General features: G+C 43.9%; 1 protein-coding gene across 5 annotated transcripts; it reads left to right on the top strand.

The window, feature by feature from the left end:
• Positions 1–6849: 6849 nt before the first annotated feature.
• LOC113435354 (scaffold attachment factor B2-like) lies at positions 6850–54138 on the top strand. 5 transcript variants are annotated; one of them, XM_026699126.2, is made up of 21 exons: positions 6850–7321; positions 13642–13729; positions 14537–14604; positions 14707–14985; positions 19085–19147; positions 21124–21151; positions 22082–22649; positions 23198–23244; positions 24653–24753; positions 26328–26477; positions 28354–28457; positions 29635–29765; positions 31717–31808; positions 34410–34546; positions 40755–41045; positions 42430–42567; positions 43074–43113; positions 46931–47043; positions 48470–48573; positions 50457–50523; positions 53684–54138. In XM_026699126.2, exons 1-21 carry the CDS (start codon positions 7124–7126, stop codon positions 53808–53810), a joined length of 2934 nt encoding a protein of 977 aa, XP_026554911.1. In that variant the 5' UTR covers positions 6850–7123; the 3' UTR covers positions 53811–54138. The 5 variants fall into 5 exon arrangements, 4 of the variants coding, with proteins under 4 accessions (XP_026554911.1, XP_087778780.1, XP_026554914.1 ...); XM_087922653.1 differs by lacking the exon at positions 6850–7321 and adding an exon at positions 7532–7659; XR_003373903.2 differs by lacking the exon at positions 46931–47043.
• Positions 54139–59276: the final 5138 nt, after the last annotated feature.

Raw genomic sequence — 59276 nt, 5'->3', positions numbered from 1 at the left:
AAATCTGAGTCTACATAGTAAAAATATAAATTATTCGAATTGCCAGTGCAAGACTATCTCCCTGCCTCTTTCTCTTAAAAGCAACAAACTTTGAAAGTGTATTTAAATTGACTAGGAGAGCACCAGAAATCCCATTCATCAAGGGAAAACAAAACCAAAAAGTTTCCTGTTGCCTCCCTGTGAATTGTTCTGTTTGTCTCTGCTGAGTCAAAGTCTGCTTGCAAAAGAGAGAAAAATAGTTGGTTTCCTCTCTTTTTCAACAGGAAGTAACCAATTAAAAAAAACAACAACTCAGCATCCAAACCTTCTTCAACCAATCCACCATCACCCAAGACTAGGCACGCATGCTCCCAACTACCTCAATTCAAACTACAACTGGCCTTAAATGCAAGCTACTCAATGCAAGAAGCCTTGTAAATAAAATACCTGAATTTCTCCTCTTACTAAATACGGTTAAATTCGACATCATATTTGTCTGTGAAACATGGCTCAATGCATCTCTCCCTGACTCCATTACCTCAGTAAAGATCGTGAAATCCGTAGAGGAGGTGGTGTTGCTATCTTCTATAAAAAGTCCTTACATCTAAAAAATATCCAACTTAAGAGCTTGCTCTTCCTGAGACCATTATCTGTGAATTGACCTTAAATATCACGTTTCAGTTCTTACTATGTTACAGAGCCCCTGATTATGACATCGAACATGTAAACAAGCTAAATACACTACTAACATGGACAGCATCCTGCCCACACACTTTTATCTTTCTTGGTGACTTCAATCTACCTACCTTAAACGAATGTACAACTGAACCCATACATGCAACCTTCTACAATGCTGTAACAAATCTAGGACTGGAAGAACTAGTAACCAACAATACTAGGCTTAACAACTGCCTTGATCTCATCTTCTGCAATAGTTTGAATTCAATTTACTGAATACAAATTAAAGAACCCTTTTCCAACAGTGACCGCAACATGATTGACTTTTGTCTCAACATACGTCCACACAAAAATCATCACAATGACAAAATCCCCAATTATAACTTCAAAAAAGTCAACTATGATCTTATAATCAACGATCTCTCTTCCCTTGATTGGCAATTTCTGTTCACCGGATGCAATGCTGTTGAAGACCATTACAACATATTCTTACTAGAAATCAAGAGAGCCATCAAACTATATGTTCCAATAACAACTCCCCAAACCAGGAAAAACAGATTACCCATAACAATAAGGAAGCTTCAATCCAAAAAGAGATCACTTTGGCGAAAAAACAAATCTGGTCACATTGCCAACTTCAAAAGCCATTACAAAAATCTATGCCATCAGATAAAAACTGAATGCACTAATTATCACATTAAACAGGAGGAAAACCTTCTATCCACAAATTCCACCCGTGCTTTCTACAATTATGTAAACAACAAACTAAAAGACTCAAGGTTCATCCCACCCCTGAAAGGACCTAATGACAAAGACTGCAATGACAACACCATCAAAGCCAACCTCTTTAACACATTCTTTGGCTCAGCATTTGTAAACAGCAATGGATCAAGCCCAATAGTTCCTAGTTGAACCACAGACAACTACAATGACCTAATACATATCGATTTTACAGAAGACATTGTTGAAAAAGCACTGCGCAATCTAAAACCATCCCTATCTATTGGACTGGATGGAATACGTGCCTACTTCTTAAAAAAGCTATCTACTGCCATAGCCGAACCTCTAAGCATAATCTTTGAAAAATCTTTCGGGACCAGCTCCTTGCCAAACCTATGGTCACAAGCCACGGTCATCCCCATCTTCAAAAAGGGAGACCCCAGCCCAGACTTCCGGTTGCAAGGCTTCGGCGGTGGCAAGAATCCACTTCTCTGCGGGTTCCTGCTGTGCTCGCCGCTGAGGTACCCCCGCTCCAATTGGATTTGGGGGTTGTCGCTACCCCGAAGAGGTAGCGGAAGATAGAGGAGATCCGGGCAGGGGTCTGGGGATATCGCACCCCCTTTCCCCAGCCGGCTAGACTCCTTTTTTGTGAGGCGGTGGAGCGGCTGTCAAAAATGGCAGCCACAAAGAAATCTTCAACCGGAGAAGACTGTGCAGGAGGAAGAACCAGAAGGAGAAGTTTTCTTGGCTGAACTGGGACATTAAGTTACTTTTAACACCCTGGAAACCTGGCTTTTGGATTGATACATTTGTTTCCAAAGGAAGTTTATAGCGGCGAAAGTGCTGAAAGGAAAGTTCACTCCCCTTCCTTACGGAGAAAGCAAATGAGCACAGAAAAACCTGCTTCTTTAAGGTAAAAATAAGTTCTTTGTTATAAGTGGGAAGGAGAGGACTAAAAAAAATCTTTAAAAATATGTTGGAGGAGACGCCTTGAAGATTATAAGACCAGCAACTAACTGTAATACGGCTTTAAAATATATTTGGGATTTTGCCCCAGGAGGAAAAACTGCAAAGAGAAGAAGAGGAAATAATTTCTGTCTGTTTGGATTGTTTGACAACTTTGACATTTGGAAATTAAAAACATCTGGGTTGTTCTTAAAAATTTACAATGGCACTATCTGTGGATGAATTAAAAGTGGAATATGAAAAATTAAAAGAAAAAGAACAAAAAGGCAAGGATTCTTTGGGAGCTGTCTTCCACTTTTTAGAAATGGCGGTTTCTACATACCAGCAAATACTTGAGGAAGAAGGAGACGGAGAAGAAGAAGAAGAAGAAAAGGAAGAAGCCATCTTTAATGGACAAAAAAGTTCAATTAAGAAAGAAAATAGGAAGAGAGGAAGGGAAAATGAGAATTTAAGATTCAATAAAACAACCAAGAAAAAGAAAAATAAGGTGAAAAAAAGGTACAATGTTAGAAAGCAACTGAAAAGAGAAATACAACAGAGAGGGGAGGTTAAAAAAGTGGAGGTTAGGAGAGGAGGGGGGCAAAAAGACCAGACTGGAGAAGAAGGGGAGGGAAAAAGGAAAAAAAAGCCATGGTCTGAAACAAGATGCCAAAAAGCAGATTTTTTTCAGAGATAAAGGATAAAGGACAGAGTATAATTAAAGAAAGATTCTGCAAGAGTACATAAGATAGTATTGTAGTATTTGCATTTGAAATAGTCTATTGGAATATTAAAATATTAAAATGTTTAATAATGATAGATCTTAATATTTAATAAAATATTAAAGAGAATGTGTAAAATGATTAATGTTTAGTTATAGTTTAATTCGTTATTGTCTTAATCTTATAAGTTCATTTTCTTATTCTAAAATAATGTATTAATTAGAATTAGAATGGAAATTATATATTTAACTATATTATAAATTTATTATTCTTTTATTTTAAAATGAAACATGTAGAATGTACTAAGCAGAATCAGGATGGAAATTGTGTATTATTTTATGTATTAATTTAGGGGAAAGATAGAAAGGCGTCACACTTTAAAAATGATTACAGGGGAAATTTTTGGTTAAGGAGAAGAGATAGACAATTGGAAAAGAACGGACAAAAGATACAAGTATAATGATTTTAAAATAAAATGAAATAAACAAAATATAATTAAGAGAGTGAAAAGAAGGGAGAAGTTATATAGAAAACATAGAATGGTTAATAAGATATGAATGGTATATAAGGCGAGCATGAATTTGATTTAGGTCTGTAAAAAAAGATGTAACCCGGGGCTAAGCCACTTTTCAAAAGAAGCTTTATGTTTTATGTTTTGGTTAGCTATGTTTGAGAATTAATAAAACCTTGGAGGAATAAAATTAAAGGGAGAGAAATTTGGAAAAGACATGTACAAATGATAATTAAGGAGGTTTTATCTTTTTATGTCTTGTTTTATGTCTTGTATTTTGTGTGTTTATGTTTGACTGAGAATTAATAAAACCTTGATAGAAAGAAATATAATTGAATAAAAGTGAAGGGAAAAACAATGAGAAATTTGGAAAAGATATATAGGTGTTTAAATAGAAATGAAAACTTTGATAGAAAGAAATATAATTGAATAAAAGTGAAGGGAGAAATAATGAGAAATTTGGAAAAGATATATATGTGCTTAAATGAAAATGTGATAATGTGGAACTATGCCTTAAAAATGTTTTATTTGCCTTGTTAAAACTTATAAGTAATTTTTAGAAAGGAAGCTTTATGCTTTTATGTCCTATGTTTTGTTTGTCTTTAAAAAATTAATAAAGTTTGTTTTTTTTAAAAAAAGGGAGACCCCAGCCTAGTTGAAAATTACAGACCAATCTCCTTATGCTGCGTCACCTGTAAAGTCATGGAATCAATTATTAACCAATCCATTATCCTCCACTTAGAGACAAACAACCTACTCTCCAATAAACAATTTGGTTTCAGAAAAAAACTATCCCGTAATCTGCAACTCTTACACTGCAAAAACATATGGACTACACAACTCGATCAGGACAAAGCAATAGACGCAATTTCTGTAAAGCCTTTGATTCAGTGGTACACAACAAACTACTACTAAAACTAAAATCTTATGCTGTCTCTAGAAACCTACATAACTGGATAGAAGCATTCCTGTCAAACAGACAACAAATGGTCAAAATTGGGAGTGTCCTATCAAATTGTCAACAGTGGTGTCCCCGAAGGCAGTGTTTTAGGACCAACTCTCTTCATACTCTACATAAATGACCTCTGTGATCATATTAAGAGCAACTGCATTCTTTTCGCTGATGATGTAAAGCTATTTAACACCACAGACAATACCACTATCCTCCAAAAAGACCTTGACTATGTATCAGAATGGTCAATCAAATGGCAACTTCAAATCTCAACAAATAAATGCTCTGTCTTACATACTGGCAGAAAAAATCAGAAAATAAAATACAAGCTAAATGGTCAAGACCTTGTTGAGGATCCAAACTTTGTCAATGACCTTGGAGTACTCATCTCAAATGATCTAAGTGCTAGAGCCCACTGTAACTACATAACCAAAAAGGCATTAAGAGTTGTTAATCTAATCCTACGTAGCTTCTTCTCTGGTAATATCACACTACTAACTAAAGCATACAAAACATTTGCTAGACCTATACTTGACTACAGCTCATCAGTCTGGAACCCGCATTACGTATCTGATATTAACACAGTTGAGAAAGTCCAGAAATATTTTACAAGAAGAGTTCTCCACTCCTCTACTCGTTGCAGAATACCTTATGCCACCAGACTTGAAACTCTAGACCTAGAAAATCTAGTACTACGCCGCCTCTGGTCCAATCGAAATATAGCATATAAAATCATACATTACAATTGTTCTACCTGAAAATGAATACTTCAGCTTCTATCATAACAATACAAGAGTACACAATAGATACAAACTCAAGGTTAACCGCACCAAACTTGACTGCAGAAAATAAGACTTCAGCAACAGAGTGGTCAATGTTTGGAATACTCTACCTGACTGTGGTTTCTTCCCCAAACCCCAAAAACTTTAACCTTAGTCTACTATTGACCTCACCCTCTTCCTAAGCGGCCTGTAGGGAGCATGCATAAACGTACCAATCGTGCATACCCTCCCTGTCCTATTGTTTTTTTAATTTTTCTTTAAGTATCTATCTCATGTATTCAAAACTATATTTATTCTTATACCTGTATCTTGTAAGCGATTGACAAATCAAATAAAATGTAAAAATATATTATTCATTATTATAGAGTTCAAACGCATCAGGTTTGGAATGTGTTGTTCAATTGGCCAGCCTCATTTGAGTCATCAAGCATCTATAGAACACGCTCAGCAAGTATACATATACCATGTAAACATTCAGAACTTCCCATAATATACTTAGCATGATCTGTTAATGCCGCATTGCATATTCAGGAGGCGTGTTTCCCACATTATAATGAGTTTTGGGGTTATTGAAGTTCAACTTTCAGAGCTTTTCTCATGCATGGCTGCTTTGAAGTGGTTCTTATCGGAAATCAGATTCTTGCTTTGTTGCTTCAGAGCAACTAGAAACATTAATCAAAGATTCTCCCTGTTACTGAAATCAGTTACAGGTAGTCCTCAACTTATGACCACAACGGAGACAAAATTCCCATTGCTAAACAAGTCTGTTAAGTGAGTTTTGCCCCATTTTACAACCTTTTGTGCCACAGTTGTCAAGAGAATCACTGCAGTTGTTAGTAACACAGGTGGTTAAGAGACACTGGCTTCCCCTTTGACAAAAGACCCCATGGGCCTGGGATACTGCAACCATGGTAAATACATGCCAGTTGCCAAGTGTCCAAATTTTGATCATGTGACCACAGGGATACAACGGTCATAAGTGTGAAAAATGGTCGTAAAGTCAGTTATCAGTGCTGTTGTAGCTTTGAACGGTCACTAAATAAATGTACGTTGAGAACTACCTGCATTCAGACAGACCCCCTTCTCCTGCCCCCATCAGTTTTATCTGCAGAAAAAAAAAGTCTTAAATAACAAATATTCATGTGAAGAAAAGCAAGACTTTTCACCTGGGCAGGAAAAACCGAAGGTGAATTAGGCGAAACCTGGCTCAAAAACAGTAACTGAGAGCGAAACCTTGGGAGTCTTAGTGGACGATCCCTTAAATATGGATTAAATATGGAGGCAGCAGTATGTGGCAGCACCCAAAAAAGGCAATACAACATTTTTAAAATTTTATTTTTAGTCAGCACCACTTCCTATTCAGACAGAGATAAGGGGGCGGGGGAGGGAACCCCACCCGCCCGGGCACATAGATGCGTTCTCGGCTCCCTATATTTAGTCTCGTCCAAGGCGGGCCAAGTTATGCTGAGAGCGCATGCGCTCCCAGGCTCTTTCGTTTCTTCACTTTTTCGCTTTCTTCCGCCGTTTCCTCCACGTCGCGCACGCGCCCCGTCCCTTTTCACATTAGGGCCGTGTTAAAAGCAGAATGCACATGCGCAGTGATACTTCATCAGGCCCATTCTGCGCGTGCGCCGAAAGAAGCTCGACCGCCATTTTATGCGTGCCGGGAGCGCTCGCGCGCCCCGCATAGACGTTTACCGTTTTCGGAAATCTGTTTGTTTGCTTTTTAAATATTTTTACGAGGTTCAGTCCGTATTGATTTTTTTTTTTGAGAGCCAAAATTCTGCGCGAGAAGCCGTTTTTTTTTGCTTTCCCCTCCACACAGTCTTCCCCTATGGCGGCGGAAAATCAGGCCGGGCTCGCCGCAGAAGCGACGGTTTCCCTCAGCGGTGGCGACTCGGAAAGCTTCGAAGGTGGGATGACCCGGCGGCGCCTGAGCGACCTGCGGGTGATCGACCTGCGGGCCGAGTTGAAGCAGCGCAACCTGGACACCGGAGGCAACAAGAGCGTCCTTCTCGAGCGGCTCCGGAAGGTAAGAAGAGCGCGGAGCCTTCTCGGGAAAAGTTGACGGGGGCTGAAGGGTTAAATCCTCTGCGCATGTGCCGCAGCGCAACTTTCGTCTCCGGGATTTGGCGAAACGTAGACTCTATAAAAACCGAAGAGTCGCCTTCGGAACCGGGCATTGAGGGATTCAATTCGAAGTTCGTGGCTGCTGCTTGAATCCTGATTCCCTGAGAACTGCCTGGTACTATAACTGTTTTCAGGAGAATTATACCAGCAATGTATGGTGGTGTAGCTTTTAACAAAAGCAATGGAGGCTTGGTTTTCCAAAAGATTAAGAACCCCAACAACAACTCATCTCAGACTAAGGTAATTTCCCCCTTGTGCCTCATGCATGCGTCTTCATGTTATCTCCCAGCCAGGTTTTAAGATCCATTGTAGAACGGCTTGCCTTCAGCATTTGTAGGTGCTCCATCACTAAAGGTTTTTAAGAAGCCATTTATCTGAAATGGTATAGGCCAGGGTCTCCTGCTTGAGCAGAGGGTTGGACTGGAGCAGGGGTTGCCGACCTTTTGGACCTCAGGGACCACCAAATTCATAATTTTAAATCCCGGGGACCACTAATATAAATTTTGACTGACTGTGACTTGTTGACATTGGTGGGGGGAGATTATCTATCTATCTATCTATCTATCTATCTATCTATCTATCTATCTATCTATCTATCTGATCTAACCTTTCTCTCTCTCTCTCTCTCTCTCTCTCTCACACACACACACACACACACACACACACACAGAGGCAGGGGTGGGATTCAAATTTCTTAACAGGTTCTGTGGGTGTGGCCTAATTTGTGGGTGTGGCGTGGGCATGTGACTGGCTGGGCATGACTTGTATGTAAATATTAAATATGTACATAAATATTGAATTTTTTATTTAAAAAAAAAGAGCAACCTCTATCCAAAATCAGGCAAAGCAGGCAGGCAGATTGAGTTGTTCACAGAATCACAGATTTATTCAGCGATCCATCTATCTGCCATCGGCTAGCTCAGTCTGTCATGTAAAATTTGCTTGCCGGTGAGTCTGCACTGTATAATAGAACTTTCAGTCCTGAGGGAGGTTCAGAGCCAAAGATCTAAAGATTAGGTAGAAAGCAAGAAATCCAATGGTTTCCTGCTTTCTAGCTTATCTAAATCTCCCGGCACAGCAGAACAGTTGATGGTCGGGAAAACAAAAAAGGAAAAATAGCAACTTAGTAGGCAAGTTTGCCAGGTAAGGAGTGAGTGGGCGGGGAGGGTTCCTGTGGGCCATGTGGGTGGCATTGCCTTGTATTCCTGCGCAGCCTGGATTAATTGCTTTGGGGGGGGTGCTCTGGGGGTGACATTTCTCTGGACCACCAAAATTTTCTTGTGGACCACCGGTTGGCGACCACTGGACTAGAGGACCTCCAAGGAGCTACATGTCTCCTAACCTATTATGGCAGGGGTCTTCAATCTTGACAGTTTTAAGACTTGTAGACTTCAACTCCCAGAATTCCTACTCTAGTCATGTTAGCTCAGGAATTCTGGGAGTTGAAGTCCACAAGTCTTAAACTTGCCAAGTTTGAAGACCCTCGTATTATTGGCTTCAGGAGTGGGAAAGATTCAAATCCAGCTGGACCTCAGGGAGAGGCAGTCCATGTAATCTTAACAAAGAGTACAGGACAGGAGGAGTTTGATATTGCCGCCTTCCTTCTGTGTGTGTGTGTGTGTGTGTGTGTGTTTCTGGTTTTCTGTTCTAATTGACAGCTTTGAGCTTTCCTGGTGGTCTCCCATCCAAGCACTAAGAAGGTCGATCCTATTTAGCTTTTGGTGGGGAGAACTCAGCTATTGTCTGTTCCCTGCTTCAACTAAAGTGGCTGTATACACCTAACATTCTGTAACCAAAGTAAGGAAATCATATTATGGTCAACCTTGGCAGCTGTAAGACTTGTGGGCTTCAATTCCATGGCACAGTGGTTAGAGTGTTGTACTGCAGGCCACTTCTGCTGACTATTGTCTGCCTGCAATTTGGCAGTTCAGATCCCACCAGGCTCAAGGTTGACTCAGCTTTCCGTCCTTCTGAGATGGGTAAAATGAAGACCCCGATTTTTGGGAGCTGTCTGACTCTGTAAACAGCTTAGAGAGGGCTGTAAAGCACTATAATAAAGCGGTATATAAGCCTTAAGTTTTGTTACTATTCAACTCCCAGAATTCCCCAGCCAATGTTAGCTAGGGAATTCGGCAATTTGAAGACTGCAAGTCTTAAGAGTTGCCAAGGTTGAACACACCTATATTAATGGTTAGAGGGTGATATGACTTGGGCTGCTGATTGAATGATAGTTCCATTTCTTGCATTTGGGTACATTATGTTTAGATTCTTCTCGACTACCTCTTCAACTGCAGTCACAGCAAAAACAAAACAAAACATTGACACTTGAACAGTGGCTTATTAGCTTTTCTAGTGTGTGGTAGCTGAAACCCAGTAGCAACTGTGGGAGATTCCAATGTAACCAGGGGTGGGATTCAATTTTTTTTAACAACTGGTTCTGTGGACGTGGCTTAGGTGGTGGGTGTGGCTTGGTCATGTGACTGGGTGGACGTGGCTTGGTGCTCATGTTATTGGCTGGGCGTGGCCAACTCAATATCACTCACATTGAGGCACACATCTCATGACTGTGGGGATGCTGCAACAGTCGTGTGAAAAATGGTCATAAGTCACTTTTTTCAGTGCCATTGTAACTTTACATGATCACTCCACCCAAGTAAAGGACCAACAAAGGAAGGGGAAAAAAACTCCAGAGACGTTCCTGAGACAGGATGTCTAGTCCTGCCAAGAATGTAATAAGGGTTAACGGAGAGGCAGTTTCTGTAAGCAACACCAGAATGTTTCCTTCCTGCCTTCCTTACTGGATTAGCCCAGTAATTTCTTCTAACAAACGGTTCTCCCAACGGCTTAGAAAGTTAACTGGTTCTAGCGAGTAGGTGCGAACTGGTAGAATCCCACCCCTAAATGTAACATTAGAAATGTCACTTGGTAGTTACATTTTCCTTCCTTTCCTTTTATTTGAAGATTTTGTAACCTGACATTCCTATAATGATGTATAGAACAACTTGCTCCCTGTATTTTAAGTAGCAATCTTAAGACCATGTTAGGTCAGGAAAAAATCATTTTCCCAAAGTCAAATTAAATCCTTTTCAGGTCTTCTGCTTTAGTAAAGCTTACATTAAGGATTATTTAGTTTCATATCTGAATATTGATCTTGTAGATAAGAATGAGCAGGAAAGCAATGCCATAATATATCAGTCTTTAAGACAGGCGCGTCCAACCTGCAGTGCATGGGCCACATGTGGCTAGTCATGTGGCCCCACACAATATTTATAAAAAACAGAAAAAAACAAGTTTATTATTTATATACCTTAACTATATTATATGTTTTTTACACATCCTAAGACAATTCCTCTTCACCCAGTGCGGCTCAAGCAAGCCAAAAGATTGGACACCCATGCTTTAAAATAGTTGAGGACTACCTGTATATATTAAAGAGAAAAGAAAAAGAAAAAGGTTTATAGCCAAGCATATAATTATTAAGAAAGAGAATTAAAAAGGTCACCATCGTCATGCTCTAATACATGTGTGTGGAGGGTTTACATGCTGAATAGTGTTTGGTTTTGATTGCTGTGCTTGAAAAATTATATGATAACTGGAGAACATGAGACCAGACCAGCCAGAAAAATTGTGGGCTCAGACTTTTCCATCTATAATAAAAATTTTAGAACTCTTTAGCTTGCATAGAAGAAGGGAAATGATTGAAGTATTTAAAATCATGCAAAGGACTGGAAAAGATTTAACCCTGACTCATTTGTATAATTTATCTGTGGAGTTTATTCAGGGTTGGGATCCGACCGGTATAACTACCAGTTCTGTTGCTCTGCGTTGTGTGCGCATGCGCGCTTTGCGCACGTGTGAGTCACATGAGTCACACGAGTGCCATTTACGACCTGCTGAGCTTCCCGGACAGCTGAGCAGCCCTGCGTACAAGTGCGCAGCGGTTGGAAAAGCCCTTTTTTCCTGCTTTTTCAACCACAGGCTGTGCCGTGCAAAGGAGCTGCGGTTGAAAACAAAGGAAATAAAGGTCAGGTAAGAGCCTGGGCGGGTAAGTGGGCCAAAGCAGCAGCAGACATAGAACCGGTTCTATGTATGCTCTCTGTCTGCTGCTCTTCAGAGCAACCGGTTCTACAGAAGTGGGCAGAACCGGTAGAATCCCACCCCTGAGTTTATTATTGTGAATTATGATGATGGCTACTCACAGAAACATAGCTTGAAAAGAGGATTGGATACATTTCTAGAAGAGGGGACAGTACAAGTAGTCCTTGACTTAGGACAACAATTGAGGCCAACATTTCTGTTGTTAAGTGAAACATTTCTTAAGTGAGTTTTGCCCCATTTTACAACCTTTCTTGCCACAGTTGTTAAGTGAAATCACTGCAGCTGATACATTGGTAACTTGGTAAGTAAACATTGATAGCATTGATTTTGCTTGTCAGAGGTTTGGAAAAGGGAATCAGAGGACACAGCAACAGTCATAAGTATGAACTAGATGTCAAGAGCCTGAATTTTGATCACATGATCTTAGGGATGCTGCAACGGTTGTCATTGTGAAAAATGGTCAAAAGTCCCTTTTCATTGTCATTGTAACTTTGAACGGTCACTAAATGAACTGTTGTAAGTTGAGGACTCCCTATATATTGGTATTTGTCTTCAAGGTTCAGTGTTAGCCATGGTGGTGCAGTGGTTAGAATGAATAGAATAGAATTCTTTATTGGCCAAGTGTGATTGGACACACAAGGAATTTGTCTTGGTGCAAACGCTCTCAGTGTACATAAAAGAAAAGATACATTCATCAAGAGTCAAGAATCATCAGGTCCAACACTTAATGATAGTCATAGGGTACAATAAACAAATCATACTAGGAATTAGTCAATATAAATTGTAAGGATACAAGCGACAAAGTTACAGTCATACAGTCACAAGTGGGAGGGGATGGGTGATAAGGAGTGATGAGAAGGATAATAGTAATAGTAGTGCAGACTTTGTAAATAGTTGGACAGGGATGAGGAAATTATATGTTTAGCAGAGTAATGGCGTTTGGGAAAAACTGTCCTTCTGTCTAGTTGTTCTGGTGTGCAGTGCTCTATAGTATCGTTTTGAGGGTAGGAGTTGAAACAGTTTATATCCAGGATGTGAGGGGTCTGTAAGGATTTTCACAACCCTCTTTTTGACTCGTGCAATATATAGGTCCTCAATGGAAGGCAGGTTGGTAGTAATTGTTTTTTCTGCAGTTAGAGTGCAGTACTGCAGGCTAATTCAGCAGTTTGAATCTCACCAGGCTCAAGGTTGACTCAGCCTTCCGACCTTTCTGAGATCGGTAAAATGAGGACCCAGTTTTGTGGGGGCAAGAGTCTGACTCTAAACCGCTTATTGAGGGCTATAAAGCTCCGTAAAGCAGTATATAAGTCTAAGTGCTCTTGCTATTACCTCTGGGCTGAGAATGTGTTTCTATGCCAGTCGCAGAGCAATGATCGGGAAATAGGGAAGTGCCTCCTTCTGCTGTTTGCTCTCTAGCCTGAGGAAGCACAAGCTGGACCGAGATGTGCGTTGGCCTGATGCAGCCCAACGGTTCTCGTCATGCTTGGGGCTGTATAGATGAGGTCATGTTTGCCTCTCTAGGCAGAAGGGAGAGCTTCCTCTAGGAAGCAACTAAACAGAAATACAGGCAGTCCTCGACTTACAGCAGTTCTTTTAGTGACTGTTCAGTTATAACGGTACTGAAAAAAGTGACTTATGACCGTTTTTCACACTTATGACCGTTGCAGCGTCCCTATGGTCACGTCATTTACATTTGGATACTTGACAGCTGACTCAGATTGATGATGGTTGCAGTCTCCCAGGGCCATGTTATCACCCTTTTGCGACCTTCCGACAAGCAAAGCCAACGGGGAAGCCAGATTCGCTTAGCAACTGTGCGACTACATTTGACAACTTCAGTGATTCCCTTAACAAATGTGGCAAGAAAGGTTGTAAAATGGGGCAAAACTCGTTTAATAAATGTCTCACTTACCAACATAAACTTTGGCCTCAACTGTGGTCATAAGTTGAGGACTACCTGTAATCTAGGCCAGAAGTCCGTTTTAGTCCAGCATTCTGTTCCATAAGTCAACAACAGCTGGCTATAATGGATGGAACACTGTGAATGAATGTGTAGTGCTATTTTTTTTCTGCCAAATTCTATACTGCTCTGTTTACGATGCTGATTTTGTCTCTTTCTAACAGGCTATAGAGGAAGAAGGAGGCCACCCCGATGAGATTCCAGTGGTGTCAGAAATAGTCCCCAAGAAAGTGCCAAAAAGAAGCAGTAAAGGTATACAAGAAAATAGATAAAGATGAAGCGTTATATTGGTTAATAGACATCAAATTCCTGCTTTGCAAATTTCCAGCCAACAAGGTTGAGAAAAAATGATACAGGTAGAGACAGAGGGGGGGGAGGAAGGGAAGAGAGAGAGTGAGAGATAGATAGATACTGGTAGTCCTCAGTTTATGACCCCAATTGAGACCCAAATTTATGTTGTTAAGTAAGAAATTTGTTAAGAGAGTTTTGCTCTATTTTACGACTTTTCTTGCCATATTTGTTAAGTGAACCACTGCCATATTAAATTAGTACCATGGTTATTAATGGACCTGGTTTCCCCATGGACTTTGCTTGTCAGAAGTTCACAAAAACCTCCTGGACCCTTCAACTATCATAAATGCTAGTCAGTTGTCAAGCATCTGAATGTAAATCGTGTGACCATGGGAATGCTACAAAGGTTGTAAGTGTGAAAAATGGTCGTAAGTCACTTTTTTCAGTGATGTTGTAACTTTGAACAGTAACTAAATGAATTGTTGTAAGTTGCCTTTAGTCTTAGTTTTAGATGATTCACAGAGTCAGCGTATTGCCCCCAGCAATCTGGCTCCTCATTTTACCATCTTCAGAAGGATGGAAGGCTGAGTCTAGTTTAAGCCACTCAGAATCAAACTTCTGGCATTGGGCAGAGTTAGAAGACTGCAATACTATATTCTAACCACTGCACTACCACAGCTAGCTACCTAGATGCCGATAGACAGATAGATAGAATAGATTGTGTGTGTGTCTATGTGTACGTTTGCTCAAGGATTCTGTTTCTTTTAGGGCGGAGGCCCGAGGAAGAAGAAGGAGTAGAGGACAACGGCCTTGAAGATGAATCTGGAGATGGGCAGGTATTGCGAGCGAACGTAGGCTACCAGATGCCCTGTAAGACTTCCAAGTTGGAACTCCAGCAACTGTTATATATGTGGCTTTTTTTTTTTGTCTTTTTGCAGGAGGATAATGAAACAAGTTTGGATAACTTGCAGGATATTGACATGATGGATATTAGTGTGTTAGATGAAGCGGTCATAGATAACAGCAGTGGTGTAGACTGCCGAGAGGATAGCAATGCTGATAGTAGACTTGACTGCCTCTTTGACAGTAAGGAGAGTGCGGATGCAGAAAGGCGAGGACTTCCAGAGCAGCTGACAGGAGGTGCTCTGGCTAACATGGAGGCAGCTCTATCCTTATCAGACATGCCAGAAGAATCCAGAGAAATACCAGTAGCCATGGTATGCACCTTCTTCGGGAGCAGATAAATTCCCCATCCTTATGTTTCATTTTTTTAATTTTTTTTTCGTTTGAAAGGACGTAAATGACCCAGGATCAAAAAAATAAAACTCCCTCCGTATCCCCTCCACCTTCACGTGAATGTGTGTGAATGAATCCATAGCCATGGCATTCTTCTTTGCAGCTTCTAGGTTTTCAGTGCATGCTTTGTTTAGAAACCCCAGAAAGTGTTATTAATGAAATGCTCTGTGTGTGTGTGTGTGTGTGTGTGTGCGTGCGCATGTGTTTTCCCCCCCGCCCCATGTGTGTTTCCATTCCATTCACTCATTTTCATGTGTGTAGAAGAAGGTGGATAGGGAGTCTTAGGTCACTGGCGTGACTCATGAGTTAGTGGCAAGGAAGCACCACATTCGTTGTGTTTTCAATTGGTTTGGAATAGTGGCGAATGTTTTGGTTTCTTAGTATTCTCCCTAAACTCTTTTAGGCAAAAGAATACGTGAGCGAAAGTTCACTAACTGCAAATGATTGGTGAACAGATTCTACAGTACAGGGAGTCCTCGACTTACGGCAGTTCATTTAGTGACTGTTCAAAGTTACAACGGCACTGAAAAAAGTGACATGATCATTTTTCACAGTTACAACCTTAGCAACATTCCCATGATTACACGATCAAAATTCTGCTTTTGGCAACTACTTCATACTTACGTCCGTTGCAGCGTCCCCAGGTCATATAATAAGGGCTTTCAAACTTGGCAAGAATTCCTGAGCTAACATGACTGGAGGAGGAATTCTAGGAGTTGAAGTCCACAAGTCTGAAGGCTGTCAAGTTTGAAGGCTCCTGCCATAGAATCACCTTTGTGGCCTTCTGACAACGTCAGCGGGAAAGCCAGATTCACTTAGCAACCAGCGTGCTAACTTATCAACTGCAGTGATTCACTTAATAACTGTGGCAAGAAAGGTCATCAACTTACTTAAGAAATGTCTCATTTAACAGCATAAGTTTTGGGCTCAATTGTGGTCATAAGTAGAGGACTACCTGTATGTTTGTTTTAGAGGTAGTCCTCAATTTACCAGCATAATTGAGTAAGAACTTCCATTGTTAAGCCAGGCGAGTGATTGGCATCCATTTTTATGACTCCTTTGCCATGGTTGTTAAGTGAATCATACAGTTATTAAGCAAATCTGTCCCCTCCCTCCCCCCACTGACTTGGTTTTTTGGAAGATGGCTGGGAAGGTGGTGGAAATAAATGGTGATCACATGATCCCACCATCAAAAATACATGCCGGTTGCCAAGCATCCAAATTTTGATCACGTGGGGATGCTGTAACCATTATAACGTGAGAAACGGTTGTAAATAACGTTTTTTCAGTGTCGTAACTCAGTTCACTAAATGAATGGTTGTAAACTGAGGACTACCTGCCATTTCTGCGGCTAGCCTTTTAACTAGATTGAATTGTGGGGCAGGGAAGGATCAAGAGCTAGGCTGAATTGTCGAATGCAGATTTGTGTCACGAGTAAGGGTGGAGTGGATTTTAAATTCCTCTTGGCAAGCCTCTCTCTCTCTCTGCCAACCAAAAGAACGATTTAGGTTTGACAGGTGTGAATCTAGCCAATAGTTTATTCAGCGCCCAAAAGGACGAAGCAAATCACGGTTTAAGCATAACATCCAAGTTTTATTTTGATGGAAAAACCCACTTGGACTGACTTCCGAGGTTGTGGATTTTAAACTTGCCTTCTGGAGAATTTGGGAATTGGAAGCCTTTTGAGGGTAGATTTGCATTCTGGATAATTTATGAGAACGTTTCCTTTTCCGCCCCCCGGCGTTCTTTCGATCCTGTGATAGAAGCACAGGACTTCTTTGTGACAAAGGAGGGCGTCTCACGAAGACTTGAGTCCCGTCTCTGTTGAAACAGGGCTTTTCCTGCTTTCGAGCTTAGCCTTCTCCCTTCTATAAAAGTCACAGCCATCCAGGGTCCGAAAGAAAAAAAATTCAAAAGCTTCCCTGATTCTCCTCTGTCTTAGTTTCCTCAGTTCAGAATGTTTGTCAACCTTGGTGGCTTTAGGATGTGGGGATGACTTCAACTCCCAGAATTCCCCAGCCAGCCAGGTTTTGGGGAGTTGTAGTTCACGCATCCTAATGTCACCCACTGCCTTAGTTAGAAAGCTTGAAAATGCACCAAAATGAATGTCCGTTAAGAGAAACTATCTGTCCTGGGATAATAAATACAGCCCCAAGATCCTTCTTTCCTTCAGCTCCTTACACAGGTAGTCCTCGACTTACGGCCACAATTGCCCCCCCCCCATTTATGTTGCTAAGGGAGACACTTGTTGAGTGAATTTGGCTCCATTTTTGCGACCTTTCTCACTGCAAATTGCCACAGCGATTGAGTTAGTCACGTGGTTGCTGAGTGAATCTGGCTTCCCCTTTGACTTGGCTGGTCAGAAGGTCTCAAAAGGGGACCACCTGACTCGGGACGCTGCCACGGTCACAAATACGAGTCAGTTGCTAAGCGCCTCAGAGTTTTGATCACCTGACCCTGGGGAATGCTGCCACGCAAAACAGTCCCAAGTCCCATTTTCTAGTGCCGTTGTACCTGTGCAGACGGTTGTTAAGTCGAGCACCTGCATGCCATCTTGTCTCTCCCCGGGCAAACTTCACGGAGAAGACTTTTCACGGATGGCTGGGCCTTCAAACAGGGCTGGGCTTGCCTGCCACCGTCCCTGAGGGCCCGTTGCAAGTTAATACAATCTCCCTTTAACACGAAGGGCTGCAATTAAGGCTCTCGTGGCAGTGTTTTTTTTTCCAACTCGGCTCTCCCGCCTTCCTGCCCCAGGCGAGCGAGCGGAAGGCAAGTAGAAATTGGCCTGAGGTATTTGGTCCGTCGTGCGTGTTGTTGCTGCGGTGCGCTTCAGATGGGAAGGCATAAGCGCATCCAGGCGGCCTGTGCGTAACTGGGTTGCAACTACACCTCCCGGTGATTCAGTCGGGAGGTCGCTTGAGGTTAAGCCACTCCTGGGTGAACCCAGGAAAAGGCGTAGCTGCTGCAAGAGGTAAGCTTGAGTGCCCTACACTGTTTCGGCTGTGGATCCAAAATCCAGGATAGATCGATCCTTGATTTACGACCGCAATGGAGCCCAAACTTTGTGTTGCTAAGTGAAATGTTTGTGGCATGAACGTTGCCCTGTTTTACATCCTTTCTTGCAACTGTTCAGCGAATCCCTGCAGTTGTTAAGTTATTGTTAAGTGAACCTGGCTTCCCCCTTTGGCTTTGCTTCTCAGAAAGTTGCAGATGCTAATCACATGACACCGCGCCCCCAAGGCGCTGCGACCATCGTAAATATGAACCCATCACAGGGTCGCCGCAGAGGTCGTAACTATGAAAAACGCAGTCACCTTTTTCAGGGCCGTTGTAACGTTGAACGGCCCTTAAACCGTTGCAAGTTGAGGACCTCCTGTATATCTCTCATAGTTAGACTTGAATATGGGCGTGTACCCCTACGGTGGCACGTGGCTTATCATTTCCAGGTCAGGCAGATTCTCCTTGCTTGTTTCTGATGCGCTTGGAGGCTCAGGTGTCTGATTTTGGCATGATTTGAGCGCTTGGCGTGTTGCCTCGTCGGCTTTTGGCTTGTCTAAAGTGCAATCCAACCTGTATAAAAAAACGATAGCCTGTTTCCAGCCTCACGTTCACTAAGGATGGTGGATCCGTAAGCCGCCAATCCACAGTTCCTGCAATCGTGGTTGGCGTGGCCTAGGATCTCTAAGGAGGTGGGATTCCCTGGAAACCTGGTAGGAATTCAAAGGGAACAAGCATCAACCATTGAAGCATCCCCATCGAAAGACAATTTCTCATTTTGTCCCATCACATTTTATTTCTTCCGCTGCGTTTATTATTTATATATATTTGTTATTTCTTATTATTATTTCAGAAAGGGAGTAAGTAAGATTTGTGTGACTAATCAATCAACCATGTTTGCGGGATAATGGATCGCGGAGGAGAGAGTGACCGATTTCCTGGCCTGACTTTAGTGAAAGAACGGTAGCTTTTTGGGAAATGTGATGGTTTTTTATTTTTATTTTTTTTAATCTCTTTTTTTAGGGAGAGACTGAAGAGCCCAGTAGCACAATAGATCTGTCATCTGCTGATTTTGAAAGCCTGAAGGTATTTAAAATGTATGAAGAAGCAAATAATATAAGCAAAGAGGTTGACACTGTTTTTCAGTTCTCTGTTCTTCCCACAGGGGGAAAAAAAAAATCCTGTACAGTTGCAAAACTGCTCTTTTTTGTGGGGGGTTAGAAACAAGAAAGTGTTATGTTCTAAGCCAGGTTACGTTCACATCGTGGTTTGTGCAAGCTTCCATCAGATTTAGAGGCTTCGCCCTCCATTCCTGGCTATAGAAATATTTGGGAGTTTGCAACAGTGTTATGAGTTTGGAGGGTTTTTTTCCCCCCCTTGGAGAAAAATTATTTACTTTACACCAGAACTTGAATTCTGTTACAATTGGGTATTGAAGAAACGTTGAAATTTCCTGCCTAAATAAGAATTGTGAGTATGTATTTAAATTGTATTTGGACACCTGTACAGGCAGTCCTCGACTTACAACCACAATTGAGCCCCGAATTCCTGTTAAGTGAGTTTTGCCACCATTTTACGATTTCTTTTGCCACCATTGTTAAGTGAATTACCGCAGCCTGTAAATTAGTAACCTGTTTGTTGAGTGAATCTGGCTTCCCCATTGACTTTGCTTGTCATAAGGTCACAAAACGTGATCACGTAACCCCGGTACACTGCAACCATTATAACTATGAATTGCCAAGCATTGTGAGTTTTGTTCACGTGACAATGGGGATGCTGCAATGTTTGTAAGGGTGAAAAACGGTCCGAATTCCCTTTTTTTTTTTGGTGCTGTTGTAACTTTGAACAGACACTAAAGGAATGGTTATAAATTGAGGACTCCCTGTCTTCAGAAAACAAGAAGAAGAAAAATCTGCCTCTGCCTCCCAGCAATTGGCCTCCTTACAACAAACAAGCTGGTCCGCTTCAGTTCAGCCTGATTTAGCACGAGCAGCTGATTGGCAGTGGGATCCCCTTCCTGGAATGCCACCGATCAGCTGTTCCAGGCTGCAGGGTTTGCTGCTGCCCTTTGCTACCACCCATCGCCGCTTCGGCATGCCCTATTTTCAGTCTCCACGCGTCCCATTTTCAGCCTGTTCCATAGGCAGTTCCGCCTGTTCCATACGCGTCGGCAGCCAGCTGCCAATCAGCTGCTTGTGCTAAATAAGGCTGTGCTGAAGCAGACCAGGCTGTTTGCTGCGAGGAGGCAAGTTGCTGGGGCGCAGAGGCCGAAGGCTGGCGGCTGGCGGCAGGGGTGGGCTTCAAAAATTTTAGCAAGGGGTTCTCTGCCCAGTTCCTGGGTGGGCGTGGCCATGGTGGGCATGGCCTAGTCAGCCTCCTGCACCACGGTGGAGGTTGCTTACGTATATGGTGTGTTGTGAGTTAATTTTATGAGTTTGCTTGCAAGCAAGTTTTATGTGACAGACTCAGCTAGCCGATGGCAGATAGATAGATTTCTGAATAAATCTGTGATTCTGTGAGCAACTGTGCCTGCCTGCTTTGCCTGATTTTGGGTAAAAGTTGCTCTTTTTTATTGAAAAAAAAATATCAATATTTATATAATTATTTATAATATTTACATACAAGCCATGCCCAGCCAGTCACATGACCACCAAGCCACACCCACAAGTTAGGCCACGCCCACAGGACCGGTTGTTAAGAAATGTGAATCCCACCCCTGCTTCTGTGTGTGTGTCTGTATGTGTGAGTGAGAGAGAGAGAGAGGGAGGGAGGGAGGGAGAGAGTGAGGTTAGATCAGATCTCTCTCCCTCTCTCACCAACGTCAGCAAGCCACCATCAGTCAAAATTCATATTTTCCCCGGGATTTAAAATGATGATTTTGATGGTCCCTGAGGTCCAAAAGGTTGGTGACCCCGCTCTATAAGACGCACAGACATTTTCCACCCACCTTTTTTGGCGGGGGGGAGTGCATCTTATAGTGTGAAAAATACAGTAATTGAATAATCACGTGTGCCAGGTAAACCCTGACCCACCCACCCTTTTTTTTTTTGATTTTTTAACAGGAGCTTGACGAGTTTCCTTTGGAATCAGGTACTGTATTTCGAAAACCCTCTGCCCCTCCTGTGCATTTTCCACTAGGTCTTGCACACCAGTCCCTTTAGTTACTCTCTTGGGTTTTTATCCCCTAAGTAGCAGTAGTTCGTTATTCTAACTTGGTGCACGGTCCAGAACACCTCCAAAGGAAAAGCCACAGAGATTGGAAATCTGGCCATATCACCAGATCTGCGGGAGCACCTTAGATTCGTATCGCACAATAATCAGACTTCTTGAGAGGATAATTTTGCTTAAGATCCCCTCCGCTGGGGAACAGACCGGGCCCTGCATATGAAGGAGCCGTTAGACGTGCCGAGCAGATCCTGTGATATCGCTCAGGGCTTTGGGACGGTAACTTTGGCTAGAGAGGTGCAGTTGAGTTAATGTCAAAGCAGGGATCCACTCTTTACGCGAAGACTTGAAGACGGAAGGTCACGGAAGGCCTTCCGCTTTGCTTTTCTGGACTCCAAGCGTATTTCAAACCACTTCCGAAGTTCTTCTGGTGTTCACATGTGGACCTAGCCTCCTTAAAAGAATACTGGTAAAATCCGCAAGCCGAAACAGTCGAAAAGCATTGATCCTGTCTGCACAAGCACCCTCCTGCGCTTGGAAGCGAGTCTCGGCAAGAATTGGAAAGGCGTCGCAGTTGTGTGAAGACAGCCAAGGATCAACGCCGGGAAGCATTTGTGCAAAAAGGTTATTCTTCCTTCTCTCTTTCAGGCCCTGCTCTGATAGCCGTGTTAGACTGCAGTTGGTTTCTAGGCGTGTGAATGTGGTTGGCCCAGAGGGTTTTCCAATCTCTGTGTTAGCCTTTTAAGCCCTAGGCTCTCGGTGTTAGTCGGGCAGCCATGCCCGTCCGGCATTTGTCTTTGCTATGTTTCCCTGGTGATTAAACCTTGTGCCATTCTATTCCTGTTAAATCCATAGAAAATGAGAAAGTGCTCGACATTTTGGGTGACACTTGTAAATCTGAGCCCCTTAAAGAAGACACTTCCGAAGCTGAGCAGGCGCAGGAAACGAATAATTCATGGCCGGGCAAACAGGAAGCCGTGGAGGAGGAGGAGGAGGAAGAAGAAGAAGAAGAAGGAGAAGAAGAAGACATGTTGGCCGCCGCCTCTCCCGCCCACTCGGACGAAGACTTTGTAGAAGCGGACAGCCAATCAGGCCCGGCTGAGGCCAAGAACCAAGAGGAGGACGATGCAAAGCTCTTAGTGGTAGCGAAAGGGGAGCGGAGCGAGCAGACAGTTGAGGAAGACAAGCCGGACTCGGACTCTTTAGCGGTAGAGAGCAGGAGTGGAGGTGGAGGTGGTGGTGGTGAGAGTAGCAAAGAAGTCCAAACTCTGGAAGCCTGTAGTGAGGAAACCGCGGAATCGGACACAGGTCCCCAAGTGGTTAGTCCAGAGGCCGAGAAGATGGAAGTGAAGGCTAATGTTGAGGAGGAGCCCTCTGCCACTAGAGAGTCCTCTGCCCAAGAGGGTGGTGATCAGAACACGAGGTTTGTTTCTCTCCGTTTTAGACCAGATGCTGTCTTTTTTTCTTGCCCGTTGGTTATTTATGAATGCCAAAAACGTGCTGTGATGCCTTCCAATGAAAATCCCCCCACTGCCGAAGGCCCCAACGAGACGATAGCTTATCCTTCAACGTAGATTTTTCTCTGTTTTTTTGTTTTAAGTTGTCCTTACACGGTTTGTTTCCGTAGGAGAATGTTTGGCTGTTCTTTCCTTTTTTTTCCTTAAAGCGTTTTAAAATATATAAACCATCTCCATCTTCCAAAGGGTTGCATTCTTAACTTTGTATTCCTGATTAGTGGTTAGTACTTTGATGGTCAAGGGAGACTTTCCTTTGGGTTTTTTTTTTTTTTTTAAAAAGACTCACTATGCCCCTTCCTTAGTAAAGGTCAAAGGTCAATTGGTTTTTTTTTTCTTTTTGGTTTTTCTCTGGTAGGTATTTGATCATAGCACCCACTGTCATGCCTGATCATTTTCCAGATGGCTTTTTTTCTGGTTGAATAATATTCTTATCGTTTTTCTTTCTCGTCTTCAGCTCAAATGAGGATGCAGAGGCTAAAAGTGCTTCCAAAGATGAGAAGGGTAGGTTTATGGCTATGTGTATGTGTATATATGTATGTATGGTATTCAGCTTTGTTCGGGTATTTTCCCACGTCATTATAGTTGTACTTTTAAAGTTGTAGCAACGTTTCTGTATTGTACTGCTTCTGTATTGTGATGATGTGTGATGATGATCTGATCACCTGATGATGGCAGATGAGATTCTGCCGAAACGTTGCTACAACTTTAAAAGCACAACTACAATGACGTGGGAAAATACCCGAACAAAGCTGAATACCATGCATGTAAGTACCCGCGAAAACTTAAGAAAACAAATACGTATGTGTGTGTGTGTGTGTGTATGTACAGCTACAAGTAGTCCTTGACTTGCAACCATTCATTTAGTGACCAGTTAAAAGCTCCCTAAAAAGGATGAACAGAACAGAGCAGAAATAGAATAGAATTAGGAATAGGAATAGGACAGGTGGGCTGATACCAGTTTGCACTAGTTTGGGCAACCCAGATGCTAATTTTACATCTGGTTCACTGAACTGGTAGTCGCAACAACAGGCTAGCCTTCAGGGGGCCTCCGGAGCCCGGGGGAGGCTGTTTTCGCCCTCCCAGAGGCTCAAGGAAAGCCTCTGGAGCTCAGGGAGTGCGAAAAACTGGCCTCCCTGAACCATTATGTATATACCCACATACACACACAATTATGACATAGAGAAACAGCACAGTCCAGTTCAGCTGTATACCTGTACGTGATGAGAAAAAGGAATCCTGCGAGTTTACCAGACGGATCGCTTAGGGCAGTGGCCCCCAACTGTTTTTGTGCACGGCCCGGTACCGGCATCACAAAATGATCCGCGGCCCAGTACCAGCATCAGCACGCATGGCAAGGCGAGCTGAGCAACCGGCCAGCCAGCCGTCTCCCGCTTCTCCCCACCACCTTCAACTCCTCCTTTGTACCCTTGTCGATGGGCTTCGGGATGGTCTCTCGGCTCGCCTTGCCTTGGGTGCTGAAAGAATCCTCGCGCCTTAGTTTCATCCGAAGCCCCCCCCCCCCTTCGATGAAACTAAGGCGCGAGGATTCCTTCAGGACCCAAACGCCGCTTTCCAACCGGAAAAGCTCACCGGAAGCACTTTCTCGTCAAACAAGATGGCGGGGCCCAGCAAACTGGCAGCCCGGTAGAAAATGTTCCACGGACCGATACCGGCCCAGGGCCCGGTGGTTGGGGACCCCTGGCTTAGGGAACAAAGTTCTTACCGAATCTAGTAGTCCTGCTATAGATACTTTGAAACCTCCTCCCAGAGGGGAGCAAATAAAAACAGACCATGAACTGGGGGGGGTATGGGAATCTGTTAATATTTGGGGGATTTTTCAACCCAGAGTGTGTTGTCCCATCTGATGTCTCCTTTCCTTTCCCCTCCCTCCCCCCACCCCCAAATATAGGTCGCTCCACTCCTAGCTCTGGTAGAAACCTGTGGGTCAGTGGTCTTTCCTCTTCAACCAGAGCGACTGATCTGAAGAACCTGTTTAGCAAATATGGCAAGGTAGGGTGAAGAGAAACAAAATGGTGTGATTAAAAGTTTTTGTCAGTTCAATGTTGCTGGATAAACATTTTGATTAAAGTAATAATTTTAAATTTGAAAAGAGGAAAAAAGGATAACATAAGAGCTGTTTTTGGCCATTCCATATCTTTGCTCCGTATTTTTTATTTAAGTGGGGATTTTTGAGGGGGTATTATTCATTTGCCTTTGCTACAGAAAGATGATCAAAGACAGATTTATGTGATGCTTGCATCGTTATTCCCTTGCAAATTGTGTCCTGTGAAGTTAACGAGTTAATCTAGTTCAGTCACTGAATTCCAAGTTCCATCTTACATAACCAAGAAGGAATTACAAGATTTATTATCTAACATATGGGGGGGCATCAAGATGTCAAAAAAATGTGTTCTTCCTGTCAGTTTTAAAGTTTGCCAATAAAATACTTTTCATTAGGTTTTTTTTTTTTTTGGGGGGTTGCTATGGTCCATGGAGTTCCAAATAATTGATGTGACTTAGTGACTGAACAGCTACAAATATCTGCAAGCAGTGGATGGTTCCACACATGATAGAAAAACCATAATGTGACTTGCTGTGTAGAGTATACACAGCACACTGAATGGATTATGGCTTAGAAACCAGCATTTAAAGCCTAGTTGATTGTTACGGTTTAGTTAATAAGCTATGGCTTAATAAAGATAAGATAACCTGTATGGTCATTTTTTTGTGTGTGAACACATTGACATATATTAAAAAACGAAATTCTGATGCTTGCTCTCAAGAAATATCTATATAGCTATATCTCTGTCTGCCTGTCTATCTATATCTTTGTCTGTCCGTCCATCCATCCATCCATCCATCCATCCATCCATCCATCCATCCATCCAAGCTTTATACAGTACTCTGGTCACAAACGCTTCTGACCACAACCAAATCGGGTTCCGACCAAGAAATTTTTGAATCTGGCCACGAACATATACTCGGGTAGTGATCAAACATGACCCCTTACCCAGAAATTCCTGAAGATGAAACATTAGAAGATGAAGAAATCACCGAAGTTATGGAACGAATTATGGTCCTGACCAGAGATTCTACTGTATATCTCTATATCTAGCTGTCTAGCTATCTAATCTTTATATATCTCTATCCATCCATACATCCATACCTCATCCATATACATATGTGCTCTCTCTCTCTCGCTCTCTCTCTCCACACACAAAGATACACACAATCACACATATGTACACACACGCACATTTATAAATTAATCACAGACCATTTAGAATACATAGCAGAAAAAAGAGTCTGGAGAGTTAACAAGGTTGATACTACGTGGTAGAAAGCTATTACAGAATGTAACTGTCTATTATGGATAGCGCGAAGCCTTCTTCCAGGAGATATCTAAGAGAGACTGTAAACCGCTTAGAGAGGGCTGTAAAGCACTTAGGAAAGCGGTATATAAGTCTAAGTGCTGTTGCTATCACCCGGAAGCTAACAAACAAGCAACAGCTAGGGAGTGTTTAGATGTGTAAACCCAACCAGTGTTCATCGTCTCCTTCATTTCTCTCTCTCTCTCTCTGAAGGTGGTAGGTGCAAAAGTAGTCACAAACGCCCGCAGCCCCGGGGCTCGCTGTTACGGCTTTGTCACCATGTCTTCGTCTGAGGAAGCCACCAAGTGCATCAGCCACCTCCACAGGACAGAGCTGCACGGGAAGATGATTTCTGTGGAAAAAGTGAGTGTTTTCGCGAGTGATCAAATCCACACGCTTAACAAATCGTTCTCGACTGAACGACCATCATTGAGCCCCAACGTTTTTGCTGCTGAGGGAGATGTTTGTTAAGAAAATCTCGCCCCATTTTGCGACCTTTCTCGCCACCGTTGGTAAGGGAATCTCTGCAGCGATTAAATTAGTAGCCCGGTTGTGAAGCGAATCCGGCTTCCCCGCTGTGGCTTTGCTGGTCAGAAGTTTGCCAAAGTTGATCCCATGACCCCGGGACACCGCAACCGTCATAAATATGGGTCGGTTGCCAAGCGTCTGAATTTTGATCGTGTGACCACGGGGGATGCTGTAACGGTCGTAAGTGTGAACAGTGGTCATTGGTCACTTTTTCCCCCAGTGCTGTTGTAACTTTGAACGGTCACTACATGAACTGTTGTTAAGTTGAGGACTTACTTTAGTCCCAATCAGGAGAGGAATCAGCTTCAGTCCCAGCCAACATCAGCCCCAGTCAGGACAGGAACATGCAGTTGATCAGCTGGCAGTGATAAGAATAGAATAGGAATAAGAATATAAATGGAATTGGAATGGGAATGGGAATGGGATGGGATGGGATGGGATGGGATGGGATGGGATGGAATAGAATAGAATAGAATAGAAAAGAAAATAGAATAGAAGGGATAAAGATTAGAATAGAATAGAACAGAACAGAACAGAACAACAGGGTTGGAAGGGACCTTGGAGATCGTCTAGTCCAGCCCCCTGCTTAGGCAGGAAACCCCACTTCAGACAAATGGTTATCCAATCTCTTCAAGAGACTGAAAGATCCAGAGATTGGGTCCCTCAGCCCTAGAAAGCATATGGGACCCTGGCCATGGTGATGACTGCTTGACCAGCCACGACAAAAGAGTCTTCCTTAACCTGAGATCTTTCAGATTCTTTGGGACCTCAATTCCCAGAATTCTCTCTACTATGCCAATGAGGAATTCTGAGAGTGTTGGTCATCAGGTTGAGGAAGACTGATCTAAGTGATTACGTGGATCCAGCCCTACCAGAACGCTGGTGAAATTGTTGCTGGATTATTGATATTCGTAGCTCAGGATAGAAATGTGGGGTTATTAGTGCTGTCTGAGCTTGGTTGTTTTCTCGCACACGTTTCACGACCCAACTAGGTAACAGCATCAAGTGCTAGAAGGGAGTGGGGTTTGTGGAGAGGAGGAGGGGGGTATTGTGGGGTCCTTGGGGCTCTCTGAGCTTGGTGATTTTCTTGCACACATTTTATGACCCAACTGGGTAACATCATCAGTGCTAGAAGGGAGTGGGGTTTGTGGAGAGGAGGAGGGGGGTATTGTGGGGTCCTTGGGACTCTCTGAACTTGGTGATTTTCTTGCACACATTTTATGACCCAACTAGGTAATATCATCAGTGCTAGAAGGGAGTGGGGTTTGTGGAGGACTGTGAGGTCCTTGGTACTCTCCAAAATGGTTTGTTTTCTTGCAGGCGTTTCATGATCCAAGTAAGGAACATCATCAGTGCCAGAAGAGAAGCGAACTCCACTGATGTGTTTCCTGGTCGGGTCATGAAACATCTGCAAAAAAAACTCCACCAACCCAGTTTAGAGAGCATCAAGGACCCTCACAATCTGCTGAATTATTCTGCATACATTTTAGCACGCATTAAGATCAAAGGAACCATCCCGGAGAAGACTTTTAACCTTTCCATCTTCCTATGTTTGATTTTCCTTACGGAACATTCAGGAGATGATTGCGCTGTGCGTTTTCCTCCATCCTGCTTGCGATTCAGAACAGGGAGGGTTGCTTGCCGTTGGGTTTCTCCAGCTCTTCTAGACCAGACCCCCAAATCACTCCCTTTCTTTTTTGTCTGATTCCAGGCCAAAAATGAACCTGCTGGGAAAAAGCCGTTACCCGAGAAGAAAGAAAGTGAAAGCAAGAAGGAAAAAGACAGGCGGCATTCTACCGACTCCAAATCAGAAAAGTAATAAACCAGGACTGTTCATCATCTGCTTTTTTGATGAAGCATCCAAGCGGTTCCCTTCTAAAGCAGGGGTCTCCAACCTTGGCGACTTTAACACTTGTGGACTTCAATCCCCAGAGTTCCTTAGCCAGCTTTGCTCTGTCTTTGCTGGCTGGGAGTTGAAGTCCACAAGTCTTAAAGTGGCCAAGGTTGAAGACCCCTGTTCTAAAGAGAGCAAACCTCAACTGCGGCTTTGAATCTCAGCTTGTTCAAACAGGCCACGGTTTTAAGGTGTGCTGTCCCTAAGTTTCCAGTGATAAACTTGGAATTTTACATTGCAAGTAGTTCTTGACTTACGACCACAATTGAGCCCTACTTTTCTGTTAAGCAAGACATTTATTAAGTGAGTTCTACCCCATTTTTTACGACCTTTCTCCCCTCAATTGCTAAGTGAATCACTGCAGTCAATAAGTTAGTAATTCAGGGGTCACACGAATCTGGCTTCCCCCCATTGACTTTGCTTGTCAGAAGGTCGCAAAAGGGCTTCGCCTGATCCTGGGATCCTGCGACTGTCCGTTGCCAAGCGTCTGAATTTTGATGGCACGTGACCTTGGGGATGCTGCAACGGTCATACATGTGGAAAATGGTCATAAGTCCTTTTTTTCAGTGCCGTTGTAACTTTGAATGGTCCCTCAACTTACAATAGTTCGTTGAGTGACCGTTCAAAGTTGCAGCGGCACTGAAAAAAGTGATTTACGACCATTTCCCACATTTACAACACTTGGCGACAGATTCATCTTTATGACGGTTGCACTGTCCACGTGATTCCTTTTTGTGACCTTCTGACAAGCAATGGGGAAACTAGATTCACTTCACAAACGTGTTACTAACTGAATTGCAGCGATTCACTTAACTATGGCATGAAAGGTGGGAAAATGGGGCAAAACTCACTTAGCAACTATCGCGCTTAGCAACAGAGCTTCTGGGCTTCTTGTCGTAAGTTGAGGGCAGCCGGTGTGAGGGAGATTAGGTTTGTACCCTTCGTGCTGTTTTTCAGATTTAGATCCGAACGCCGCTTTTATTGTACTTTGGCAAGTCAACACATGGTGCTCATTTGCTCCTGAGATCCAAGTGGTGAATTTTGATTTACGACGTACGACAGATTAGAGGTTCAGCCTCTGTTTTGATCTGTTTGTAGGTCTCTCAACCTTAAGGAAGAAAAAACTGACAAAAATGAAGACCCTCAAAAAGTGGAAGAGAGCGCAGATGAAAAGAAGGATAAAGGAACAGAAGAGCAGAAAAGTGGGCGTTCGCGATCTGTTAAATCAGGTAATGAAAAGTTGCGGCTGAGTATGGTTTTAGGCCTGATGGTGAGCCGATTCCTTCATGTGAATCTCCTAGTGCGGGGATCGCCAACCTTTTGGACCTCAGGGACCACCAAACTCATAATTTTAGATCCTTGGGACCACTAACCGGTTCTGTGGGCATGGCCTAATTTGTGGGTGTGGCTTGGTGGTCATGTGGCTTGTATGTAAATATTATAAATATTTATATAAATATTGAATTTTTTATAAAAGAAGAGAAACTTTTACCCAAAATCGGGCAAAGCAGGTAGATTGAGTTGCTCACAGAATCACAGATTCATTCGAAGATCTTATCTATCTGCCATTGTCATAGCTCGGTCTGTCACATAAAATTTGCTTGCAAGCAAACTCACCAAATTAACTCACAACACACCATGCATGTAAATATTGATTTTTTTTATAAAAAAGAGCAACTTTTACCCAAAACCAGGCAAAGCAGGCAGATTGAGTTGCTCACAGACTCATTCAGTGATCTATCTATCTGCCGTCAGCTAGCTCAGTCTCTCAAATTTGCTTGCCGTGAGTCTGCACTGAATTTGCTTGCAAGCAAACTTCAGTCAGTCCTAAGGGAGGTTCGGCTGTAGTGAGCCGAAGATCTAAAGACTAGCTAGAAAGCAAGAAATCCAACCATTTCCTGCTTCCTAGCTAATCTAAATCTCCCAGCACAGCAGAACAGACGATGGTCGGAAAAAGGAAAAATAGCAATTTAGCAGGCAAGTTTACCGGGTAAGGAGTGAGTGGGTGGGGAGGGTTCCCGTGGGCCATGTGGGTGGCACAGCCTTGTGTTTCTGTGTAGCCTGGATTAATTGCTTTGGGGGGTCCTCTGGGGGTGAGATGGGCTGCGGCCCACCGGTTGGTGACCTCTGTCCTAGTGGACAACCATTTAAATACGAGCCAACTGTGTGCTACAGCTGCCAAAAAAGCCAACACAGTTCTAGGCTACATAAACAAGAGGGATAGAATCAAGATCATCTGAAGAGTTATTACCACTTTATAAGGCCTTGGTAACGCCACGCTTGTTATTCTGCATCCAGTTTGATCGCCACGATGTAAAAAAGATGTTGAGAAACTAGAAAGAGTACAGAGAAGAGCAATAAAGATGATTAGGGGACTGGAAGCTAAAACATATTAAGAACGGTTGCAGGAATTGGGTATGTCTAGTTCAGAGGTCCCCAAACTTGGCAACTTTAAGACTTGTGGACTTCAACTCCCAGAATTCTCCAGCCAGCTATTTTGGCTGGAGAATTCTGGGAGTTAAAGTCCAGAAGTCTTAAAAGTTGCCAAGTTTGGAGACCTCTGGTCTAGTTTAATGAAAAGGTGTGACATGATAGCAGAACCAGTTGTGACATGATAACAGTCTTCCAGTATTTGAGGGGCTGCCACAAAGAAAAAGGAGTCAAGCTATTCTCCAAAAAAGCACCTGAGGGCAGGACAAGAAGCAATGGATAGAAACCAATCAAGGAGAGAAGCAACCTAGACGAAGGAGGAATTTCCTGACAGTTAGAACAATTAATCAGTGGAATGGCTTGCCTTCAGAAGTTGTGTATACTCCCAACACTGGAGGTTTTTAAGAAGAGATTGGACAGCCATTTGTCTGAAATGGTATAGGGTTTCCTGCCTAAGCAGCGGGTTGGACTAGAAGACCTCCAAGATCCTTTCCAACTCTGCTATTCTAATGTGTTCTTTTGCATTTGAAATATTTTATCTGCCCAATGGACACTTCTGGAGAACAAAGCATCTCCTTGGGTAGTATTTCGCAAGCTCGGCAACTTCAAAATACCTGGCCTTCAGTTCCCAGAATTCCCCAGGCTGGGAAGTCCACAAATGTGTGAATTCTGGAAGCTTGAAATGGTCACATTGTCATCTGAAAAGTGGACAAAAACACTGGCCTATGGTGTCGTTTTGTGTCATTCTAGGAAGCCGAGGAAACGAGCGCACAGTTGTTATGGATAAATCTAAAGGGGAGCCGGTGATTAGCGTGAAAACCGCATCCACCTCCAAAGAGAGAGTAAGTCTTTGGTTTTACTTCTGGTCTGCGAAACAAGGCGAGAGGCGAAGGGTGAAGACCGCATCCATTATTTCAGCCTTCCTAGCTGATGAAAGTTGGGTCCGGAGATTAACTTTTCAAGCCTCGTTTATTATAACTCTGCTTTTTAAGTTGGAGCAAGGAAATAGATTTCCACCAAAACTGGTGGAATGATAATATATTTATTTACTTATTAAGTTTGTATGCCACCTGTCTGTCTCTACCAAGTGACTCTGGATGACTTACAGTGTCGTAATTAAGATAAACCTCCCACCTGCATCTTCCTCCCTTCTCTGCCATCTTGTTTAATTTTAAATGTCAACGTTGGCGTTAATACTACTATAATGTTTTATCATGCTTATTGATTGTAAGCTGCCTTGAGTCAACCTTAAGCAAGATGGATGGCATATAAGTTTAGTAAGTAAGTAAGTAAACAGATAGATAGAATAAAACAATTATAAAGATTAAAATGTCAGACAGTAAAAGCTAATATATGTTTTTGAATTGGGAGCCACCCGGAGTCATTTGCTGAGATAGGCAGCTATAGGAATCAGATAGATACGTAGATGGATGGATAGATGGAGAGACAGGCAGGTGATGGATGGATGGATGGATGGATGGATGGATGGATGGAGAGACAGGCAGACAGGCAGGTGATGGATGGATAGCTGGAGAGACAGGCAGACAGGCAGGTGATGGATGGATGGATGGATGGATGGATGGATGGAGAGGCAGGCAGGCAGGCAGGCAGATGATGGATGGATGGACGGACAGATAGATAAATGGTCCTTGTACTCTCTGAGCTTGGTTGTTTTCTTGTAGACGTTTCATTACCCAAACTAGGTAACTTCATCAATGTTAAAAGGGAGCATGGGATTTGCTCTTTTCAGGCACCGATGGTGTTGCCTAGTTGGATCATTATCTAGTTTGGGTCATGAAATGTCTGCAAGAAAACAAGCAAGCTCAGAGAGCACCAAGGAACCTGCATGCCAACCCTGAGCTACAAATATTCACCTTTAATAGACAGACAGACAGACATATAGAACATTACCATTAATATTAAAATGGATAAAAAGAACTAGTGCATAGATGCATTGGAGGTGAGATATTGCACTAGGCTACTAACCACCTTCAAAATGTCCTCATAAGGGCCCCAGGCCAGTTGTCAAAAAGGTTTTAAGGCTCTTTCAGATGGTCGTGTGTGTGTGTGAATCTCATGTCGTGGGGGGGCACAATATTCCAGAGGGTGGAAGCCATAGTAGAAAAAGGCCCTTTGCCTGGACTCTACCAGCTGCAATTCCTTGGTGGGTGGGATCCAGATCACACCCCTTCTGCCAGAGAGGTGGGACAGGCCATAATTCCAGGACTGGTGTTCTTGGCTTCAAATTACAGGAGCCCCCCAAAATGTGAAGGTCACCCCATCTAAAGTGGGCTTCTCATTTTGAGCAGGAAGGCCAGCGGAAGGCCAGGGAGCACTCATGAACCCTCTGTTTTCTGCCTTCATGAATTATGGGAGGACCAAAAATGGACTTTACCCCCATAGAATTGGGGCAGTTAATCGCTCTTCTGTAAATGTAGAAAGAGAATGAGTATCAGGCCTCAAACAAAGAATGGCACGTGGTAATTCTTCTTTATTGTTAATTCTTTATTGTTCCACACCAATGGGCAAGATCTTGACAGACTGAAGACTCTACTCTGCATCTACAAACAAGGGTGTCCAAGCTTTAAGATTTGTGGACTCCAACTTCCAGAATTCCCTAGCTAGTCTACAAGTCTTAAAGTTGCCAAGGTTGGACCCCACTGATCTACAATATACGCTGAGAACTACTAGGGAGAGGCTGTCTTTACTCTCTTTCTCTCACACATAACATCTGGATGGAGTTGCGTCTTTCTCCTCTGGGACACCCTCCCTCCCACTTGGGGATCCAACTCCTCACTGCCTCCCATCACTCTTGAACTTGCAGTGCTTGGTAGTTGAAGACCCCGAGAGTAAAAATGCATACACTACATGGCTACTCCTTAAAGCTTTCATAAGACCACACCTAGAATACTGCATCCAGTTTGGGTCACCACAATATAAAAAAGATGTTGAGACTCTAGAAAAAGTGCAGAGAAGAACAACCAGGATGATTAGGGGACTGGAGGCTAAAACATACGATGAATGGTTGCAGGAACTGGGCTTGGCTAGTCTAGTGAAGAGAAGGACCAGGGGAGACAGGATAGCGGTCTACCAATATTTGAAGGGCTGCCACAGAGAGGAGGGAAGAGGTCAAGCTATTTTCCAAAGCACCCGAAGGCCAGACAAAGAATAACAGATGGAAACTGAACAAGGAGAGATTTAACCTGGAAACAAGGAGAAACTTTCTGACAGGGAGAATAATCAACCATTGGAACAGAAGTTGCCTTCGGAAGTTGTGGGAGCTTCATCGCTGGAACCTTTCAAGAAGAGACTGAACTGCCATTTGTCAGAAATAGTGTAGGGTCTCCTGTTTGGGTGGGGGGGTTTGGACTAGATGACCTACAAGATCCCTTCCAACTCTGTTAATCTGTAACTCTTTCCACCTTCTTTCTGCTTTGCTTCAGAGCACCAAAAGTCATGACCGCAAGTCGGAGAGCAAAGAGAAACAAGACATCCTGTCTTTTGATAAAATCAAGGAGCAGCGTGAGCGGGAACGTCAGAGGCAACGCGAGCGAGAGGTCCGAGAGACCGAACGGAGGAGGTGAGTTGACCGTAGCTCCTTTGCCATGTTCCGAATCCCCGCTCTTCTTTGGAGAGAACACCCTTCTTTCTTTCCCAACTCACAAATCTTTGACATCAGCCTAATTTCACATCTCGGTATGCCAAACGGTTGCCATTACATAGAGTCCCTGACTTACAGCTGTTTGTTTAGCAACTGTTCCAAGTTAAACGGTGCTGAAAAAAGTGACTTATGACCAGCTTTCACACTTAGGGCTGTTGCAGCAGCCCCGTAGTCATGTGATCAAAATCCAGACGCTTGGCAAGTGACTCATATTTATGATGGTTGCAGTATACTTGTGGACTTCTGCTCCCAGAATTCTCCAGTCAGCATAGCTGGTTGGGGAATCCTAGGAGTTGAAATCCACAAAAGTTGCCAGGGTTGGGCACCCCAGCGAACGAACAACCTGTTTGAAACCAGTCATCCGCCTGGCGAGCTGTCAGTTCGGCTGTCAGTGATCCCTTCTTTTGATCCCTTTGATCTTCTCTCAGAGTCCTTGATCAACAGTATGTTGAGGTCACCGTTCCTGGCTCACTTCAAAAGTGGACGAAAGACCTGCCTTGTGTTAGCTGTGTAGTGCTGGACCGGATATTTTTTTTCTTTAAAAAAAATTGTCAGAGTATTTGCAGCGTGACTACTATTGTGAGACAATCCACAGAACACCAGGCTTTGTCTTTTAACAGTGGTTTATATACAAGACTGCTATATACATATATACACGCGTTAGGCACATACCAGGCAATCAATCAATCTTCAACTCTACACAGAGAACTATAATGGAGACATGAGGAGAGAGAGAGAGAGAGACGCCCTCTCATGGCCTCCTTTATATAGACAGCTTCTTAAAGTGGCAATAACCTTGCCGACCCAGCCTCAGTCTTAAAGCGGCAAAACTCTGCTGACTCATCCTCATTGCATGGCATTTATAGCAGCCGGTCAGCTATTAAATCTTCATTACCTTAACAACATTTTATTAGATCATACAGCAAAATACAAAAATACAAAAGCCAGTAGAGGGACGCAGTGGGGAGGAGAAGAGGAAAGAAAAGTGAGGAGGGGAGGGGGGGAAGACAAAATAAATGCTTTGACTTCCGACTCCATCTGTTGTAGTAGAATAACGCATTACCACCGAACCACAACATTGTACTTTTCCACAATAATATAAACTAGCCATTTCTCTAACAACAAATCAATCTAATTGGTGAAACCCAAAATCAAAGTTTCATTCCCCTCCCCACCGATCAAAACGCTCCATTTAGCCATCTCTGCTAACTCCATCAGCTTCTGTAGCCATTTGTCCATGGTGGGAATCGAAATGTCCTTCCATTTTTATGCGTACAATAGTCTTGCTACCATCAAGATATATAAGATCAAAGTTCCCAATCCCCGCCCCCCCGCCCCCCCAATCTTTTTTCCATTAAACCCCAAAGAAAACTTTCTGGTTTCATCTTTATCTTCGTTTTCACAATTTTCTGTATTCAAATATGAATCTTACTCCAAAATTTCTTTGCTTTATCACACGTCCAATGATAAAAAGGTCCTTTCTCTACTTTTACATTTCCAACATACATTTAAAAGAGCTTTATACTTTCTAGATAACTTATCCGGTGTTAAGCACCAGTGATACACCATCGTATAAATTTTTTCTTTTAAGTTACAGTTTAGTGTGAATTTTAAACCTTTCATCCACGTATTTTCCCATTGTTCAAGCATCACGTTATACCCAAAGTTTGTTGCCCACGGAAAGCGCTGGACCAGTTTTCCAAAACCCTCTTTGTTTTTCATGCATCCTTGTCGTAGCTCAGCAGGCTCCAGTCCGACCGACGATGCCCCAGCTGAGCTGAGCTCTTTCCCCACTTCTTTGAGACCCTCCTGCCTCCGTGCCACAGCCGGAGTGGATGATCCTGGCATGAATCTGCCGTCCGTTGACATGATCTATTATATGCAGCTGTCACTTTCCTCCCCGGCTCTGCTCTCTGTTTGGGTGTAATTCAATTGAGGAGCGAAATCTTCCCTGTTTCTCCATTGCTGCCTCCTCGTTCCAAGCAGATATTTTTATTATGTAGGAGTGCGGTGCGTTTTCCCACTGGATGGATTGTACGTCAACGGGCTGGTGGAGCTCTTTCTCTTGATTAAATGTTGTCACATTTTTTTTCCTGCGTGTGACACGTGTTCCCACTCTTTCCTGCTCTCTCTCACTCGATGACCTGCATATTCCCTTCCGAATTTGCAACTGTCTGTTCATTGAACACACTCACTTCACTTCCACATTCTCTTCTTTCGTTTCTCCTAGTCAGGCAGGTGGGTTCAGCCTGCTGGATTTAAAAAAAATAAATCATTTTATTTATTTATATCACACTTTTATATTTACAAATATCTCAAGGTGGCGAACCTATCCTACACACCTTCCTTCTCCTATTTCCCCCACAACAACAACCCTGTGAGGTGGGTTGGACTGAGAGCGACTAACCCAGAGTTACCCAGCCAGCTTTCAGATCTAAGGCAGATCGAAGTCACCCAGATAGCTGTCATGTTGTCTAAAGCAGGACTTGAACTCACAATCTCCTGCTTTGATCCCGGGATGCTGCAACGTTCATAAATATGAACCGGTTGCCAAACATCTGAATTTTGATCAAGTGAACGTAGGGATGCTACAATGGTCATGAAAAATGGTCGTGTCACGTTTCAGCGCCTTTGTAACTTCAAACTGTTATAAGTCATGGACTGCCAGTATTAACATTTATTTAAGTATAAAAATGTCCTCTATCCTGGTATGTTTCACTGAGTGCACAGAGAGTGACCACTGAGTTGAGATTGTGGCCAGAAAAATCTTAAGAGCAGATCTGTTTTTCCTAGGATGACTGCAATGGTATGTCTGAAGCATTTGCCCTAAGAATACAAAATAAAAATAAAATTTTAACCCAGCAGGATAAACCAGTAAAAGTAAATGTAAAGCTATTGTCGATCAATATAATTTCTTATGTGAGCAAAGCTAATTAAAATTAATGCTTTAAAAGTTACTGAAGCCAGCTGCAATTTAGATTCACGTTTCTTTTCTCCTCCTTTCCTGTTAAAAGGAAACTTTTTTCCTTCATAATAAAGTCCTAGATTACAATGGAGCAACGGAAAAAAGCAATACCAGCCATGCCATTAAACAAAATTAAATCTAAATGGCCACAACATAAATGCTTCTTAACATTATATCTAGCTAATTGCTTTTTAGTAAGACCTAGAATTTCTCCATGATCAGAGGCAAGAGCGATAAACAAATCAATTTCATACTTTTAATTGGGGGAAAAAGGCAATGTTTCTTATCTGTACTTGTCTTCATTCCCAAGGCCTTTTTTTAATGTATATATAAACATTTTGAATACAGTGTATTTTCTGGGCATGCCATTTTACAAAAGAAGAGGGGAAAACAGCTGAATGGAAATAGTAATACATATGCTAATAACAACAGTAGTGGTACAACAGAATGATTTTAATCAAATTTATAATTATGTTAGCTTATTTATAATCCTAATGATTATATTAGCATACTTATAGTTATAAACAATGTTTATGTTTAATTTAAACATAACAATATTCTTCCTTCATCTAATTTCTACCTCTTGTCTCTAACTACTCATAAAATCTATTCCACGTCTCTGTCTCCTTTATCTTTTATTTTCAATGTCAACGTATCCATTTCTGCACGGTCCAATTATATTTTCATCTGATGGGGTGTTCTCATTTTTCCAAATTTGTGCAAATACAATTCTTGCTGCTGTCAATACACGTAAGATTAAGTATATAGTCCCTTTATCATAGATTTCTGGTATTATTCCTAACAAAAATATTTCTGGTTTCAAATCTACATGCTGCTTAATCATCTTTTCCAACCATGTGTGTGTTTTCGTCCAATATTTTCTTGCTTTCATACACATCTACCACGTATGATAATAAGTACCTGGGATCTGGTTACATGTCCAACATTTGGCGGACATGTTGTTGAATATTTTTGCTAGTCTTGCCAGTGGGAAGTGCCATCTATGAAACATTTTATAGAGATTTTCCTGGTTTGAGATTCAGAGCAACATCTCATGACGTAGAAGGCCTCTGTTGTCCTCCAGAATGGTTTGTCAATACCTCACATTCTAGCCATGGCTAGAAAATAACCTTGGATTTAGCTCATGTCATTTTAGAGCAGAACTTGACTTGGGGGCTTCAACTCCCAGAATTCCTCCGCCAGCCATTCTGACGGGGGGATTCTGGGAGTTGAAGTCCTCAAGTCTTAAAGTGGCCAAATTTGGAGACCTTTTCATCAGAGCAAGAGCTTCTGGTCCATGAAATTTGGGATTTCACAAGCTCTGCTCTTGAGCGCCTGGTTCTTCTTTGGAGCTACCTTAACGCATGAATTTTGCTCAGCTCGACTCAAACTGGTCAACTCAATTCAGATCTTAATAGATCCTCTTCTCATCCCATGCTTGTTTTTCAGCAGCCAAAATGTGTTGAATTAATTGAACTATTTCAAAACATTTTGTCTAAGCTCTATAGTTAATCCTCAACTTCCAACCACAATTGGGACCGGAACTTTGGTTGTTAAGTGAACCAACCTGATTTTATAAAAATTTTTTTGCCACGGTCGTTAAGTGAACCACTGCACTTAAGCAAATCTGCAGTGGCCGTTATGCGAATCCAGCTTCCCCCATGGTCTTTACTTGTTGGAAGTCCCCTGGGAAAGTTGCAAATGGTGATCACATGAGCTCAGGATGCTGCAACCGTTGTAGATAGATGCTGGTTGCCAAGCACCCGGATTTTGATCGTGTGAACATGGCAACGCTGTGACGGTTGTAAGTGGGAGGATGATCATAAGTCATTTATTTTCCAGCATTGCTTTAACTTCAAGTAGTTGCAAGTCACAGACTAGTCCTGTTCTGTTCTTGGACTATGGTCCTTCGCATGACACTCAAGGCCAAGTGAGAAAATGTGAATACAGGTAGTCCTTAAATTACGACCAAAACTGGGCCCAAAGTTTCCGTTGCTAAGGGAGACACTTTAAGCGAATTTTGCCCCGTTTTACGACCTTTCTTGCCATGATTGTTAAGCGAATCGCTGCAGTTGTTGAGAAGTGAACCTGGCTTCCCCGCTGACTTTGCTTGTTCAGGAGGTAGCAAAAGGGGATCCCATGATCTTGGGACCCTGCAACTGTCATAAATGTGAGTCAGTTGCCCAGCGTCCCAATTTTGATCACGTGACCATGGGGATGCTGCAACAGTCATCAGTGTGAAATCCAGCCTTTTCTTATCAGTGGAGGAAGTGGCCAGTTTTAAGTTTCTAAGTGTTACCATAAAAGAAGACCTGACCTGGGTGCTAACATTGCAGCCCTGGTCAAAAGGGCCCAGCAGAGATTATATTACCTGAGACTTCTCAGGAAACAACAACTGAATGAAAAACTGCGGGTGACCTTCTGCCGCTGCACCATAGAGAGCATTTTAACACACTGCACCTCTATATGGTTTGCCAATTGCACAGATAGGACAGCACTCCAGAGGATTAATGTCATTGCCCAGAGGATCATGGGTTGCCTTCTCCCCTCTTTGGAAGAGCTTTATAGCTCCCGCTGCCTTAAGAAAGTTCAAAATATTCTCAAAGATCCATCTCATCCTGGGCACCCCCCCCCTTTTTTTGAACTATGACCATCTGGCAGACGGTACAGGATAATAAAAACAAGAACAAATAGGCTGAAAAACAGCTTCTATCCCAGGGCAGTAACTCTGTTGAATTCTACTGTATGTAGTGCAATATTAATGCAATATCAGGGGATTTCAATTCAGTATGTGGAGGGTGAAGGATGTTTGTGTTTATTTCCATGCTCATAATGTTCACTGAAGATGGTGTTTGATTTCATTATATAAGGTGCAATGACAATAAACTAAACTAAACTAAAAATGATCATAAAGCCACTTTTTTTCAGTGCCGTTGTAACTTTTAATGGTTACTAAGCAAAGCGTTGTAAGTTGAGGACTACCTGTATTCTGCACCTGTATACACCAACTGCAGAAGGGATGGTATCTTCCAGAGAGGAGGGACCAGTCCTCATTGTTCCCCGCCCAGATACCTGAAAGCCAACAATTTAGAAAATGCTAACCCTCAGCCTTGCTGTCTTCCCCATGCAAACCGCCTCTCCCTTTCCGTTTGGGATCCCAAGGGAACGGGAGCGGAAGGAGCGGGACCAGCACTCGCAGGAGAACCACGAGTCGGACGAAAGGCAGCGGCTCCAAAAGGAGCGGGAACGGCTGCACTTTCAGAGGCAACGGCTGGAGCGGGAGCGGATGGAGCGGGAACGGCTGGAGCGGGAGCGTATGCGCATCGAGCAGGAGCGGCGGAGGGAGCAGGACCGCATCCACTGGGAGCGGGAAGAGTTACGGCGGCAGCAGGAGCAGCTGCGCTACGAGCAGGACCGCCGTTCGGCCTTGCGGAGACCTTATCACGACGGAAGGTGAGAGAGAGAGAGTCCGCTTGTAAGGCCGGAGCGCCAACGTGGTGCCCGGCTGGGCTTTCCATTTGAGTCAACCTCAGAGCTTCTGTATCTGCCTGGTGTATTTTTGTAAGCTTTCTACCTTGTGGACGTTTTGTTCCCTGCTCTTTCTGGTCAAATCCTGCATCTGTTGGCCTGAACATTATTAAACTAGTCCATTTACAATCAAGAAGGGTTGAAGTGTTTAGTACCGCTTTATAATGCCTTGGTAAGACCAGGGGTGGGGCTGCTGGGGGTTCGGGAGAGTCCCTAGCTAAGATTCTGGGCAGTTCGGAGGAGCCCCCAAATCCCGTTTCTGGCTGGCCCTCCCTTCCCTCTCCTCCCCCCCCCCAGGAGTCCCCGCACGGCCTGTTTTGGATGCAGGCGCACGGGGAGGCTCAGGGACGGCGAAAAATGGGGCTCCTGGAAGTTCGGGAAGGACCGAAATGGGCCCATTTCCAGCTTCCAGGCAGCCTCCGGAACCCGGGGAGGCTGTTTTCGCTCTCCTGGAGACGCGAGGAATGCCCCCGGAGTCGTCGTTTCCCCCCCGCTGTGGTGCAGGAGGCCAACTAGGCCACGCCCACCATGGCCACGCCCACCCAGCAACCGGGCAGAGAACCTTTTGCTAAAAATTTTAACCCCCCCCCCCCCGGGGAAAACCACACTTAGAATATTGCATCCAGTTCTGGTCACCATGATACAAACCAGATGTTGAGACTCTGAAAAAGGCGAGAAGAGTAACAGAGATGATTAGGGGAGCGAAGGCTAAAACCTAGGAAGAACGGTTGCAGGAATTAGGTATGTCTACTCATCTGAAAAGAAGAAACTAGGAGTGACCTGATAGAAGTCTTCCAGTATCTGAGGGGCTGCCCCAAAGAAGAGGGAGTCAAGCTCTTCTCCAAAGCACCCCCAAAGTCAGGAGAAGAAGCCATGGTTGGAAACTAATGAAGGAGAGAAGCAAATAAGGAGAAATTTCCTGACAATCAGGACAATTAATCAGTGGAATGAGCTATCTCCAGAATTTGTGGGTGCTCCATCCCTGGAAGGTTTTAAGGAGAGACTGGACAGCCTTTGGTCTGGAATGGCTTGAGCAGGGGGTTGGACTAGAAGACCTCCAAGGTCCCTTCCAACTCTCCTACTCTGTATGAAAGCTGATTGGATGACTTTGAGCCAGTCCCTCTCTCTCAGCCCAACCCACTTCACCAGGAGAGAAAGGAAGGAGTATTACATACGTTTGCTGTATTGAGTTACTTAAAAGGGCTAATAAAGACAACGCGGAGCATCTAATAAGTAAATCCATATATAAATAAATTGCTGAAACGGTAACTGGAGCGCTGATAACTTTTCGAATCTGGACTCTTTGCAGGCGGGATGACGGCTACTGGCCGGAACCAAAGCGGATGGCCATGGATGACCGATACCATTCGGACTTCAGCCGTCAGGATCGCTTCCACAGCTTCGACCACAGAGATCGTAGCCGATACCATGACCACTTTGGGGACAGGTAGGTGGCTTCTACCTCAAAGCTCTCAAAACACAAACCAAACCAGGAACAAGTTTGCTAGCCTGGAGGCTCAGCCCTGAAGCCTGAAGAGAATTAAAAAGGACTGAGACATCCAAAAGCATCAACGTAGCCATACATTTATTAAACCCTCATCATGGTAATCCTGGCGTATGTATTGGAGAGATGAAAATCACTAGGAGTGGCTCCAATTGGTGTTAACCATCATTTACTGACAAGGTAGAAAATAAAGGCATCTGCACCTTTATAAAGATACCTATTTATATTTTTTCTGCATGGGGTCAAGGCAGCTGGAATCGTCTTAAACCAGGGGTCTCCAACCTTAGCAACTTTAAGACTTGTGCATTTCAACTCCCAGAATTCTGAGAGTTCAAGTCCACAAGCCTTAAAAGTTGCCACGGTTGGAGGCCTCCGGCCTAAACTTCACAATTATTTTAATTTCTGATTAATATTCATGCGTGGTGGATAATTTCCTTTTCTCCTCCTAGGAGAGAAAGTTCAAGAATGATGCCAGACCGAGATGGACAGGTATGTTTGGCTTTATCGGCGGTGTGAATTGTGAACTTTTAATTTCTGTTGCTGAAAAACTGCCCAGTTGTTCATGAGAGTTTAGGACTGGCACTTTCTAAGGGACACGTCTGAAGCCCAAAGGCGTGGACTACAGGAGCTCGCTCGAACTGTGTCCATCATCCATCAAAGGAAGGGAAAGTAGAGGCCACACCCATCACCCCCAAGGTTGCCTTTTTTGAACAAGCTAGTTTTACAGGCAGCCCTCGACTTACAACAGTTCATTTAGTGACCGTTTGAAGTTACAACAGCACAGAAAAAAAGAGAGACTTACGACAGTTCTTCGCACTTACGACCATTGCAGCCATCCCTGTGGTCATGTGATTAAAATTCGGATGCTTGGCAACCACTTATATATATTTATGATGGTTGCAGTGTCCAAGAGTCATATGATCCCCTTTTTTGCAAGCTTCTGACCAGCAAGCTTAACAGGGAAGCCAGATTCAGTTAAGAACCGTGTGACTAACTTAACAACTGCGGCAATTTGCTTAACAACTGTGGCAAGAAAGATCCCGAAATGGGGCAAAATTCAATTAAGTATCTTACTTAGCAATGGAAACATTGGGCTCCATTGTGTTTGTAAGTCGAGGACTACCTCTGCTTCTGGGTTTATGCGGGCTGCTCTCCTGCATGGTCTTTTTCACACACTCTCCCAACGCCGACATGGGAATGCAAATTAGCCATTAAAAATTGGACCATGAAATTAGATGCTTCCTCATCCAAAGTTAGGTTTTGTTTAATACAGACATTGGCTTTCTGTGGCGATTAAACTTAAAAGTGGATTTGCTACAGATGTAAAGGTGACAGGATCGCAATTTATTCCGAACTCAGTAACTACAGAAGGTTTTTTTTTAAAAAAATGTTTTCGGTAGAGGAGTTGGCTTCTGCGCTCAGCTTCATGGCCCACTGACAAGTTCCCCAAAGACATAGCAAAGGCATTTGAGTTGATATACACCCGCCTCATGGGACTTTACTGCACTCTCTGGGTGGTTCACAATGAAGAAGCATTATTTGCACACGGCCCCCTAACAATCCAGGTCCTCACTTTACCAACCTTGGAAGGATGGAAGGCTGAGTCAACCCTGGGATGGTCAGGATCGAACTTCTGGCAGTGGACAGTGTCAGCCTGCAATACTGCATTCTCACCACTGCGCCACCCTGGTTCTTCTACTAAATTAATGATTGTAAATCAAGGACACACTCAGATAGATGGATGGATAGGGATATGGATAGGGATAGAGATAGATATAGATATAGATATGATAGATAGAAAGATAGATAGATAAAGATAGATGTACAGATAGAAAGATGGAGATAGATAAATAGATTATCTATCTATCTATCTATCTATCTATCTATCTATCTATCTATCTATTTATCTATCTTTGGTTATTCGGGTTTTCTCCTGTGTAAAATTGGAAGTATCTAGGCGACGTTTCGATGAAGTCTCCATCATCTTCAGGCTTCATCATCTTCACTCCGAGAAGCACAAAGCCGAAGACACAAGCCTGAAGATGACGAACGAGACTTCGTTGAAACGTCGGCTAGATACTTCCAATTTTACATGGGAGAAAACCCGAATAACCAAAGATCCACATACAAATACCTGCGAAAACCTCAGAAAACAAATATATATCACACACCTCAACAGCCTACACCCCAAAATACAATTCACCAGAAGCTAACAATCAACTTCCCTTCCTAGATGCCTTTGTATACAAAAAAATCCAATAGGATTTCTCCCTAGGACACACCATTTTACGCGGGAGAAAACCCAAATAACCAAAGATCCACATACAAATACCCGCGACCTGCGAGGTATCAGGAGGGATCTGTTTGTACCCAGGTGTTTGCCTGGGTAGTGGTGTGGAGATTTTTTTGTTTGTGAGTGCAGGCTTCCAAATGATTGACAGTCTGGTGGAATCATCTATTCATGCTTTCAGGTCTTTTTTCAATCTCTATGGCTTCTCTGATAATTCTGTGGCTGGGGTTTTCTATAGCATCTAGGGTTTGGGTACCATTGAAGTTGATGCTATGACCTGTGTTGGACTAGTGAGGAAGTGTGTTCCAGCTTTTTTACTGTATTTTTGTGTTCATCCAGGCGGGTACTTATTCTTCTATTTATAATTCTATTTATAATTTATAATAGAATAAGTACCCGCCTGGATGAACACAAAAATGCAGTAAAAAAGCTGGAACACACTTCCTCACTAGCACTCACAAACAAAAAAATCTCCACACAACTAGCCAGGCAAACACCTGGGCACAAACAGATCCCCCCTGATACCTCCAGCTCAAACACACCCCAACCAGGCACCCAGATGAAACCTAGTTTCCTAACAAATGATAGCCGTCCATTTACTCGGAGCCAAGCTGCACTAAAAGCCTCCAATACAGGAACACACTGTTGCCAGCCAATCAAGACACCAAAAAAAAAGCCACAAAACAGACAGAAGATATTAGAAACACCAATCAAGCAGAACACAGTAAACTCCAAGACCAATAAACACAGACCAAGACTCCCAACCAATCAGGGTGAAAAAAAAGCCATTCTGGCACAGCAGTAGGCTAGCCCCAAATTTAAAACTGAAACAACTGTAAAAGTCTGACTTACAGACGAACACAGTACAGAAGCCTGATGACGGCAGATGAGATTCTGCCAAAACGTTGCTACAACTTTAAAAGCATAACTATAATGACGTGGGAAAATACCCGAACAAAGCTGAATAACATTCATGTAAGTACCCGCGAAAACTTAAGAATATATATATATATGGTATTCAGCTTTGTTCGGGTATTTTCCCACGTCATTATAGTTGTGCTTTTAAAGTTGTAGCAATGTTTCGGCAGAATCTCATCTGCCATCATCATCATCATCATCTATATATATATGTATGTATGTATACGTATATGTATATGTATATGTATACGTATACGTATATGTATGTGTGTGTGTGTGTGTATAGATAGATAGATAGATAGATAGATAGATAGATAGATAGATAGATAGATAGATAGATGGATGAAGAGGGATAATATAGAAAGATATCGAAATAGAGAAGAGAGAGAAGAGAAGAGAAATGAGAGATGGATGGATAGAGAGATAGAAGAGAGATTAGATAAGTAGACAGATAAATATAGACAGAAAGTGAGGAGAGAGAGATAAGAGAAACGAGAGAGCGATGGATGGATAGATAGAAAGCTAGAGATAGGTAAGAGGGAGGAGAGAGATAAGATAAAGATAGCATAGGCAGACAGATCGATACCAACTACATCACTATCACTAGTGCCAGGTGCAGCCATGCCAAGTGACAGGGAGAAGGAATAGCAGAGACTGGTGAAGTATTGGGGCCTGAAGGAGGAACCGGGGATGATGTGGAAAGAAATGGCCAAAGTGTCCCCAGTGGTGGAAGAAACTAATAATATTACTCATAATCATAATACATTAGCAATAGAACCTAGACTTTATATACCACTTAACAGCACTTTTACAGCCCTCTCTCTAAGCGGTTTACAGAATCCGCCTCTTGCCCCCAACAATCTGGGTCCTCATTTGACCCACCTCGGAAGGACGGAAGGCTGAGTCATCCTTGAGCCCCATCAGGACCGAACTCCAGGCTGTGGGCAGAGTCTGCCTGCAATGCTGCCTTCTAACCCCTGCGCCACCAGGGGCTCAGAGCTGCCCCCTTAACACCTTAAAACAGAGCTGCCCTTTTAAGACGGGGACACTTAGCGTTGAGAAGCTTGGTAACCTGACGTTGTGGCCTCTCTCTTTCAGCACTATCCCGACGAGAGGCACGCTCCCCACGATCGCCATTCCCGGGATGGCTGGGCGGGTTACGGGTCAGAGCGGAGGCTGTCCAGAGGCCGAGGTTTACCTCCTCAATCCCGGTGAGTTGATTTAAAGAGGAAGGAGGTGCCTTTCATCCATGTTTTCTGGAGAAAGAAAGAAAGGGGTGCACGCATACAGGTAATCCTCGACTTACGACCACACAGTGGAGTTCAAGAGTCCTGTTGGCTATGTCGCGTATGACATTTTATGAAATGACTTTATGACCTTTCTTGCCACCATTTATTAAGTGAATCCCACACCACAAGACTAACCAATAGTTTCTTTCCCCGGGCCATCCGAACCGCAAATAAACCCAAAGTCACTCCCTCATTAAGATGTGGAAAGATGTGAAATCTCAGTGCCCCATTCAGATGTATAATAACAGATTACAGAACAACCCATCTCTTGTGTATTATACTCGGCTAAGCGTTACAGTCAGTGTTGGGTGTATATTTTGTGTCTATTCGTAGATACTGTGCTCTCAAATTGCAAATGGAGACGTGGCTCCTCTTATCTTTCTTGTCTTCGTTTTTAAGTGCTCTGGTTTTATTGTATTGCGAACAGTTGCTGGGGGGCGTCCACCGTTTCGTTGTACAATGACAATAAAGTTCTTTCAATCTTCTAATCTTCAGCATGGTTGGTGCTGAAGGATCTGCACCCTCCCCTGTAACCCTCTCCATTAGAGGGGAGTCCTCGGGAGTCCTCGACTTATGACCCCCAGAGGAGCCTCAGATTTCCATTCCTAAGCAAGACAGTTATTAAGTTGGTATTTTATGACTTTAACACAGGTGTTAAGTCAATCAGTGCCCTGGTTAACATTAATAACACGGCTGGTCAGCGTTGTAAATCGAGGACTGCCTGTAAATAAATCCCAATCTCTTTAAAGTGGCCCCTAATGTACCGATGGAGATGTTCCACTAGGGGGCAATATTTGATTTTTGTTTTTTTAAAAAAGCAAGACTGAATCACATTTTCCTAGATTTTTTCATGTATGTATGCATGTTATGTATGTTGATCCATAATGTAAACCGATGACAGTAATGATAATTTAAGCAGGTATTTGCCATAAACTCGAACCTATGAAATGAAATTGTAGCTTAGTGCACTGTGTGAAGTTAGGTTACATGCGGTGAAGTTGCCCAGATCCACATCTGGTGGGGTTGGTTATATTGATGGGGAAACAAATCTCTATCTCTATCTCCCTCCCTCTCTCCCTTCCTCCCTCCCTCTCTCTTTACCTATCATCTCTCCCACCCTCTCTCTCTCCCTCCCTCCCTCCCTCCCTCCCTCCCTATCTATCTATCTTCCCCCTCCGCCCCATTTTCTATATCTGCTCATCTCAAAATGACTCAGGGGCGACTTACACATCAAAAACTATGCTACAATTAAAGCAGTAAAAACATTTTTGAAAACACCGAGAGATTTGAAAAAACAGCTAGGTTTTTTTTTCCTCTCCTCCTCCTCCTCCTCCCCCCCGCCCCCCAGAGAAGGGAGACACTGGGGAGATCACGGCCGGAAGCTGGAGGGGCATCAAGATCGCTCCTGGACAGGGAGTGCAGACGGAGAGATGGACCATGATCGATGGCAAGGTAAGAGGCCGGCTTTCTTCCCAGACGGACTTGGACAAAGGTTTGATTCGGCGGTGGCCCCTTTCCCTGCCTGCGACGAAAGGATCCGGCCTATTCTTGAAAAGGCAGCTCCTGTACTGATAGAAGAGAACATCTGCAGCTCAGGGTTGTGCTCTCCAAGCTTGTGTGGTTTGGCTGCACCCTTGGTAACATCAGCAGTGCTAAATGAGAACATGGGGTTTGGTCTATAACCGTCTAATCAAGGAACCGCCAAGAATACTCCCACCAACACCGACAGGGCAAGTCACTTGTGTATAAACTGAGAGCAAACCCCACTCCCTTCTAGCACAGGTTGGCTAATGGGTTGCAAGAAAACAACCAAGCTCAGACAGTAACCAACAGTCCAACCTCACATTCCTCCTCCTCCCCTCTTCCTCTCCACCAATCCCATTCTCTTGTAGCACTGATGATGTTACCTAGTTGGATCATGCAAGGTCTGCAAAAAAAACAACCAAGCTCAGCGAACACCAAGGACCCCACAGTCGTCTTCCTCCTCCTCCTCCTCCTCCTCCTCCTCCCCCTATCCCCACTCCCTTCTAGCACTGATGATGTTACCTAGTTGGGTCATGAAATGTCTGCAAGAAAACAACCAAGCTCAGAGTGCACCAAGGACTCCTCCTCCTCCTCCTCCTCCTCCTCCTCCTCCTTCCTCCTCCTCCTCCTCCTCTCCACAAACCCCACTCCCTTCTAGCACTGATGATGTCACCTAGTTTGGGTCATGAAATGTCTGCAAGAAAACAACCAAGCTCAGAGTGCACCAAGGACTCCTCCTCCTCCTCCTCCTCCTCCTCCTCCTCATTTTTCTCCTCCTCCCCTATCCCCACTCCCTTCTAGCACTGATGATGTTACCTAGTTGGGTCATGAAATGTCTGCAAGAAAACAACCAACCTCAGAAGTGCACCAAGGACGACTCCTCCTCCTCCTCCTCCTCCTCCTCCTCCTCCTCCTCCTCCCCACAAACCCCACTCTCTTCTACAGACATGATATTCTTCCGATTAAAATTGGAATTCCAATTTTTGGGAATTGCCCCCTTCTCCTCCTTCCCCTCCCTCGCTCAGGTATCCGGCTGGGGCTGTCAGGAGTTGCTACCGCGCGCGGCTCGCATGCGCTCCTGTCCTGCGTTGCCGGGAAGGGAAAGGCAAAAAGGAAGAGCCACAGCGGCGCTTTGCAACGGCAGCGGCGGCTCCTGGTTTTGCCTTTCCCTTCCCGAGGCAACGCGGGACTGAGCCGCGGAGCCGCAGCCGGCGTAGCAACTCCTGACAGCCCCAGCCGGATACCTGAGCAGAGCCCGGGCGGTGCGAGCGGAGGCCGCTGAGCGGTAGGAAAAGGGAGCTGGGCAGCCACAGACCAGCCTCCGTGCAACCCGCCGCCGCCCAGCCCTGGCGAGGGAAAGCAGCGGGCGCTCCCCGGGTGGCGGCCTCAGCCCCACCACCAGGGAAGCGGCTGCCTAGCTCCAGAGCTGATCCACACCTGACCGGCTGGAAAGGAAGGGTGTGTAGCGTCGGTGTGTTGTGTGTGCGATTTCTTGGTGCGCGGCGGGGAGTCTCTTTTGGCCAGCCCCGATTTTTTTTTTCAGAGGGGAATATCATGCCTGCTTCTAGCACTGAGTCATGAAGTGTCTCCCAGGAAAACCCCAACCTCAAGAGTCCCTGAAGGACCCCCTAGCAGCCTCTTTGGGTCAGGCATAACTGGTGGAGCCCCATGGGTTTTGGTGTCCACAGAAAAACCCTCCCACACATGTCACAGCTTTTAAAAACCCTTGCAAGTTGTGTTCCTCAATAAAGACTGGCGGATGCATTCGCTACAGTAAACTCCTGTTCCCCGCTCTTGTTTCGGCTTGTTAGGCGGAGAGCGGAACGTTCCTAGCCAGGCCGGGCCCGGCCACGTAATGAACAGAGGAGAAATACCAGGGTGAGTCTCAATAAAAGATTCCTTTATTTCTATTCCTCTCTCCCTATTTTTTAATCTCACATCCTGTTCCCCAAGAAGCCGCTTGAAGAAAGCTCATTTCTGCATGCAGCCAGAAAAAGGTTGATTCCCCCCTCCCCGCCAATACAAAAGTACAACCAAGATGTGCCCCCCCTCCGCCCCACCCCTCATATGTTTTGTGCTAAAGCGGGGGTCTCCAATCTTGGCAACTCTTAAGACTTGTGGACTTCAACTCCCAGAATTCCTGAGCTAACATGACCGGAGGAGGAATATTAGGGTGCTGGAGGTAGGGTGCTAAAGTAATATTAGGGTGCTGGAGGTAGTCCTCGACTTACTATTCGCTTAGCGACTTTCTGAAGTTGCAACGGTGCTTGAAAAAAAGTGTCCATTTCCCCCACTTAACGCCTGTTGCAGCATCCTCACGATCACAGGATCAAAATTCGGATGCTTGGCAGCTGGTTCATTTTTAAATGACAGTCGCAGTGGCCTGGTGTGTGTGTGTGTGTGTCTGTGTGTGTGTGTGTGTGTGATGCGATCCCCTTTTGCGACCTTCTGACAAGCCAAATCAATGGTCAAGCCGGATTCCCTTAACCGCCTGACTAACTTTTAACAACTGCAGAGATTTTACCCTTAACAACGGTGGCAAGGAAGGTCGTAAAACGGGCTGAACTCTTGCTTAGCAGTGGAAATGTTGGGCTCGATTGTGGTCGTAGGTCGAGGACTACCTGTGTGGGAAAATTATGGGGGTGCTTAGTGGTCTCGCCCTAAAGACCTTCAGGGTCACTCTTAACCTCGCTGGGTTTCTCCAAGTGCAAACTAGGTTGCTCATGAATGATGATTGATCTGATGGGGTAATACCGTTCCTCATATGTTTTAGCCTCCAGTAAAGTCTGCTTGAGCAGTGGGTTGGGCTAGATGACCTCCAAGGTCCCTTCCAACTCTGTGATTCTGTTATGATAGGGCACATTGAATATTAATATTTCCTATCTGGGGGTGGAAACATTGTTCCGTTCTCAAGTTGCCCATCATTTAACTCGGATGACCTGGCTTTCATTTACACTGGTATGGTTTATTTTAGTATATACCAAACAGGCCAAAAATGCTGTCATTTTTCTTTTTTAACTGGAAAGAGAAGGGCGATGGTTAATCCAGAATTTTGGAGGAAAAGGATCCAGGCTGAGAAAAAAGCACCTTTTTCAGTGGGACAAGTTTCGGAATAGTAGCTTTGTTGGGATGCAAGTTTGCTTAGGAAATACATGGTTTTAAAATCGTCCTGAAATGCCCTATTAAATCGTCTCATTCTCATTGCAACTTGAAATTACTTTTTAAATGCTTTGTAGTTTTACTCTCAGCAAATGGGCCCATCCAGCTGCCTGTCTCGGGCAGGAATTGGCTCCCTGATGTGCTCCAAATGTTTTGAAGTTATCTTAGGGATGTGCAGTCGGGGGATGTGCAAAAATACTTCATTCCGGGGAGAGAAGATTTCTAACCCTGGGCGCTAACTAACGTGAAATTCAGTAGTGAAAAAAAGTCAGGTTCTACATTTAGGCAAGAAAAATGCACAGGCGTAGGATAGGTGGTACCTCACTCAGTAGTAGTAACCGTGAGAGGGACCTCGGAGTCCTAGTGGATAATCACTTCAAGAGGAGCCAGCCGTGTGCTTCAGCTGCCAAAAAAGCCAACACAGTTCCAGGCTGCATAAACAGAGGGAGAGAATCAAGATCACCTGAAGTGTTAATACCACTTTAGAAGGCCTTGAAGGTAAGGCCACACTTGGAATACTGAAGCCAGTTTTGGTCTCCACGATGTAAAAAAATATATTGAGACTTTAGAAAAAGTACAGAGAAGAACAACAAAGACGATTAGGGGCCTGGAGGCTAAAACATATAAAGAATGGCTGCTGGGTAGATCTAGTCTAGACCAGAACTCATCACCTAATGGTCACCCAGCCAATTTCCTTATCTAAGGCAGAACTAGAACTCACAGTCTCCTGTTGATTGGCCCAAAGTCACCCTTGCTTGTTTCCATGCTAAGGCAGGACTAGAACTCCCAGTCTCCTGATGATTGACTCAGAGTCACTCCGCTTCTAGTCCCTAAGGTGGGACTAGAACCGTGATGCCGAACCTATGCCCTATGTGCCGAAAGTGGCATGCAGAGCCACCTCTCCGGGCACTCCAGCCGTAACCTACTCATCTTCCAGGTTATGGCACACGCACGCGGGCCGGCTACCTGGTCTTCTGGCTTCTAACGTGCATGTGTGCATGAAGGCAGCATGCGTGCACCGAGAGCTGCTCTTCCGGTTTCTGACGTGTGTGCGTGCACACACGCATTTTGGCGCTTGGTGCCTTTTTGATGTGCACGTGCTCCTGTTTCGGCACTCGGTGCCGAAAAGGTTCACCACCACTGGACTAGAACTCCCCATCTGCCGGTTTCTAGTCTGTTCCTTTCGCTGCTAGACCGACCTGTCAATTCATCCTCATCTAAAGCAGGGGTCTTCAAACTTGGCAGCTTTAAGGCTTGTGGACTTCAACTCCCAGAATTCCTCTTCCAGTCATGTTAGCTCAGGAATTCTGGGAGTTGAAGTCCACAAGTCTTAAAATGGCCGACGTTGAAGACCTCTTGACAGCTTTAAGACTTGTGGACTTCAACTCCCAGAATTCCTCCTCCAGTCATGTTAGTTCAGGAATTCTGGGAGTTGAAGTCCACAAGTCTTAAAATGGCCGACGTTGAAGACCCCTTGACAGCTTTAAGACTTGTGGAACTTCAACTCCCAGAATTCCTGAGCTAACATGACTGGAGGAGAAATTCTGGGAGTTGAAGTTCCACAAATCTTAAAGCTGCCACGTTTGAAGACCCTTGGTCTAAAGCAGTGGTAGTCAACCTGGTCCCTACCGCCCACTAGTGGGCGTTCCAGCTTTCATGGTGGGCGGTAGCGGTTTTGTCCCCTACTTTATAAATCACCATTACTGGGGAACCGGTGGGCGGTTAGAGAAGACTTTATTACTAACAGAGATACAAAAGTGGGCGGTAGGTATAAAAAAAAATTGACTACCCCGGTCTAAAGGAAAGTGAGAGAGATACTTCAGAACTTAAAGCAGTTGTTCTTTTTTTTTCTTCTTCTTCTTTTCTTTTGTCCACACAGGCGTGGAGAATTTGTACAAGGCGGATCGCAGAACCCAGTCGCGCAGGCCCCCAACGTGCCAGGCGGTTTTGCAAGCCAGGATAGAACAACCTCGCCGGGCGACCCGCGTTTCGCTCGCCGTTATTGAAGATTTCTTTTTCTCCTTTTCCGTCACAACCCTGTGGCCCACTCTGTGGAATTTTTGCTCCCCTGGTTATGGCCTTTGAACTGTTGTTGCTGAAACAGAATTCCCACCACAGTAGCTTGCAGATGTTGTGAACTTAACCGTGGTTTTTTTTTTTTCCCTTTGGGTGTGTGTGTGTGTGTGTGTGTGTGTGTGTGTGTGTGTGTGTATGTTTGTGTGTGTGTGTGTATGTTTCCTCCCCGGCTCTGGGTATGTTCATACCGGGATACCACTCAGTTGTTTCGCAGGAAGCATTCCATTTTTCCACAAATAATAAATCTTACTGTATTGAGCTGATGGGAAAAATCTTTGAGGCAGCCGATCAACGATGATCTGGAAATGATCTCCGCGAAGGACAGGTAAATACTAGGAAGTCCTTGACTTACAGCCACAATTGAGCTGAACATTTCTGTCACTACACGAAGTAGTTGTTAAAGTGAGTATTGCCCCGCTTTATGGTCTTTCTTGCCACCGTTCTTAAGGGAATCACAGCCGTTAAAATTAGTCCCGTGGTTGTTAAGTGGATCTGGTTGACTCCCCCATTGACTTGGTTTGACAGAAGTTCACAAAAGCGGACCCTTCAACCCATCATAAATATGAACCAGTTGCTAGGCATCTGAATTACGACCACGCAGCCGTAGCGATGCTGCAATGGTTGCAAGTGTGGAAAAACGGTCATAAGTCACTTTTTTTTGAACGGTTATAAGTTGAGGTTTATCTGTATTTAGTTTGGCCAGCATTCATTCTTGCGTTGGCAGGCTGGACAAACTCAGGTGTGAAGCGGGTGGGCACGGTACTCAGGAGAAGAAAAAAAGATTAAAAATGTACAGTTTGAAAGGGTGTGGGGAAAAAGCAGAGGGCAAAATGGATTTTGGGGGGCAGTGTTTCTTAAAACCCGGCCGTTTTAAGATGGGTGGATTTTCAACTCCCAGAATACCCTAGTCAGGGTGCTTTAAGATGCATGGATTTCAGCTCCCAGAATCCCCTAGCCAGTGTTACGACCTGTACAGAATAACCCTTGAGTAACAAGGATATGCACAGGGAAACGTTTATGAGAGTAGTTATGAATAATTATCCAGCCACACACAGCTACCCTGAATTGAGTTAAAGTTTACTTTAAGAAATAGAACAGTCCAATAAACGGACCAGGTCGTATACGTTTAACAGCCCAAATAATATCCTATTACAAAGTCTTCTTACCGGTTGCCTTTGTCATTTCCAGTAAACAAAGATATCAAAAGTATAAGCACAGCTTAGATAGCAACAGAATGTCAGAGAGAACAAGCCATGACTTCTAGCTCCCTCTTAGGGCAATCAGCAATACAGTCAATCGGAACACAGTACAAATCAATGCAGTGGTTTTGTCTTAAAAGCTACAAAACATACATTGTTGGTTTATACATTGCCAACCCAACTAATTGGTGGACAGATTGCTAACAGCCAGCTTGCTTCAAGATAGGTGGACTTCAGTTGCCAGAATTCCCCAGCCAACATGCTTTAACATGTACAGACTTCAACTTTCCAGAATTCTCCTGCCAGCATGTTTCAAGATGGGTGGATGTAAACTTCCAGAATTTTCAAACTGACAGGTTTTAAGGTTGGGTGGACTTCAACTCCCAGAATTCCCCAGCCACCTTCCTTTAACTCGGGTGCATTTCAACTCCCATAATTCCCTTGTCAGGGTACTTTAAGACGGGTGGGGCTTCAACTCCCAGAATTCCCCAGCTAGCATCCTGGGAGTTGGAAGTCCACCCACCTGAAGTGGCCAGGTTTGAAAATCACTGGACTCTTGACGTCCTTTTGGGTTCTGCTTTCCTCCTGTCCTTCCATGGTGGATGTTTTCACACACATCCTTCCACCTGGGTCTGAGATCCACTAAAGTCTCTAATCACAGCTTGCAAATTTTGGCTCTTGGATCCAGCTGATCGCCGCCGCCTCTGGATATTTCCAAGCAATGCAGGAAAGAATCGAGACGCCTTCAAGATCGGCTCTCTCGGCAGGGTTTTATTAACATTCTTTCCAAAAAACAAACAAAAACAGAACGAGAAGCGAGAAGCCCGGCCTGCTGCACAGGGAAACCTTTGCTTCCAGCGATGTCCCTCGTTTTGAAGGATCCCTCTGAAGTCCTGGTGGGTCTTGTCTGAAAGAAAACTCAGCAGTTGAAACGGACGGAGGAGGCCACCTGCGGAAGAAAAAAGAACAGAGCGTTCAGAAACTTGACTGGGTGGCAGGAAATGCACCCATTCAAATGGGTGGTTTTTTGTTTTTTGTTTTGCAATTGTAGAAAGAGAGCAGGCACATCAGAGTTCATCTAGTCCATCCCCCTTGTTTGATGCTTGGCCTGTAGGGCCAAACAGTAGACCTGATCCAGATCCCATTTATGAAGCTGCGGGAACGGGTACCTAAGAAATTAACCCTGTCAAAAGTTTACAGCTTTTGCCCCTTGGAACAACCAGTTACAGCTGCCATTTTGAGTTTTTTTTTTTGACCTCCCTATGGACATCTATATCCAAGATATCTCCTCCTGCACAAGCCATGTTCAAAAACTCTTGGATCCCTGATTCTTCCTCCAGGCCCTGGTTTAGAGCAGCGGCTCCTGACTTTTGGGGCACCCAGGACTGTGGAGAGAGGATTTTCCATGGGCCGGAGGAGACGGCTTTGCGTGCCGCCTGTATCCCATGGATGGGGCTTCGCTTGTTTGCCTGACCTGGTTTTTGGCATGCCGCGGTCTGGGGTTCTTGGTGCCTGCTGAGCTTGGCTGCTTCCTTGCAGACGTTTTCATGACCCAACTAGGGAACATCATCAGTGCTAGAAGGGAGTAAGGTTCATGGAATTGAGGGGGAGGAAGAGGAGGAACATGGGGCTCCTTGGTGGTCTCTGAGCTCGGTGATTTTCTTGCAGACGTTTCATGACCCAACTAGGGAACATCATCAGTGCTAGAAGGGAGCGGGTTTTTCTCTGTTTATATTGACATACCATTCAAAAGAGGCAACCCAAAAAGTGCAAAAAAGAAAGCCAAACAATGCAATCAATCTTCAGATAAGCAGGGATTAACACCAGATAAACAAACTGGAAACAATAACCTGAATACAGAACCATAAACACTGACAGGGCAAGCCAATAGCAGATAAGCAGAGCCAGGGAATGAGTCCTTGATTTACAACCATTTGTTTAGTAACTTTGAAGTTAACCTCGGCACTAAAAAAGAATTACAGCTGGTTCTTAACAAAGATTCAAGCACTGGGCAACTGGCATTTGTTGCAGTGTCCTGCGGTCAGTATTTGCAACTTTCCCAGCCAGCTTCCATCAAAGTCAATGGTGGGGGGGGGAGAGCAGGATTCACTTAACAACCATGTGATTCGCTTAACAACTGCTGTGATTCGCTCTCACCACAGCCAGGGCAGAAAACGTCATAAAATCTGGCACAACTCACTGAACAAACCGCCTTGCTTTGCAATGGAAATTTGGGTCCCCATTGTGGTCATAAGTCGAGGACTACCTGTATGTGTGTGTTTTGCGTTGCACTGTGGAGTAAGCACCCCCCCCCCCCCAGTTGTAAACATGTCCACAAGGGCAACCATTTTTATAAGAATCGACCAAAATGCTCTTAACTCCTCTTTCCATTCTCCAGAACTTCAAGTCAGGCAAGATTTCACGAAAAGGTTTTTAATTAAGAATTACTAGAATTCTAATTCTAAGATTAGGGGGTGACATGATAGCACTTTTTCAATATTTGAGGGGCTGCCCCAAAGAAGAGGGAGTCAAGCTATTCTCCAAAGCACCTGAAGGCAGGACAAGAAGAAGAAATGGATGGAAGCTAAATGCGTGCAGGTTTGGTCGCCACAATATATAAAAAAAGATGTTGAGACGCTAGAAAGAGTGCAGAGAAGAGCAACAAAGATGATTAGGGGACTGGAGGCTAAAACATGAAGAACGGTTGCAGGAACTGGGCTTGGCTAGTTTAATGAAAAGAAGAAACTAGGGGAGACATGATAGAAGTGTTCCAGTATTTGAGGGGCTGCCCCAAAGAAGAGGGGGGTCCAGCTATTCTCCAAAGCAGGAGAAGGCAAGAACAAGAAGCAATAAGGATGGAAACTAACCAAGGAGAGAAGCAACCTAGAACTAAGGAGGAATTTCCTGACTGAACAATTAATCAGTGGAACAACTTGGCTCCAGAAGTTGTGAATTCTCCAACACTGGAAGTTTTGAAGAAGAGACTGGACAGCCATTTGTCTGAAATGGGATAGGTTTCCTGCTTGAGTAGGGGGGGGTGGACTGGAAGACCTCTGGTTGTTCCACTGGTTAATTATTCTGTCAGGAAAGTCCTCGGTTTTAGGTTGCTTTTCTCCTTGATTAGTTTCCACCCGTTGTGTTTTTAAGCAACTCTGAGATCCTGTTCTCTTCTGATTGTTTTTTTTAACTGGGGAGAATTAAGACTCAAAGATTGGGAATCGCTAGATCTCCGCTATTCTTTTTTTAAAAAAAATTAGTGTGGAACAAGCTGCCATAGATGATAAAATACCTCAATATTGCAGCAATTAAGATACGAGTCTCTGGCTGACCAGAATTAAGACTAAACCTTCCTGAGATTGGCGGTGGTTGAATTTGGGAAATATTGCACTAAAATAGACGTCCTGCCATTAAACAATGAAACACACAATGGATTTACCACTTTCAGTTGCAAAATGCAAAATATGAGATTGGATGACCTCATCTCTGCTTTTCAACGTCTCCCATTGGTCAGTCTCATAACCCCCCCCCCGCTTGCGATTCTTTAACCGCCCACCAGATGGCAGTAGGGATTAACCAATGGAGACTTGCTACTTTTTTTTTTTTTTGCCCCTAAATCAACTTTAATTTTTCTTTTCTTTTTCTTTTTGGAATGTATAGAATAATTTAATTCTCTCCACCTCCAATGAATTTGCAAGCTAAGCTACTTCAGGGTGCCTCGGCGAGATGGGACGCCTAGAAGTCTAATAATAAATACATGAAATAAAATAAATCTAATAATAAATGAAATGTATGACTGAAACGGTCCCCGTTCAAAAATGTTTTTTTTAAAGGATGATGGATGTCATATATCCCCTAAATCCCACAATTCCTTTTTTTTTTTTTTGGTCATAGAAAAGTAAATAAATGGGTTTCCTACCCTCGATCTTTTTCCTTGTTATATTAAACATATTTTATTGGCTCCTTTTAGAGGTTTTGAAGCGTTTCATGCATCTCACCCTGACAAAAACCCTGCAAAGTGGGACACTATCCTATTTTCTCTCTATATAGCATCCCCTTCAAAGTGGAGAGAAAAGTGGGGAAAAATCTATGCAACCATTTTAGGTACCATTTTCCTAATAATCCACCTCTGCTTTTCTATGATGATGTTTTCTAGTTTGAACAAGCAGCAGTGGATTTAATTGATTTAAACCAGAGTTT

This window comes from Pseudonaja textilis, chromosome 1 (assembly GCF_049901715.1).
Source record: "Pseudonaja textilis isolate UNSWEBS1 chromosome 1, rPseTex1.2, whole genome shotgun sequence".
Taxonomy (NCBI): Eukaryota; Metazoa; Chordata; class Lepidosauria; order Squamata; family Elapidae; genus Pseudonaja; species Pseudonaja textilis.
This window is presented reverse-complemented; position numbering and strand designations above follow the sequence as displayed.

What these genes read in the sequence shown, in the direction of transcription:
- LOC113435354 (XM_026699126.2), top strand. Translation starts at nt 7,124, where the DNA reads ATGGCGGCGGAAAATCAGGCCGGGCTCGCCGCAGAAGCGACGGTTTCC. An exon ending in TTCTCGAGCGGCTCCGGAAG is followed by an intron (nt 7,322 to 13,641) that starts GTAAGAAGAGCG and finishes TCTTTCTAACAG; the next exon opens with GCTATAGAGGAAGAAGGAGG. An exon ending in GGTGGTGATCAGAACACGAG is followed by an intron (nt 22,650 to 23,197) that starts GTTTGTTTCTCT and finishes TCTCGTCTTCAG; the next exon opens with CTCAAATGAGGATGCAGAGG.